General features: G+C 35.5%; 4 protein-coding genes and 1 long non-coding RNA gene across 6 annotated transcripts; all 5 read left to right on the top strand.

The window, feature by feature from the left end:
• The first annotated feature begins 18,213 nt into the window (after positions 1-18,213).
• On the top strand, positions 18,214-29,006 carry LOC123693090 (zinc finger protein 1). The gene is made up of 4 exons (XM_045638044.1): positions 18,214-18,505; positions 23,435-23,622; positions 23,924-25,949; positions 26,185-29,006. The coding sequence occupies exons 1-4, from the start codon at positions 18,376-18,378 to the stop codon at positions 26,376-26,378; spliced, it is 2,538 nt and encodes an 845-aa protein (XP_045494000.1). The 5' UTR covers positions 18,214-18,375; the 3' UTR covers positions 26,379-29,006.
• A 2,417-nt stretch (positions 29,007-31,423) lies between these two features.
• LOC123693183 (E3 ubiquitin-protein ligase listerin-like) lies at positions 31,424-42,444 on the top strand. Its single transcript, XM_045638171.1, has 14 exons — positions 31,424-31,548; positions 32,056-32,256; positions 32,701-32,832; positions 34,102-34,236; positions 34,845-34,957; positions 35,246-35,428; positions 36,281-36,446; positions 36,852-36,918; positions 37,221-37,338; positions 37,553-38,372; positions 38,732-38,915; positions 39,591-39,778; positions 41,241-41,431; positions 41,859-42,444. Exons 1-14 carry the CDS (start codon positions 31,501-31,503, stop codon positions 42,442-42,444), a joined length of 3,132 nt encoding a protein of 1,043 aa, XP_045494127.1. The 5' UTR covers positions 31,424-31,500.
• Positions 42,445-42,717: 273 nt separating this feature from the next.
• On the top strand, positions 42,718-59,049 carry LOC123693060 (E3 ubiquitin-protein ligase listerin-like). 2 transcript variants are annotated; one of them, XR_006751644.1, is made up of 13 exons: positions 42,718-43,030; positions 43,371-43,567; positions 44,025-44,205; positions 45,768-45,954; positions 46,339-46,578; positions 46,990-47,128; positions 47,569-47,676; positions 48,951-49,084; positions 50,559-50,776; positions 51,518-51,703; positions 52,549-52,626; positions 52,738-54,048; positions 58,511-59,049. XR_006751644.1 is itself a non-coding variant. In XM_045637996.1 (12 exons), exons 1-12 carry the CDS (start codon positions 42,833-42,835, stop codon positions 58,568-58,570), a joined length of 2,016 nt encoding a protein of 671 aa, XP_045493952.1. In that variant the 5' UTR covers positions 42,718-42,832; the 3' UTR covers positions 58,571-59,049. The 2 variants fall into 2 exon arrangements, 1 of the variants encoding a protein (XP_045493952.1); XM_045637996.1 differs by lacking the exon at positions 52,738-54,048 and having other exon boundaries at positions 52,549-52,716.
• Positions 59,050-62,809: 3,760 nt separating this feature from the next.
• Positions 62,810-66,412, top strand: LOC123693061. Its single transcript, XR_006751645.1, has 3 exons — positions 62,810-62,851; positions 65,614-65,808; positions 66,253-66,412. It is a non-coding gene; the product is annotated as an uncharacterized LOC123693061 (long non-coding RNA).
• Positions 66,413-67,657: 1,245 nt separating this feature from the next.
• Positions 67,658-70,215, top strand: LOC123693156 (NKAP family protein CG6066). Its single transcript, XM_045638127.1, has 5 exons — positions 67,658-68,012; positions 68,318-68,465; positions 68,703-68,914; positions 69,198-69,456; positions 69,882-70,215. Exons 1-5 carry the CDS (start codon positions 67,748-67,750, stop codon positions 70,042-70,044), a joined length of 1,047 nt encoding a protein of 348 aa, XP_045494083.1. The 5' UTR covers positions 67,658-67,747; the 3' UTR covers positions 70,045-70,215.
• Positions 70,216-72,089: the final 1,874 nt, after the last annotated feature.

The raw sequence follows: 72,089 nt of genomic DNA, 5'->3' as shown, positions 1-72,089 counted from the left end.
TGTACAGATAAGCTATCACACGAGGCTAAGGTACTCCTTGACCCTTGGCTCGCTCAGTGCGTTTGTACCTTATCTGTCTCTGCTATACGTCATTCTTTCAACTGCTTTGAGGACATTTGCCGCCAGGGCTGTTAATAAGAACTAGCAGCTTTTACAAAAACCGATGTAAAAAAAGCATTATTACGCCTAAGTATGTATGTTAAATAATATATCTTCATTATAAGAGAGAGAAACTATACCTATGTAAAATTACATATTTTTTTGGGATTCGTTACATTTTGTTTACTTTTTTTTTCTACGTCATCAATCAACATTTGAAAATTATGTTAAAAGAAATAGTTATTCTTCTACCTACATTTTACAATCAAAGCATGTCATACCTATCATACAATATTTTATTCCACATTCTGATAAATAAAAAATTTAATAACCCGATCTCCTGTAAAACAAAAACCAACAATAGGTCACAGCCCACAGGTAGTGATCGAGGTAAATAGAGTTTCTGTATAATGTGTGTAGAGTGTGTAGATAATATACTTTGTAATCGAGCTAATCAAATAATTTCATGATGCATTGACAACAATGCATGTATTTCACCATAAATAAGCAAAAATACATGTATAATTTACATTTACAATGTACAAAAATTTGAAAATTATCCTCACAAAAAGGTGACTGTTGGAAAGTCCATTACGTCTACGAAAGTTTGATACGTCCCATAATATGTTAAAATTAAAAAGTTGGTACAAAATATTGAATTACTTATAAAATGATAAAAAAGCCTGCAAAATAAGAAACCTTGAGTTAAAAAACATACATTTAAATATTTATTATCAACACTGGAATAATTTCCGTAGCGATGGATGTTATTACAAGGTAAGTGTTATCTCACGCACACACACGCACTCTATCGCCATTCACCGCCGTGGCCGCCATCTTTAAATGGAGTCAATGTAACTGTTTTTATTTCGTCACGCTGAGTTCAACAATTTAGTATTTTTATAGTAAGCACTATTTATTTATAAACTACGATTCATTGTGTATTTGTATACCTATGTTCCTTATAATTGAGATACCTACAGGAGATGGTGAAAAATATTTTTAAATAAAATCTGGGTAAGTCGAACATAAGCTAGGTACCTATATTATTTAGTCGAAAAGTGAGACATGTTGTAACAAACGAAATTGTATGATTTTATTTTGTTGTTTTAATATTATTTGCTGTTATTTATGTTGAACCTTAAATCATATTTTATCAACTCATCATTATTTAGCCTAAAAAAACTGATAAAAAATTACGCCAAATCATGCGTAGGTCAGTGTATTAGAATATTTAAACAACGAGCTTTTCATTCAAAGGAAAACAAACAAACATATTATGCTTGTTGGCTCTCCTTAACTATTGACTTCATACTTTTTTTGGTAATAATATATAAATGACGATTTATGTTTATGTATACTTTTAACACGAAATTATCTGTATTTACAGAGAAAATTTTTGTATTCTATATTATTCAAAATAATAGATAATCATTTTTCAAGTAGTTAGACCCTTTAGTTCAGTTTCAATTAATACAAAATAATATTATGTACTAGCGGTCCGCCCCGGCTTCGCCCGTGGTACATATTAACGTTTTCTCTACATAAGAACCATCCTCGTACTTCAAGGAATATAATAAAAAAAGAATTATCGAAATCGGTTCAGCCGTTCTCGAGTTATGGAATTACAACGAAAAGTGGCATTGATTTTTATATATTAGATTAGTAATTTACAAACGTAAAAATGAGTTCATTTTTGTCAGTAAAAACTTTTAAATTCACTCGATATCAACATCCGAGCGTAGGTGGACGTAGGTACAATGCTCTACATAATTAATGATTAGAATTATTCAGACAACCAGCAAACTAACAAAAAACTTTTAGTATTATAGGACTTTTATGAACGTTGAAATCTTTACTTAATATTATAAAGCTGAAGAGTCTGTTTGTTTGTTCGAACGCGCTAATCTAGAAATAGTAAGAACTAGTGCTCCGATTTGAAAATTTATTTCGGTGTAAGATAGCCCATTTATCGAGGAAGGCTATACAATATACATCTAAGACCAACAGGAGCGGAGCAATGCGGGTGAAACCGCGGTCACAACTAGTAAATAATATAATACATAGTTCTAAAACACGAGAGAATAAGTTCTCATGAAATTATTGTACCTATTGCCACCGATCGATAGTAAGTGTACAAAGTTTTAATTAAATCTGTCCGTTTAAATTGGGTCAAAATCCAGTCTACAGGAGTCGGTACAAACAGACAGGTAAATCTTATAAAAAAGTGTTAAAAAGATTAAACGGACCCCACCTAGATTCAGAAAAACCATTACCACTAGACTTAACAGACACATTTCATTGAGACACACATACAAATTTAAAACTTAGAAAAACGTCCAGATGTCGGCGAACTCAGGCTTATTACGCTAATTAATTATATTAATAGCAAAGGGCATTATAACATGCAACATACATACATAACATACTCAAGCTTTTTATATTTATTTACTGAATATTAATAATCTTTTGATCAATGTTTAAAAACTATAATGAGTTAAAGACCCATATATACACAACTACCTTCAGTTTCAGTAAAATAGGCTAAACTAAATAAAAACTCTATAATGAAAGCTTTAAATGTTATATTTGAACTTATACCATCAAAAATTTTCAAAAAATGGGAGATAACAATCATAGATATAACCAACAGATAAGCATACACCATTATTTTCCCCTCGCCTCACTTCACACAAATCGCATTATATCCAATAATTCATTGTGCCATTTAAAAAGCTATTATATAAAAGATAAAAATCTAAATGTCCTGTAGCTCGAACATTTAGTTACTAGCTGATACTGGGTTAGCAGAGCTGAGTATTTCATTTCAACGTATGGGAATAGGCAGAGAGGCGGATGTTACCTTTGCTACATTATCTAATACCTACACTGTTTTTCGTCATTTGTATTAATAAATAAAAATTATTGAAATTTATATTCTACTAGCTTCCGCCCACGACTTTTTACGTGCATCCCCGTTTTTCCCCGTTCCCGCAAGAATTTCGGGATATCCTTTCTTAGCGGATGCCTACGTCCTAACATCTACCTGCATGCCAAATTTCAGCCCGATACGCCCAGTGGTTTGGGCTGTGCGCTGATAGATCACTATATCAGTCACCTTTGAGTTTTATATATGTATAAAGATTTTACATAGTTAGTACTATAATTAAAATTTATATGAACTGAAAAGTTTTTAACGTAATTAATCATTATTACAATCAAACAGATATTTGGAATTTGTTTTATAATTTTTTGAATTGAATTTTATTGGAACAATTCCAATATACCTCAAACTGTTATTGATATTATCGGACAATTTTATACCAACTAAAATACTAACAAGACTCATTCCTTCGAAAAATATGCACAAAATCATTAGACATTATTTTCTAGGCATTTACATTGTACAAACAAGAATATGATACACCTACATACAAAAAAATAACGAAAAGTAGAGTTTAAATTTATTTCTATTAGAACGTTTCTTTATTTTTTAACCGACTTCAAAAAAAAGGAGGAGGTTATCAATTCGGCCGGTATATTTTTTTTTTTTTTTTTTTTTTTTTATGTATGTACACCGATTACTCCGAGGTTTCTGAACCGATTTACGTGATTCTTTTTTTGTTCGATGCGGGATGGTGTCGAATTGGTCCCATAAAAATTTTATTCGGCTAGGCCCAGTAGTTTTTATTTTATGAGCATTTTTGTCTGTACTCGATGACTTAATTGGAATGTAGCAAGTAACTTTGATTCACTTCCCGGTAACCGATTGAGCTGAAATTTTGTATACGTATGTAAATTGGATAGCGATGAAACATTATCATGACATAGAGCTGATTTGATGATGGAATCGGAAGGTGGCCATAGGAACTCAGTAATATATTGACTCAACTTTATCGAGTTTGAGCTCGTTTGATTCGTGTTGAAAATTACACTAAAAAGTATTAAATAAAATTAACTGCGTTAAAAACAACCGACTTCAAAAACGGAAAAGTAAAAAATAAAAAAGATTTGATATTATTAATTACTACATATTATTTAGATGTGCTATTTATTAAATAGGTTTGAAGTCGGTGCCAAACACTAAGCACTTAGTATTAAGCCCGTGCACCGACATCAAACCTATTTAATAAATAGCACATCTAAATAATATGTAGTAATTAATAATATCAAATCTTTTTTATTTTTTACTTTTCCGTTTTTGAAGTCGGTTGTTTTTAACGCAGTTAATTTTATACCTGTTCACATTACTTAAATACCTACATTTCTCGTCAGCTCCCTGCCTATGCCTATTAATAGAGCAGATCAATTTGGCAAGACGCAGGCGGCGCCGGCGCACATGCGCTAATTACTCGCGTCTTTACACTCAACACTATTCAACCATTATATTATGTATACGTTTATTTTCAGACGACTTATATCTACATTTAATTTACTAGTGATCCGTTTTAACTTCAAATTAGTAAGTAACTACAGAGATAATTTTTCAAACAAACATAAGTACGATTGTTTTTACTACACCAAGCATAAATATATTTATGGATCTCTAAACTAAAGATCATTTAAAAGATTGAATCTACCAAACCAAAACATCAGGGAAATCATTATCAAACAACATCAGTAATCACAAATAGGTAAGAGATAATATATATATATATATTATATATCCTACTACCGTGCTTATTTAGAAATGAATACTACAAAACAAAATATTTAATATACTGATAACATACTTGCCCTTTTCGTTAAAAAAAATGCGTATTGCTTCATGTATCAGTGATATACATGACAGCGAGAGGCCAATACTTGTGACGTCACCGTGACTTCACATTTACCTAGTTCATCATACTTCTGTTTTGGTCGCAAATGCTTACCACTTGGGGGTAAACTTGACAGCATTAACGAACACGTTGTCTTTACACATTGAATACCTACATAACAAGCATAATATCACGAAATCTATACTTAATATTATAAAGCTGAAGAGTTTGTTCGTTTGTTTGAACGCGCTAATCTCAGAAACTACTGGTCCAATTTGAAAAATTGTGTTAGATAGCCCATTCTTAGAGGAAGGCTATAGGCTATATAATATCATCATGCTAAGACCAACAAGAGCGCAGCTAGTCTTATAGATGAAGAAGCAATGGCTCTTAGCTATTGTTGTCCAAAACTCGTGTCCCTTCTTAGATAAGCCTGTCTAATAGTACCAAATAATCCTAATCTCGAAGAGATTCTACACCATAATATTATGAAGTTCCAATAAGAAGCCGATAATTAAGCCACGACCTTTGGACTCCCACTCGCTGATGCGTCAATGAATTTCGCGTAAACGACCTTTGATATTGATAAAAGCTATTGGGTTATTGTCTTCAGAACTGCGTCGGTCCGGAATGGGGCCGGGGCTGAGCGCACCTAGCCTTATCAGACAAGGGAATTGGAGTTTATAGGCGCGGAATACATGAGCGGTTGTCACGAGGCTTCCACTGTCATGGAATACCTGGTTAATGCGTAAGCAATTATATATTGTAAAATGTTCTATTAAAATCTTTGTAGGAAAGCAAAGTATATAGGGTAGAGTACATAAAAACAGGTGAATGTTTCGTCACTAGCTTGAATAGAATATACAATCCAAAATCCCAACTACATCAAGCATAGATCAATGAAGCATACATCGCGGCAAATTTAAAGATTTACTTGTTCTTTCACTGAAAGAAATGAGTTCTTTCTCATCATTATGGGTGATAAAACTTCCTCCTGTTCCATCTGTGTCTATCTTCAAAATAAAAACCTATGATAGTTAATTTGAAATTTGGAAGCTGTGACATTTATTTTAAGAAATTAATTAAGTGCCAAATAAGTTCACATACAAATCGATAGATTCTTAACTATAGCATAAATATTTTTTAAGAAATATTTTTAAACAGTAGTAGAAGCAATCTATACTAATATTATAAAGCTGAAGAGTTTGTTTGTTTGAACGCACTAATCTCGGGAACTACTGGTCCGATTTGAAAAATTCTTTCGGTGTTAGATAGCCCATTTATCTAGGAAGGTTATAGGCTATATTTCATCACGCTACGGGCAACAGGAGTGAAGCCACGGGGGTGAAACCGCGCGGAGCAGCTAGTGAGGAATAATTTTTCAAACAAATTATTTCATGCAGACCACAAAAGAAGAAGCTAGGAAAATAATTGATCTGACCCTTAACCTTTATTCCACAATCAACCTTTTGGCAAACATTCTCTGAACAAAGGCCTCTAATAATAGTGATTTCTTGCGTTCCTACAATAATAATCTATACTTAGACTAATATTATAAAGCTGAAGAGTTTGTTTGTTTGTTTGAACGCGCTAATCTCAGGAACTACTGGTCCGATTTGAAAAATTCTTTCGGTGTTAGATAGCCCATTTTTTGAGGAAGGCTATAGGCTATGTATCATCACGCTAAGACAAACAGGAGCAGAGCAATGCGGGTGAAACCGCGGGGAACAGCTAGTACCTTATAATATTACAAGGCTAGTCCGTAGGTTTCTCACAATTTCGCTTGGGTCCCAATTTTATGACGATGTTATCTATATTAAACTCTACAAAAGGAGGTGTTAGTTATTTTTCAATGTATTAGGAAGCAAAATATGACTACATAATATTACATCAAAATTTCTGCAAGAAATCCGACAATCAAGAAGCGTTGCCTGAATTCAATCCTATTTTTATCATCTATAATTACAATATAGTCATTGTCAATATTGGAAACTACAAAAAACACGTTTATATATATTTTCCGTGTATTTTCCTAATAAAACTGTCCCTTACACAGCAGCCTACACTTCTGACGTCAATGGCTATTTGCGCACTATCTCGGGCCATAGGTGAAGGATCGTCTCACGTGTCTTCTGGGAAGTCTGATTGATAGCTCTTTGTTGATTACTACCTGCGAATTATTAGTTAAAAATTTAAAAACTAATTGGAAAGAAAGTAATAGAATGTGAGTTAGGTTAGGCTAGAGAGATGGTCTGTTTTAGGGAATAGAATGCTTAATAGGTAGAAGCTGTCTTTGTAAGAACAGTTTATGAAAAAAATAGGTTTTGTTACGTCATGCTCCTTACATGACCGTAAGCATGTAGATATGCATAAGATGCACAAGCAATATTGTTAATAAGCTTATAGGTATACAAAAAATTATGATTCTTTTAAAAATGAGTGATACGCTACTTCGCAGATAAAACATAAATAATAATGAATGAAAAACGTATATCATAAACAATGACTTAGCACCAAGTAAACATTGGTTCTTAACCAAATTATTAAATAATTTTATCTTGTTTTTAGCCACAACCTACAAAGGACCTACGTCACTTTGGACACAAGTGTGGACAATCCTTAAAACAGTCACGTTTTGACGCATGTGGTCAGAACACGCTTAAACGTATACATATAATGATGATAAGGAAAACATCAATTGATTATAGAATAAACAACATTCAAAACAAGAACATGTCGGGGAAAAATCAAATAATATATTTCATGTATAAGTATTAATGGTTGACACTTTTCTGAATATATTTTCATAATTATTTTAAAATATGCTCACCTATACCTTAAAGTTTAAAATAACACGCTAACACCCAAAAATCATAAATTGGAAACCAAGAAAAAAATGGATTTAAATGTCAAAAGAGGCTATTTAGCGTCATAACTAAGTTGAAGGTTGTTGGCGCGACGCAACTTCCGGTTCGCATTAAAATTTTAAAAATGCGTCGCGAACCTCCACAGCCTGACTTCCGCTTGAAGATGTTAATGACGCCCGACACTTGCCAGCGATGTCAACTTTACATAACTGCAAAATAAGATTATTTTCCTTTTTATTTCCTGGGTAAATCTGTTGGGAAGCATGTATGCCGTGGTTGGTCAACTATAAAATAATTATTTAGTCGTATTATTATTTCCTTTACACCTTAAGGCCCGGCGCAGACGGCACACTTTTTGTGCGATCGAGTCTGCGGCGCACAAAAAGTCTGCATGACGCGCAAAAAGTCGGTCGCGGATTTTTCACAGACTCAACGCACACGACGCACATCTTCGATCATTTTGTCGGCAGAGCTGTAGGGACGTAGACGCTATGGAAATCGTGCAGAGATCGCGAAGTATTATTTTGTACATGAAGTACAGAAAAAGAAGAAGAAATAGAGAATTTTGGGTACATCCTATACTTTTGGAAAGATTACTGAAGGGACAGTTCCATACTTTAAATGTCTATCATGGTATTCCGCCTTAGAAGTGTCATAAATTGCTGGTCTGTTTTGAATTTCTTGAATTAACTTATTTACATCGACCTCTGGCATGATAATAGATCGCGTGCGAACGTCCCTAGCAATTGCAGATTGCCGACTAAAGTGTGCGCCGTCTGCGTTAGCGCTTGTTGAAGCAAACGTTCTATTTTTTTCACAGACTTTTTGTGCGGAGCGGCGCGATGCGGCGCGGTGCGATCTGCCCGAATTACACGGATTTTTTGTGCGCCGGACTTTTTGCGCGTCGTGTGCGTTACTGCATATAATTTCATAGGTTCTATTTTGACAGACTAAAAAGTGCGTCACGGATAGTCTGTCGTCTGCGCACGGCCTAAAATGAACAAAATTATGTATGTATGTATGGTTTTCACGCATAAAACTCTCAACCGATTTTGATGAAATTTGGCACAGACAATCTTTAGACCCTGAGAAAGAATATAGGCTACCTTTTATTGCGAAATATGTACCACAGGCGAAGCCGGGGCGGACCTTCTGTCCTTACATAAAGTTTTATACTATGTACTACTTTGATATGAAGATTTATTAGATGAAACACTGAAAAGGAATATAGGAAATACGTATAGTTATTTTATGACGCTTTAAAGAACGGGACTACAGGAAAATGCAATTTGTAATTTTATACGAACAGGTGATGTTCAAAAACATCAGCCACGCGAGCAAATCCGTGGGATAAAGTTCTTTTGACGCTTGTCAAATTCATCTTAAAATCAGGATTGTCAATGACCTCGTGAAGATTTAGATTATTAATTACTTCAAGGTCACTTCGCAGATAGCATGTCTGCTATCTAGGACAAGGCCTGTGTCCGAAATTTTAATTTGCTAATTTTCTTGTAGTTAATGTTATTTTCAAACAAACGGATTGATCCACACATATTATAACAACGACGTTTTACACATAGATTTCAAAAAAGTCATCCGATATTGTTATTAAAATTAAGTATTCTATTTGAAACTTTCAATTTTTAATAAATAGATTTTGAAAATAATTTCCTGCCTTGTTATAATGATAATAAGCGTAAGACTTTTACAGCTAATAAATTCCCGTCTGATGCCAACGTACAACTGAGAACTAACTATAAAATCGATGAAAACATCTAAAAAAAATCACACTACCATCGCCTAAAGCTACGCCTTAGTTCATAAAACAACTTATGAAATTGTTACAATCCCACATTACAAAAAGTTTTATTTTCCCATAAAAACAACAACATTATGTTCTTAACAGTAATGTCGCCATCTTAGCTGCAGTGGAACCTTGCATATTTCTTGAACTCTGCTTCTTCCGGTCCCTGACAATGAATGTTGGACAATTTGGCTCAAGTCCTCGAGATTAAGAGTATTCCCTCGTCGCTACATTAAAAATAAACAAATGGTTAACGCACTTATTCATTGTTTGCATCTTTTATTTCATAGTAGGTAATTATTGAGGAAAACTTCAAAGTTCAAACGCTTTTGATGAGATAAGAATATGGCGGTAGGTTTTACCTTAAGATAACATAACTGTCTATTAAATATTTAACTTTGATTTGACTAATGTTTTCATTAGAATATTCTCAACACGTAACCATTAAGATATTTGTTTTATTATTAAATTTTATATGAATTATACATATTCCGTGTATTTACTGGTAAATAGCAACTTTTTAACATCTAATAATAATATATTAGAACATCGTGTTAAGAATGGAAAACTAAAATTTAAAAGCATCTTAAATCACCTATATTGCCAAATGTTACAAGTTTCATAGTTGGTTTATTGGATAAAAAATGGCAACAAAAGAAGTATCGATATGGGTTAGAAGATCGGTTGGAACACAGCCAAGTGTGCAACCAGGTGAACGGTTATGTTAAGGAATCTTACTTCTCTTTTAAGTTTTATTCATATGTATCATCTTTTGAAATTTGTGTTAAAGTAACATAAAATAAAATATATTAATTTATAACTATTTGTAGTCGCATCATGACTAATGATACTAAATATACGAAAGTTTTACTAAAAGTATTTCTTCAATCAAGAACTTAATATTAAGGTAAATATACGTCATGTCTTTCCCCGAATCTTCATATTCATTAAAAATTATTATCCAAAATTTCAACAAAACAAGCCTCACACATTACCTATAAAAGGCAGTTAATTAACGAGTAAATGATACGAGTGTTAAAATAACTGCAACCGCAAACCGCGACTTCATCCTACCTGCCGTGCTCCGGGAAAATATTGTCAACAACATGTCGCAAGCTCTAATATACTATTTTTCACAATAAATATAACCGCTTAAAAAATAAGGATTTATATTTAACTTGTTACATGCTTCATAATTTATTTTTTTTTTTTCATTTTTCGTGTCAAGGTTTAGTGTATACCTAAGGCACCGTTTTTTCCATAAGCTTGATATAGCTGTTGTGTATACATATACCTACGCTATACTTTAGAAGAGCCTTTATAAATGAATTAGAATGTATTTTTGAATAAAAATAGAATATTAAATTTGTTCTAGAATTACAACACAATTACGAAATTCAGGATTAAAACACGATTTATTAGGACTGCTTATAATAATAACTCTACTATATTTCAACTCTCATCATGACTAATTTGCCTATCCTACTAAAATAACATGTAATGAAATTTAAATTTTTGCGTTAATTCATGCCATTTGAAACTTTGTATTGTTTCAGGCAATAAAAACACCCCACTATTGTTATTATTTGCTATTAATTATACTTGAGTGGCGTCCCTTGCATGACGTGACAAATTTCACTGTATTTGTGCATTATGCCAAGTTACGAACACCTTCATAACTAGAAGTTTGTTTATGAAAATCATCCTTATGTGAGAGGACGATGATGATTAAAGTACATAAACGGGTCTACGGGTTATATGGTATAGTTCAGGATACATCGCCCATTTTTGCAAGTGACTACTATCAAGCTGATTTTCCGTTTGTAGCTTTATTTTGATGAGACATCGAATAATTTCGTGTACAAAAGTCTCGATTGTGGTAGCTAACAGAGATAACAAGGATAAAAATTTTTGATTTGATGGTTCTCAAATATTTATTACTAACTGAATATTTTTTTTTGTTCAATCTCAAGATAATTACCTAAATTATTCGAAAAAATATTTGTCCTACAAAATCTATGGTTTGTTCAAAGAGTCCCCCTTTCCAAAGTGTATCGATAACGAGGTCATCATAAATGATTACTAACAAGCTGATTTTTTTGTTTTCACTTAGTTAATGTTTATATAATTCAACAGACATATTGTCCTACAAATTGCGTTTAATAAATATTTGAGAACCATCAAATCAAAAAATTTTATCCTTGTTATCTCTGTTAGCTACCACAATCGAGAGTTTCGTACACGAAATTATTCGGTGTCTCATCAAAATAAAGCTACAAACGGAAAATCAGCTTGATAGTAGTCACTTGCAAAAATGGGCGATGTATCCTGAACTAGTATCATTTATATGTGTAAACTTTTTGAAATGGTAATAATTATAGTAGGTAGGTATAGTTGTATAGTACACACGAGGAAACGCACGAAGTAGTAAGTTTTTGGTAAGAAATAAGAATGCAATAGACAATTAAATATAATGCTCTAAATTCTGCCATGTTACATTTTTGTTAACAGAATAAAATTTTATAAAAAGTTAAAAGAATGTTTTATTTTGAACACCTATTTTGAACCACATTAATAAAATAATACAAAAAATAACTCATTAGAGTTTGTTACAATACAATAATACAATACAAAAAGATGTGATTTATTTATTTATTTATTTATTTATTTATTTATATAAGGCACAGTTACAGGATATAATCCAAAACATTTACATCAACTTACCTACTAAATTAAACAATATTAAGATTACAACCCAATTACAACTGCACACAACATTTAAATCATTACAAGTGAATATAACATCCTCAATTATATAAGTCAAATGTTTTATCAATATATTATCACACAATAAGTACTCATAAAAATAACAAAAATAATTTAAATTAATTATAAGTAAACTTGAATTTTATTCATCATTTAAATTAATATCTATTTTATTTCTAAATTGATACAAATTATATAGGAAAATATCATTATTGTTACAAATCTTATAAAGCCTACACATTCGGATCAAAGGGCTGTTCTGAGAGACCATATTTTTTGTAGTTGGCAAGGCAAATAATTTATAGGACCTTTTGGACCGACTTGGAACATTAATATCTTTGATGTTAAGTTTTTTTTTTTACACACCACCTTTATTATTTGTGCATAATTACAAAACACAAATCACATTATCTATTGTAAACACCTTAATCTATTGACAAACCAACTAATTCCGACTACACTAACGAAGGTATATTGATTCGTACATTGACATCTAAACAAAATATCAAAATCTCATCGCCACAAGTGTCTTTGTTTCTGCCATGTGGCGGCCAGCCGTGGTACAAATGCTAATTATTGTCTTAAACATTATATCTACCTGCACCTTATTACTTGGTAATAGAGTTGGTTATCACCTGGCTGTTCTGGTGCCATCTGGTCTGCAGGGGATGTCAAAGCAATCCCTTGTTCGCTAACAATGGCTAGGTGTTACATGTGCAGGAAGTCACGGCTTTTAAATAATTAAGTTGTTTTTCACAAACACTATCGTGGCTATCTTTGAGCGTTACAGATGTAATTGCATTATCTCTTTTGTGCAGCGTTTTTTGGTGTGAATTTGCAAGGTTCATCTGTCGTATAAATTAAAATTAAAATAACTGTCGAAGCTAACATGCCATATAATAAAATTAAACAGTCCATAAAGATTTGTATTTAAATCTAAAAGTTTTGTCTTTTTCTACTGTTGTAGTACCTAAGTAGGTATGTATAGTTATAACTACATAATAATTATTAACATAATACGAGAAAAATCTTACTACTACGTACTAGTAGAAGATCCATATCTGACTAGGTAGAGTCATATGGAAATAATGAAAAAAATACTATGCCTATATATTGTAGGGATAATGAACATTATGACTGATTTGGCGATTACACAAATAAACAAACACATCATCAGTAATGCTAATTATTAGATATTATAATCCTTATTTATTTGCCACTGAAAAGTATGCTTCACATGTAAATCCATCTATTATTAACTACAATACAAAGTTCAACCACAACCATTAATATCCATTTTCGTGTGACTTTTTGACAGGCGATAGTTTTAACCGTGTTAAGAGATAGTCGTTATCAGCAGTGATGCTGAGTCCCACTGATAACCCGAAGGGCTGATTGCTGTGTTTTTACTCCGCTCTTATCAGCTTCCCTTTCTGATAACTTTTTATTTCGTCACTATCTGCGTTTTACGTTTCACGGTAGTTTGTTTATTACATAATCTTTGTATTTAAATATAAATTCGTAGTATTTAGGTGGTTATGTATTTTTAAATCTCGCGAGTTTAAAGTCACTATGTCAATATATTATGTAATTATATTTTCGCAATAAATACCCTATTCTTAGTAAATAATAAACGATGTAGAGTTGTTTAATACTAAATACATTGTTAAATAGTATTTTTGAAATGAACCTTGATTGAGGAATGTAGGTAAGTATTTAATAGGTATATATTATTGAAAAAAGGTATGCCATAAGCTATCAGCTAAAGGTAATCGCTTTTCAATTCATGTTAAACACTTTAACTACAGTAGGTAAATTATTTACATCAATTCCAGGTTTAAATGCAATTTCATTGTTTCCTTACCCTCCATACCTTTTTATCTTAAACCTAGGTTCCCCTCAGACTCAGAGCCCGGGCGGTCCGCGCGTCAATTACATCTATAGGTACCCGTATACCTTTGTATTGAAAGGATCAATCAATTTTTTCTCATTATTACCGGATTCCTAAAGAAGTGCATAATATGCGGGTAAGTATCGATTGATATCGATTTACAAGGGGACACAATTAGTATTGCTTTTAATTGTACAACATGCAGGTATAATCTTGAAAAGAGAGTAACAATATAATAACTTTTATGTGTGTATTTTGTATTAGGTTCAGGTAGGAATTTGAAATCAAATAAACATTTCTTTATTGTATAGAATATCTAGTAGCCAAAAGCTTTAATACATTAGGGGCTTAATAATGTACCAAAAACATACAATTTCGCTCTTTGAAATAAGGTTAAACATTGAAATGGCTCTAAGATTCGAACAAAATTTGACAATCATAAAGTTCCATTAAAACCTATAAAATATTGTTTTTAATTAGAAAAAAAGTCGCAATTAAATTTAAAATACTGTAATTTATAGCTATTGTGTACATATTTATTTGTTGATAATTCACTTTATCATTAAAAGTAGGTAGTAGGTAGATAATTCAAAAAATCCTTGAAATAATACATTTTAAAAATTGTCTCCATAATAACTTGTATAGGTACCTACTTACGTATTAATATTCATTTTGTTTATGTTTTGTTTCCAGCGAGTTTCTCACGAACACATCTGGTAGAGTCCACCATTAAAACAAAAAGCAGGTAACATTTACTGTTTAATAGATTTTTTTACTGTTCTATTCTTAGTACCTATTTTCTAGGGTTTGATTTTACGCGAGTATATATTATACATTTAGAAATTAAAGACTTTTTAACGGATTTTAAACGCGATTTATTCATTATATTATTTTCCCGACGTTTCGAACACTTTACAGCGACCGTTAAAAAGTCTTTAATTTCTAAATGTTTTATTCTTATTAAAAATATTAATAAATAACTTATAATGTGTAGAGATAAAAAATGTAGGTTTAAAATTAAAGATTGGGTTACTTACAAGATTTAATACCTATAGGGAGGTAGGTAAATCGCTTTTGACGTAGTTATGTAGGTACCTAATCATTTACGATTTAAGAACATTAATTGAACTTTATCTAAGTACCACTTTACACTAAACTATATCTAAATAACAGACATATCTATAAATCATTAACTTTGTAATGTTGAGATTTCTATATACCAATACAAAAGTTCAAATATTTTTTCCAAAACAGTTTACGAAATCAGCAAAAATAATTGCATAATTTTGTAATTCTTTCATTAGAATCGTTACTAAGGCTGACGTCATTACCTTAAAAGCTTTGGTAGAGCTTTTAAAGAGGTATTATTATTAAAACATACGAAATAACACATGCTCTGCGTGTGGCATCCCTTGTTTTTACAATCTACCCCCAAATGTTGTTTTAACCCGCCAATGATCATGCCAAGTTAAATTCTGATTTATTCCAGATCTGAATGAATGTTCAAATGTTACATTTAAATTGTGGAGCATGGAATAATTAGGTCAATGAATACTACTTTTCGAGATTATTTCATACAGTATGTATTTGAAAAAGTTTGAAATTCATTAAAGTCTGAAATTATTATCATTATTCATCATGTTACCTATAGAACTAAACGAAAGCGGCTTCACTCTATATTCACTACATTAATGATATATTTATTTATACTTATACAAAAATAAGACATATTCCCATAAGAATTATCTCAATCTTCCAATGAAATAGGTATCACTTTTTTTATTAAATATTTTGCCCTAAAAACACGTACCTACCTAAAAAGTTTTGAAATACATTACGTACTATGTACATACATAACATTACCACTCACAAGTATCTCAACCTTAACAGGCAATGTACCTACCTATGCAAGACTGCAAGACGCATAACTTCATAACACAATATTGTAATTATATCCGCTGCAAGCGCTTACACTTCAGCTTTAAAGCACTTGAAGCGCTGTAGTGTATAGCTGAAGGTAATTTATGATCTACATAATTGTTTAACTCGTCCCCGTGAAATCTATACAATTTAAATACTTTTGTTATAGGTAACATGTGTTACGTTTGTGAAAAATCTTCAGGACAAAAAAGAAGTGATTTAGTAGGTACCTCCCGTGATATAGCGGTCACTCGGTTGGAAATGACCTTTTTTTTCTTACTATGAAGAAGTAAGTACCAGAAACTTATTAAAACTGCATTCATTTTAAGTGAACAAGTAACTAAAGAAGCTCATTATAAATATGTAGGTATATCAATGCTCATTAATTACAAAAATAGGTACCCCTAATGTAAAATTTTAAAATAATTATACCAACTACAGTTTATGCTTCCTATTTGAATATGCATCGCTGATCGCTTCAAACAATATAATATCCACAAAAATAATTAAAAATACCTAACACTTTAAAACTAAAAAGTACAATATAATATGCAGTAAAACAATTTATAACACTATAATTGTCCTAAAACTTACCTTAACTGATTTCATCAAAAGCAATGTCCAAAAACAAATTGCAAGATTTACAATTATTTAAAACAATGTTTTTGATACAGGATCTCTTAAACGGCTAAACAATAACTTCACAACACGTGCCTTACACGTGCAACTAACCATCTTTACAATATTTGCAGTATTGTCTTTACTTCAACCGACGTCCCAAAAAGGTATGAATTTCAAGCCAGATGTTAGGTTACCGCTGTCTGCGTCTGTTATATTTATGGTGTTACAGGTGCTTTGCTGGCTTTTAAAGACATATTTTTATAAGCTTTTTAAAACTGATAATTGATGAAAGACAGATTTTTTTTTATCAGTTTACATCCATGAAAGAGTAGGTAGGTAATTCAGGTCATTGTACTCATAACTCATTCGATGTACAGTGACATACCTTATACGTAGATAATTAATATACCTACCTAATTAAAAATAAAGACTCTACATATTTTTTAAATAATGTACTACTATGCGTATGTTTTCATTGTAGTATTTCAATAAACAATGTAAATGATTAATAATTCTAAATGAGGAAGTCCGTTAATAAATAAATAGGTACGATATCAATTTAAAAATAAACCAATAAGTAACTACCACAGTAATTACTTACCTACCTATTACAATACTATCATTTTTATCTATCTCTCAATCTATATGTCAATACTCACACAAAGTAATAGTACTCATAGTACGTTTAAACATATAAACAAATAACAAACCATTTCGTCAAATAAACTGAATTATACGTAAAGCATTCCGATAAGAAAGCTCTCAGTACAGCTAGCGCCATCCAGTGGCAGAAAGCGGAACTAAACATCTACGCGCCACCTCCCTACTGCGACGCAATTGCAACACACGGCTATAAAAAGCTCTTATCGGAATACATGTAAATATTATTCAGAAATTTACATAGTTACGCAATACACATGTTTTTGTTAATCGTGGAAAATACAAACATTAAAAATTTTAAACTCTATGTAGAGTCTACTAATGTCATAAAACGCAATAACATTTTATTAGAAAATAAATAATGCATGTACCTATCAAGTTATAAAAACACGTGTAATCGCAGTCAACGCGTTAGAAAAAGACAGGTAGAATAAGGTGGAGCGTCGTAAAGTAACACCTTGATAAAACAGCTTTTGTCAATGTGTGGGAGATTCTTACGTTCGCGAATATTTGAACGGGAATTTAGTTCAACGCGATGAAAAATCGAAAATTAAGCATAATCCAAACTTATTTATAAATACATCGAACACTGCGAATCGATTTAAATTTCCTTTAAATAATAGGTGAGACAAACACAGCAAAACCTCATTAGGTATCATTGTATTTTCCTTAACCGTGGCTAAAAAGTGTAAAAACCGCGATAGTACGTGTCGAGAGGAGGTGACGGTGGAGCGGTCATCACGGGCACTAATTAAGTGGGGGTGGGGGTCGCGGGGCGGCGGGCAGGGCGGGCCGGAGGCGGGCCGGCTCATTCCGCCGCGCGCCGCGACGCCGGCCACACGTGTAGCGCGCGGGGCCATGGTCGCGAGAACCGATGAGATGTTCGGCTGCTATGGTGACAGCTACTCGTATCGCCTGTGGAGCCTGGCCAACGTTTGGGGCTGCCGCTGTGAGTAATTAGCCCGCGAGTGTGGTGAAACGTGCTAGATGAAAGTGCATAGCCCGTATATGGGAGTTGGCGGTTGGTACGAATGCTTTGCGGCCGGTTGGCTTGCGGACATGAGGAGTAAGCAGGTCCCGACTTCCACTACATCGGCCAGGCGGCTTGCTGCCTTAAGTAAGCTTCTTTTCCTTTTATTTTTGTTTGCAACTTTTTCATTATTATTTTTTGTTATCATTCAATTTTTGTTAATTTTTATCCCAAAATTATTATTTTTACTTTATACTATTTATTTTATCATGACCCCGGCAAATAGTAAATAATATCATTTTTTTTTAAATCTCTACATTTGTTCATAAAAATGTTCAGCTCTTTAATTTTTGCGAGAGCGCTAGAGTCCATTACAATTATTTAACTATGAAACTGACTGAACCATAAAATCCAAAAATACACGTAAAGTTTCGTCTACAACAATGAGAGCGAAACAGGTGAAAATGATATCACCTCAGTGGCATTAAAAATAAAACTTGAAACGTGTTCATTAGAAATAACCGTGTTCCCTCGCTCCCTTGGGATATAATTTATCCACTTGAGAATCGGGAACAGGTATACACAGACTTAAAAGAAAGTTTCGTTTGCCGAGGGGAACCCCGCTCTCTTTCAATGTCTTAAATCGTAAATGATTATGTTGTTTTAATTCATTTGCTTTTTTCTTTTACTTTCACTGTATTCTTCCGCCGCCTGTCTGAGTGGATGAAATAGGGACGTTTGATATGTTTTACCAAACTTCTCTGGGAATAAATAATTAGTGATCGTCGTCTGAACATAATTTAATGGTTGTGTTCCGAAAATATCTTCGCTATTGTTCTTTTTGTGAATAGTGTCGATATGATTACGATTGTTTGATCTAATGTTATAGGTATTATGAATTTATGAAAATTTCGTTAGTAGCTTCCTAAAAATTATGTTTGCCTGAAAAAATAAACTCTATTTTTTTATCTGATCGTATTAGTGAGAAACAGAGTGCACATTAATTAAGTTATATAGATACATATTTGTTATGTTTTCCTTTTATAGAATAAGGATATAAATATGACTGTAATAATTCAAAGACGAATCAAAACATTGCGAATAAAAATAAAATAGAAAAGTAACGTGAATAGTGAACATTTTTGTATTTTCATATTTTTCAATGTAAATGTAAATATTAAACTCTTGTGAGCTTTAAAAGCTCATAAGACTAACAAAGAGGCATCTCATTATTTATGTAGATTAGGTTTGAGACAAACATTATTTTATACGTGACAAACTTAGCACTAACGATGTTCAATTGGTGTTGATTTCGGCATACTTTGTTCAATTACATTGTGTATCGCAGATAGATAATTACATATATAGGTACTTAAATACCATTGACCCAAACACATAATATTATCAAAGTCGCATTACCAGACTCAAGTTTAAACACAGATAAACACGTCATTTACCTGAATATATTAGTATTATTGACATTCCTGTATCTAGTGCAAATAACAGATTCCTATGTCTAATCACTTATTTGAAGAGACACAAATGAACAGGCTCATTAACGAGTGATTATCGCGTGTAAACAATCTTTGGGATAACTGCCGATCTCAATCGTGTGACTCACTTTCATATTGCCTCCCTTCAGTTCGTGATTCATGAATTTCATATTTTAATTTGTTGTGTAACTTGTGCGTTATAGCGTGTATTTGTTTTGTCTGAATTTTAATATCAATTTCTATTGTGAAAATATTTATCTACGTTATACTTACGTGACTTATGTAGTCCTTGTTTTAATTATTGTTAACATTTAACTTTTATCATGAAATAGGAGGAAATTTAAAATATTATTTTAAACAATTGCAATATGTTTGTACTTATTATTATTAGGTACACCGAAAGTAGGTAAATATGTAACATGTACATAACTACATAGTTATCTATTCATTGTATGAGATGATTAGATTTTTTAATTTCGTATAAAATGTATGTTAATGAGTGCTTAAGTTATGCGACTGATACCTTTGCGTCTAAGGGTTGCTAACACTTAGTTTTTCTATGATTGAAAAACTTAATGAATTTTCTTTAAATTGAACATGCAATAAGTGATGTAGAGATGTGAATCCTTTATAAAGCTTTTTCTTCTTACATCCAAACATATTTTGTCATTATTAATTGATACTATGATACTTATTGATATTATTTTATTATACACGTACGATAATAATAAATAAAGTTCTTACTGATATTGATGCGAAATAAAATAAAGGAGTAAGTACGTAAGTAAGTAAGATCGTAGTTTCATGAAAACATGAAAATAAGTCTTAGCAATTAGTAATTACTAAAATGTAGCAAACTCCAAATTTGACAGAATTATAAGTGATTTTTTTATTATTTACCAACTAAAGACTTCAGGAACATTTAATAATAATAATTTTCGTTTGGATAAATTATATCCAAAGATAAATAGAATTCGAGATAATGACAGAACAACAAATTACAAGCCAGACCACCTTGACGATTTCCTTTAAATAATAACGAATATAACTTCGCCGCGCAATGCAATAATATACATTTAGTTTAATAGTTTTATTACCTACATAAACATGTGAATCACGTATAAAAATACACTTGACCGCACAAGGTATGCGAAACAAGGAAAATAAGTTAAACGAAAGTGGATAGACAACGACTCGACCGCATTTCAATTGAACGAATCAATTTAGGAATAATTCTTTCAACGCGTAGTTACAATTGAGACGGCGCAGGAGTTTCGTGTGCCCTCCCGTAGCGCACAGGTGCAACCAATCAGCGCGCGGAATTCTGACTTCGGTTACAACTCGTTATCTACACCGGTATTGTGTGGTGCATTGTTTTTGTAGTTCAATAGGAAGCGTGTGTCGCTTGTGTGTGTTATCAACGGTTATACAGCAGATTAGAGGCTCGTGCTCGTTTCCACCTACAGATAGGTAGCTGATAACAAGTATGTTGCTCTGACTGTGGAGGCGTTGTATGAATATTGCGTTTCGTTCAAGAACCATCTGCACAATCACTTTGTAGTTATTATTTAGCACTTTTTACGGTATACGTACTTAAAGAAACTTATCCCACATTATACGAATTAATATAGCACTTTATTACTCCTACAGTATAATATGAAGTTCAAAATTCATTTACTGAACAACCATAATCAATATTTTGTACAACACACGTAGGTACCAACAATGTATCGTGTAACGATTTAATTACACAAGAATGAATGACTCCAGTGTTCGTTTTAACAAACAGCGCAATATCTCCGCGTCTCGGTGTTTAACTCGCGCCGCATCGCTAGCGCCATCTGTTGGCGAGTAGTGGAACTAAATATAATGTACCTCGTTAACCGTACCTTTTAATATTGTTTGAAATATTTTTGGGTTAACTAATTAAGAATGTTTAGTAAAATAAAAATAATTTTGGTATAATATTTGTTATAATGTATAAAAAAATATATTTTGTTGATTATATTGCCGCATTGGTGTTATTAAATAAATTTTAACATTATTCAGTATTAGGTACTTTCTTCTACTTTGCTATGAAATCTAGATTTTCCGTAAAAAAATATCAGTTATTATTTATAAAAAATAAACAGTCCAAAAAACTCCAAAACAACATACTCACACTCAAAGCACCATACAACGCTTGAACCGAGCGTCGATAATACAATCGTTTTGAGGTAATAACGAGCAGACAAACACGCCGGGATAATTATTATAGCAGTAAATTGGACGGTATTGGATAACAAGGGCTTAGTTACCGGCGGAATGGCCGGTGCACGGTTTACGAGGCCGTAATTTCTAAAATTCAATACCGTTTGGTGTTACTACAAAACCTGCTATAAGGAACGCTGCACATTGCGTGTGTTACTATTTTAGTTTTTTAGTAAAAACTGCAAAATAGAAATTAATCATTCAATTTTAAAAGAGTTATGCATTTTAAAGTCTATATGGTTCTATACCTAATATTTAATATATTTTTAATATAAGATATTATAAAATTTAAAAGACAAGATAAATTAATTTACGTCTTACAATAATCTAGCTTGGTTACTTCTTTCCTCGTATTAGGTATTCGTTATACCTACTGGTTTGTTTAGTTTAGGTATGAGATACAAATGCCTAAAATATCTATCTATCTGATCTAAATCCTTTCCTAACTTCTAACCTCTATGCCAAATTTCAACCCAATCCGTTCTGTGGGTTTATATTTTGTGTTTATATTTTGTATATGGCTGTGAGTTTATAGACTATGTACTATGTCAGTAACAGTCAGTGAGTCAGTTACCTTCGAGTTATACAGGGTGTAATCGTTAAGTGTGCACAGGCGATTATTCCGTCCGTCCACCCTGTATACCTAATTGTATATATTTAGATTAGGAATTATTTCTATATTAGGTATATTATAAACAATTTACCTAGTGTGGTTAATTAACGCCATAAACACCTAGGTATACATTTGCTACGCTAATTAGCACATCGTTATTATAATAAATTATACTGTATGAGTAATAATGAATATAAAATATGTTTTATGCTCTCGATACCGAATAACCGCCAACGTACCTATGCAACTTTTGTGCCATTTATGTATAAGGAAAAATACTTTTGTATAAATAAACATGTGTTTTTAATGTGTAACCCGTTGTTTTTAAGTTCTAACCTTTTGGGATTAGAACTTGTGGTTCAATTTTACAACTCTATGGTAAACCTTGTTAAATTTTTTGAAGAATAGGTAACTAATTAAACCCGAGCTGACAGAAAAGTTGGGTTTAATTTCAAGCAGTTCTATAAAGCTTATAACTTATAAGTTATAAGCAAAGACAAGATATCATTTTCACCTCACTAAATAGTGAACTAATTGAAATATGTACATGCATGATAAGTTTCACAAAAAATAGACAAGTAGGTAATGGCTAGCACAAACGTCCATGAAGCAATTATATCACCGAAATGGGCAGTGCAAAAATATTTGACACTGATCTACCTCCCAATAGCTAGTTAGGTACACACAATTCAATTCTACAGCAGCTACTATTTATTCCAGTCCGTCCACTGGCGAGTGGGGGTTCGGACGGCAAGCCGGAGGAGGAAGACGACCGGGGCTCCTCTCCACTGGGCCCCGGCGGCCCGTTCAGCTGCAGCCAGTGCCGCGGCGCCTACCCCACGCGGGAGCAGCTCGAGAAGCATGAGACGCTGCACTCCCCGAGCACTCAGGTGGATACCGTCCAATATGTCAGTGTACATTGTTTCACTAAGAATGTAAAGCGATAGGTTGTTAGACAATTTTGCATTGAATTAAATAACTGTATTGTCTAGTTTTTTTAATATGAGCCTAAATTTAAATTGGAAACCCATAAGCCGTGGTTATTGTGTTGTGTTGGCTTAACTTATACTATACTGTACAAAGCTGTAATAATGAATTGTCAATAGTTGAACTATTTATATAAGAGTTAGTTATTGCATTTGAGAATTCTTTTTGAAAACCAATTTTAAATATAATCAGGTTATATAACAATTTTTTTCTTGTTTGCAGACTTGCAAGATATGCCACAAGAGCTTCGCGAATGTGTACCGACTGCAGAGGCATATGATAAGTCACGACGAGAGCGCCAGCCTGCGGAAATACAAATGCAACGACTGCGATAAAGCATTTAAATTTAAACATCACCTTAAAGAGCATTTAAGGATACACAGCGGAGAAAAACCCTTCGAATGTGCGAACTGCGGAAAGAAGTTCTCCCACTCAGGGTCTTATTCTTCGCATATGACCTCTAAGAAGTGTCTCGTAATGAATCTTAAGATGGGCAGAATTAAACCGACCAATCCTGCCCTCAACCCCGACCGAAGTCCTTCGAGAAAGCGAGCAAATGCGATGGTCGCTTCTCAACTCAATAATAACCTTACACCGAACGGTAATTCATTTTTACCCATATTACCGAAATACAATGAGGCCGCTGCATTCTTTGCATCGATGTCCTCACAAGAGGCGAACTATCACCGCCCACCTTTAGGACAACCGGGACTTAATCCTTTCTATATGCCTCCTGGAATGCCCATGAGCCCAGAGAGCGGAATAGCTCCATATAGTTTCCCCGCTTCCTTAAGTCAGTTATTCCAACAACTAGCTTCTCAGCAATATCAACAAAGGAAGATAGAGAGCCCTAATCTTAAACAAATGAATCAATCCCACGGCGATCCTGAGGATTTAATTGAAGAGGTAACCGAAGAAGATGATAAAAGATCAGAAGGTAGTGCAGAACTCGTAATGGATATAGAAGATGAAGAATCTGTATCTGTTAAAAAAGAAAAAACTTTAGATAATGATGTAAGACCACCTTCCCATGATTACGAATCCGTCCCATTAAATAACAACGGCCCAGATGTCGACAATAATCATGCAGGTTTTAATTCTATATTAGAATCAGTGAGTGCTTCTGTTAGCAAACATTTTTTCAGAACTAATATGGAAAAATTATCACCCGTTTCCGGGAATACCTGTCCAAGTATAGAATCCCCACCAACGCCTCATGTGATCATAAAGAATGAACCTGAAGATACTCACAGGTGTGTGAAGTGCAATTTGACATTTAATAGCAAAAATGACTTATTGGAACACGAAAAATTACTGTGTGGAAGTGTGTTCCGCAAACATGAGAGCTTAGCCGCACAAGTTGCAGAGACAGTAGCATTGAATAGGCTAGAAGCTGAAATGCGAGCGTCCATACAGAGCGGTGTTAGTGCTAGCGAAGATGAAGACTTTGGAAAAGAAGATCGTGACGATAAATCTCTACACGATAACGATAGAAAAATCAGAGTGCGAACTGCTTTAACTGAAGAACAACAGGCTGTGTTGAAGAAACATTATGCTTACAATCCCCGGCCAAACAGGGAAGAGTTTAAGAAAATCGCTCATCAAATTGGTCTCGATAACAGGGTTGTTCAAGTATGGTTTCAAAACAACCGTGCGCGAGTACGGCGTATGTCAAATGCGATAACCGTGTCGGACCAACCGCTCGACTTGTCTACAAAAAAGTCAAACGTCTCAGTGACATCTAGTCCGTCGCCTTCGCCTTGCAGCATTTCAGTGACACATTCCGATTCCGAAGAAGCGGTGAATTTAAGTCAAAAATCTTCGCGAAGTACGACACCGTATCGCAAGAATTACGTGAACACTTATCCACATTCCAATTGCTCTTCTTCTTCCGACTTTCGACTATCGCCATCTCCCGGTGAGACTCAGAAACGTTCTCTTGCTAAGATGGCAGTTAATCCGTTAATACCTATGGATAAACTACTGCAATACAATGACTTAGCCAATGGGTTACTGAATATGCACACGCCAGATAGCAGGCAAGCATCTAGCCCGCTATACGATCGCTCGGTTTGGAGCGATGAAGTTAAACACCAACCCGAATACGACGACGACGCAACTGTACTTAAGAAGAGCAAGTTGAAAGGAAACGATATTAAGGAAGGCGAGGGACAATTTGTATGCGATCAATGTGACAAGACTTTTGTGAAACAAAGCTCCCTAGCGAGGCATAAATATGAACATTCAGGTAAATATTATAACATAGTTATAATCTTATAATATAGTCTTGTGTTTAATATCAAGTTTCATTGATAAAAAAGTAAATAAATTTGAACAAAATTGTTGCCGTGATTATAATATCATTAGAATTACTTTCTTAAGTCGCAATAATTTCGTTTATTTTGTTGTAAATACAATGTTAATAATCACCACACACCTCTCTAAATGTAAACATTAAAAAAGGAAATTATTTTGTCCACCAGGTCAACGACCCTACAAATGCTTGGAGTGCCCCAAGGCGTTCAAGCACAAGCACCATCTGACGGAACACAAGCGACTCCACACCGGAGAGAAGCCCTTCCAATGCTGCAAGTGTCTCAAGAAGTTCTCGCACTCCGGATCCTACAGCCAACACATGAACCACAGATTTGCTATTTGCAAGCCTTACAGGGACTAAACACCCGACTTTCACTGCTAGGAATGTTATAAAACAATTGCTACGAAGAAAAATGTTAAATAGTCATTATCTTAGCTAGTTATTCACTCTTGACAATATAAATGTTTATTAATTAAATCCCATTTTAGTGACACATTCCGATGATTGTTAGCTAAAAGTTGACTACGTAGTCGCTACCAAAGACGTCGATCGCAAACCAAAGAGAAAAGAAGTGCCATAGACAATCGATGTAGTTTTTTTTAAGATTTAAGTTACTGGTGTAGATAATAAAAAGATAATAAAGTATTTGTCGCTCGGTATTTATATATTCGGATGTAATTTTACACATTGCTCAACGCCATAATATTTTTTTAATATGTATTTTATTTGTAATGTGCCAAATGTACCAAAGATGTGCCATGTTTACCAAAAATTATATTTTAAGTAGTTGTACTGATTCAAAAACAGTACCTGTAGCATAATACTCATTTTTTAAAACCAAGCCATAATACGTATTTAGTTAGCAATAGTCGTAGTTAGATATACTCATAAATCATTATCTTTTTTCCCATTATTTTTCAAAGATTTACAAACGCTAATATTATTTATCTTAAATTAATCAACACCTATTCTTTCAATAGCTATAAATAACCGAATTCATAATAACATGCACTTTTCAATAAATTCATGTAATAACGTATAACTCACGTTCATCAGTATTGTCATCATCAGCGTAGTAAAATCTCTAAATTTCTATATTCTGTTAACTTCTAATGATATAAAATATTTAGCTAGTTTCTATCTTAATTAAGTGAAAAGCATTCCAGAATACTCCTATGGGATCTCTACTGTGTTTAAAAAACTCCTTCTTAGTCCAAAATTTAGCGTATGTTTAATGTAAATAGATATAAAGTTATTGTAAATAATATAGGGTTATATGTACATAATGATGGTTTACATCGAGTAGGCTAAGCTACCGCGTGATGCGACTACCGCTATAATACAATGAATATGAGGACAATAATCAACATCTGTTTATTGAATGCAATAGGATATAAAATATATTTAAATTTAATATTAATATAGACCTTGTTAATATTTATTTAACGGAAGCTTAACATGAGCTGTTGTAGTGTGGAAGAAAATTGTATCGTTCAACGGGAAGCGATGAGAAATTTGGCGTAAAGCTTAAATTTTCAATTAAAATTTCAATTTCATAGCATGTTTTTACCTTCGCAATTATAATTTTTTACTCTTATTGTAAATTTCAAAATGAAAACGAACTTTATAACTAACTAACTTATATAAATTTTAAAACTCATCGTTTCTCGTGAACACAGATCCATTTCATAATAAAAATTGCTAAATCATCGTTCACGAACCGATGTACTTACATTGTACATACTTTACTTATTATATATTTTATAAAGCACTTACGTAGGTATGAAGCATTTCAAGGCTCAATCCGTTTATAATTTCAGCAGTATATTAGAACAGAAAGTTCCTAACGGTAGGTAAGTTGTTTTCTTGAAAGGTTTCTATGCAACGAATTATGTAAAAATTCCAGCAATATGGTAATATTGTGTACAATTATATTTTAGAAGTAATATAGACTGCTTTCGATAATCCACCATGAAGCCACCATTAATATGTCAAAATCCTTTTTTTTCTAATTAAAAAAATTTCATGCTTTTGATCATTTAGATAGGTACCAACATAAAAAATCGAAGCTCTATCATATTGTTAACCAGCTGTAGACGTTTGTAATAAATAATAATGTTTTTTTTTTTATGTCAGAACAAGCAAAGTTATGGTTCAATTTTGTAAATTTTGGATTATCTAAAGCAGTGACGGTAGTGTACATACAAAAATACAGTATTGAAAGCACATCCACAGCGGAATGTAAATACATCAAAACGTCGCGGTTACATTTTGTAAAAAATAAAGAAACAAAATACGTTTAAAAATGAGTTTTATTTTTTTAAAACACGGATTAATTATTGTTATTTAATATTTTGAGTTTTTAGCTTCGGAACTGTGATCTTTAGCACGTAATTGTGACGTTTTGATATAATCAGTATTTATTCGCTTCAGGTGAAATCAAAGCTGTATAATTTAATAATTAAGCGAACATGTTTTAAATATTTCATATTTTATTATTAATTAATGTAAGCGATTTCAAAATTGACCGGTGGGCTAGATAAACCAAAGAATAATTAAATAAACGATACGGAAACTTGTATATAATACCGTCATCGTTAGTTTTAGTTTAGTTTCTACGATGGAATAAATTTTATATATAATAAATATTTTATTTTTATGAGGCATTATGTACTATGGCAAAGATTAGTTATATTCTTGTGCAATATAATATTGCAGAGAAGTATTTCTTTTGTATAGTTTAAGGCGCTACAGTTAAAACGTGAATTCCTATTGCCATAATGTGTTTGTGTGCGTGCGGACGTGCGTGTGTGCGTGTGCCGGCGTTTGTTGTAAGCTAAGAACTAGATTGTTAAACTTACCCATAGATTAACATGTGTTAAAGTATTGCCTATATAAATTATAGTAATTCATTTTACTTGATATTATAATGTATATTGAATTTATGAATATTAAAAATATATATTATATTGACAATTCAATGCGAAACGTATTTTTATTATTTGCAACATCCTGAAAATTTCATCTTTTTCCCAAAATATTATCTTAACAAGAGCAAAACATAAAGATTGTAATTAAATATACAATTAAAGTAGGTACCAAGTCTTGTGTAACGAGAATGGATACTTTAATTAAGTGTTTTATATAATATTTAGTGTTTTATGGCATTAAATTGCTTGATTAATAGATGTACAATATATAAATCTAATATATAAAAATCAATGCCACTTTTCGTTGTAATTCCATAACTCGAGAACGGCTGAACCGATTTCGATAATTCTTTTTTTATTATATTCCTTGAAGTACGAGGATGGTTCTTATGTAGAGAAAACGTAAACATGTACCACGGGCGAAGCCGGGGCGGACCGCTAGTTATTTATATAAACAAAAAACTTAATCACGATTCGGGATTCGAACCCGCTTCTCCCGCCATTCCGGGGCAACCACAGGGGCAACGCCTGAGTCCTGACATCTCGGCCACCCATGAGCAATCGAATTTATTCATCTTTTCTAATTTTAAAGTTCAGTTTTTTTTTTCTACATATTTTTTTTGTTTACCCTACGACGTGGCCTACGTGGCCTACGTGGCTACAAAAAAGAACACTTTACCAAAGAGAATACAAATTGCACTTTACATAATGTAGTAACGGAAATTAATGGCCCAGCTTTTATAAATTATTAATAATAATAATTTTAAACAAGATGCGTGACAAGTTTAAGTTTATGGCAGTTCAGTTTCTATAAAAAATTATATAATATGTAAAAAATTATATAATATGTAATGATACGGAAATAGTAGGTACGTAGGTACAGTAATCCAAAATTAATAATGCGCATGCTAATTCTTCGCTAATTGTCGTATTTCCGAAGACACTCGAATCATTGAATGCAACGAACTTGCATTTTACACCTTGTTCAAAAGAAATAGAAGTCAATTCACGGTCATACACAATCAAAAACAAATCGGGCGGTAGGTGACGGTAGCCTGTCAGTCAAAAAACTCAAAAATCCGTCAGTTGTCTTTAAATATTGGTGGTGACTGCACGTACGTTCTCTCTGTGTGGAATTATATAGAGCTGCTATTACGTACCCTTCTTGGTTTTGTTTTTATTTTATGGCGGCATTATTACCAAAAATATAATAATGAAACACCTTAAGCTTATAAATCAAAAATAGTATTGTTTAGTTTAATATAATGAAAAATAAAATAAAATAACACAAAAATATAATACCTACGCAATTCGTGTACATGAAATGGATCGTTGAAAAATCATAGAGTTGGAAAATCAAATAATCGGCGCCCATCTTGTGATCGTTTGTCAATCGAGTCAATCGTCTGCACGAGTGCGTCAGCCTTGTATACAAAGTTGCATTTTTATATTGATACTTTACGTGGTATTCTGTGATACTAATTGTTATTTTTGACTTTTTGTTGCTGTTGTTTGCTAAGTTTCCTCAGTTAATTGTTGGCGAAATACCGAAAAAACTAATTTTGGTACTTTATTCAAATCGATTTCATTTCCCTAAAAAATATTATCGATTATCGGAAACAATTGATACGATTTCAGTAAAGGACATCTCTACGCGTGTCAAAAATCCATGTGTCACAGAAATCATCTTAGGTGGAAAGGACTATAGTAACTATATATTTACTAGTATGTCCTCTAATTAGGTACTCGAAACCTGTGTTCGAAACACTAATTAGGTATTGATAGAATTGTAACTGGTAGTTTTTACTTTAGGCGTAGGTATTCAGAAAGAAAGCTGGAAACTTATAAGCGCTTGTCAGCGCTGGTAAGCCGCGCCGGAAAATATATGAACACGCGCCGATAAGCGCTGAACGGTGCCGACAAGCTTCAACCCACGCTGGTCAGCGTTGGGCGCTGCTATATAAAATTTGTCTTGATCTGTTTTAACCTGCTTCCTTTCTGTAGAACGAACCAGCGCTGACAAGCGCCGGGAAGCGCTTATAAGTTTCCAGCTTTTTTTCTGAATACGGCCTAAGGTTTTTATTTACAATTACTTCTTACGTCATCTACTTTCTACAAATATCTACATTATGACAAACTAACTCTTTACAAAGCTTTGATAAACAAATGGACGCAAAAAAATATTCTTTAATTATTTATATATTATCTTATCTTATCTCTTTATTTACGAAAAACAATTAAAACATTACAGATACAAACTAGGCAAAACAAGGCAAAATTATATTGCCCAAATACCTTGTATTCTTAACGTCACTTACAAAGGTAACTTTTTATGTCATAACTCATATGACATAATTTTGACAGTTGACATTGACACGATTCATGGTGGTGCAATCTGCAATGTGTTGTTTTGCTTAATATTTTACTAATTATAATAATATTTACTACAAACTAATTACTTGCTCTGTGCTACAAACCATCATTAAAAGCAGAATACTTCCATGTTAAATTAAGAGTGTATACATTAATTGTCATAATCTCATTTTTATAAAATGGGAGGGAAAGCAAAACAAAGCCAAAGAACCAAAAATAATGTTAGAGTGAGTATTTTACTGCAATTATTACTATGTTTAAATGGTTTATCAAACTTGAATTTGTAGATAATTTACTTTACAACAACATTATTCTCTGTACATACTAATATGTAAATTCTTTAATCATTTTATTTTTCCATTTAACTATTACTTCCAAATCAAATTGCAACGTTAATTGCTTGCGAATTGCAAAAAATTGTTTAAAAAAACACAAATACATCTATACATATAATAAATCTGTAGAAGGGTTAATTCTGTACATTTAAAATATTGAAAAAATAAATAGCAGGGGGTGTTACTTGATCGATACCAAACCCAAATATGTGATTAAAAAAATTTTTGTCTGTCCAATAGATATTTATAAGATGTCATTGTCAGAGTTACTCAAAATAGAAAAATAAACCATCCACGCGAAGACCGACATCCGCGTGGACGGAGTCGCGGGCGGAAGCTAGTTGTAAATATAAATTATGAATAGTAAAACAACAAATTATTTTAAAATATTTCCTTCAGCCTTCCAGTAGTGGTCGCAGTGCAGAATTGCTCAACAATGTGATAAAAACTGACAATGTGTTTGGAAGCCTCAGCCCCGGGAAAGGCCTTACTGGCCTGTTCCCCACTATGGCTGCCGGACCTCTTGATCAGCTTGCGTCTAATGAATATACATTGGCTTTCAAGAAATTGAACAAAAAGGACCCTATAACACGGACCAAGGTATTTATGCAGGAGCAATAAAGATTCAATATATTGTAAAGTAAAATAGTATGAGTATAATTCATAAGTTTTTGTTTCTGAACATGGAAATTGTATTATGGTTCTTATCAATAACTAGCTGCTCCGCTGTTGGTCGTTTCATGATGATATATACCCTATAGCCTCCCTCGATAAATGAGCTATCTAACACCGAAAGAATTTTTCAAATCGGACCAGTAGTTCCCGAGATTAGCGCATTCAAACAAACAAACTCTTCAGCTTTATAATATTAGCATAGATTTATTAATGAAAGCAAATTATTTGTACACTCTTTCATATTCATTGTTCTTATTGACATCAATACAAACAGGAAAATATTGTATTTACGAGGCAATTTTTTTTTATGCCCATGATATGATATTATATAAATGTAAAAAAAAAATGTTTTCCTAATATAAATTGCAGGCATTACACGAACTACTAGAGTTGGTAAAAAACAGTGACATAGAGGATGTAGTGGCCGCGCTGCCGAACTGGGCGCACTTCTACCTAATGCTCACCATTGATAGTGAGAGGAAGGTTCGGGAGGCTACACAAGTAAGTGTGCAATTTTTCTAAAGTAATTTATTAATAAATATATATTTCAGGACATTTTTCACACACAACACAGTCGCTTGCTTTCACTTGTGTTATGGTGGCTGATATATGTACATATATAATTTTAAATAAATACTTATATAGATAATTAATACCCAGATATAGAGTAAATATTGATGTTCATCACACAAATATTTGCCCTGTGTGGGAATTGAACCCACGTCCACAAGTCAACTATGCCATACGGTCAGTAAAAAATAAATGTATACACTAAAAATAATTTAAAGATGTGTAAATTATAAATTAAAAAAAAAAACATCTTCCTAATTGGCTTAACAAAAAAAACATCTATACCATAAAGGAGTTCATGGAAAGTTCAAAGTTCAACCTGAACAGACCATCTTTATTGCAATTATTTTGCATTTATTGTATTGGCTGAACATGTTCGTACTTTATTAAGTCTCTCTCCATAATACACGGGTATCGCCGTAAGGATGATACCCGGTCCTTTGGAAGGCTTACGTGGGGACACAGGTCCAACACGCAGAGGCCCTTTAGAGAATTTAATGTGTTGTGGGACACCAGCCGCAGCCTGCCCATGGCTGCACTATAGAGATACAGCCCTGGGCAGTCCGCGGCCAATGTAGGACTATTGCAGAAAAATGGAAATGAATAAAACTGGGTTATGGATGGGGGTGTTAGATGGACTGGTATATTGGGTCTATGGGGACTATGGACGTCTGCCTTTTCAATATTAAAAATTGAAAATTATGGCAAACGGTGACTCGCCAGTTCGGTCGATGGGCTCCCAAAAAGGTTACCGATAATGGCAACAAGGGGGCAACATCAGCTGAACGGCTGGGGGTGTAGAGAGGTGCGGCTCCGGTTTCACCATCGCGAGCCAGCGGGCCTGGAGCGGGTTTCCCCGCTATTACGCCATTAGACACTTCCACCCCCGAGCATATAGCTCTAGCCGCTAGAGCGTGCGCGAGCGCGCTAGAGAGTGGAGCCGCTAGAGTCTAGCGGCTCCACTCTGGACGGCCAACAAAGGCAAGCCAGAGGTAGGGGATCCTGAACCTCGTCATTATTCACTCCGAACTGCCACCGGGATGCGGGGTGACTGAATGCACGGTTGGGATATCTATTGTAGATATGCCAACCGGGGGCGATGGGGTCGTCACATCCCTACGCCTTTATTGTATCACCATATTTTAATACCATGTTTAAAGCACAATAAATATTTTATTTTATTTAACGTATGGTGTATAGGCGTGTCACGGGCTAATCCTATCGCGGTGCGGTCGTCGCGCGGGCCCGCACGTGCGGCGCCTGCTGCCCGCGTGGTTGCTCGCTCAGCACGACGAGTACGCGCCCGCGCAGGCACTCGCCAACCAACACTTGCACGTGAGTATCGGTGTACTTGTTAATATGACGTTTATGAGTAATGGTTCATCTTGAATTACTCTATGCAATAAAAAAATAAAAAGAGCGTGTGTGCCAAGCACACGTGTCAGAAGTGAAACTTCTTCGGCAAGATTTAAATATACCTAAATCGTTTTGCCATGACGCGACCTTGAAAATTTACTCTCAACGCGCTTAAAGAAATTAAGAAATTTCACTTCAAAAATTAAGATATGTATCAAAATTGGCTGCATAGTTTTAAAGATCGCAGCACACATAGGGACAGACAGCGGAAAGTAACTTTGTTTTGTTTTACACGTAGCGGGTAGAAGCAGAGTGTTTTTGAAAGTAGACTGTAACAGTACTGCAATGAAATTGCGTGTTAATTTCAATAAATGTTCTATACGACGCCGCTCAAAGTGAATGTAGGAAGTAATTTTCGTTTTCTCATAGTCATCAAAAATTTCAACAAATAGTTTTTTTATAGTTCTTGTATGAAAGAGCATCATATATTTAAATGTGTATAATAATTCACTTCTATGTAATATAATGATTGTCATAATAATGAGGTAATTTCAGAAAATTTACAGTCCATCGGTTTTCTATTTTAGGCTACATTTCCCGACCACAAATTAGGCGATGCAATAACATTTTGTAAATCAGAAATAATGTCTCTTATAACTGACAACCTCACAGGGAATGCGGAAGCTATATTGAATAAAAAGTAAGTACAAGAATAATTATGTTCTTTTCTTTAACCTGATGTAATTTTTTTTTCTGGATAAAAACATTACAAAAATTTATATATCGCTATATTTTGACGTTATGAAACTTAACACTGAAGAATGAACTCATAATATAAAAAGACAGTAAATTCTGACAGAGAATATTCAGTAAGATACACTTTCACAGAACAATACAAGATAATATAAGTCTTAACATAAACTTGAAAATTTCAATTCACTTTATTAATTTTCACATTAAAATATAATTTATACGCAATAATTTTCAGAATAGACGACCCAGAAGAGAGAAAGCTGCAAGTATCACGTGTGATATCTAGTAGTCTTCGCGCTTTGGACATGTTCGTATCCCGTCTGGCTCCAGAACATGATGAGTGGCTGCTGGAACAACTGCAAGCGCTATTCAGTAATAGCTTCTGGAAGATCGCTAACCATGAGTCACATCATGTGAGGTAGGGTTTTAAAACTAGATATTTATTTGAATTTATTGATGTGAGTTTAATAAATAGTTACGTTTAGTACAACATTGTTTAAATTTTGGTAAAAAAAATATAAAAAGTATGTTCGGTGTATTAAAAGTGTGTATAAGATTTACTTTTATGATTCAATTTGTACAATGAAATGATTTCAGCAATGCGTTTGATTCATTGCACCATGTGATGTGGTTTACAATTGTCAAACTGAAATAGATATTCATGTTCCAATTTAAAGATAATGCGCGTCCTATCTCTAAATTATTATTCAAGTTGTTAAAAATTGTTAAATTATTATCATGTTGTTACAAAATCTAGTTAAATTCTAAGTGGTGTTCCCCAGGGACCTCATTTTGGGCCAGTGTTTTGTAAATGATATGACTATCTTGATATATAGTTTAAATATATTCAAAGTTATATATAAAATCTTATCTTTTTAAATAAGTACTTCAATTCTAGTCTAGTAATATGCGTGGGTGGTACCTGTGCCACAGCTTATTTAATTGTATAAAATAAGTGTTATAAAATAAGCACATATTAATGGCACCTAATAAAGCTTAAGCTTTGCTAGGTGCCATTATTGATAAACTTTTTGTACAACCTTATAACATACTATGTTATAAGGTAGTAAATAAATAGTAGTGTACTAAATAAATTTTGTTTTTTAAAGTGAAACTTCATTAGGCGCTTCGAGAGTAAAATTTAAGATGCGTCATGGTAATACCGTCACGTCACGGAGTAAGAGTTTTGTTAACCGACTTCAAATAAAAGGAGGAGGTTCTCAATTCGGCCGGTATTTTTTTTAATAATTGAATAAATACACGTGTGTAGAGCGGCATGGTTCACCGCGCTGGGTCGGCTCGTGGACCGCTTGGGCAGTGCGCTGGGCCCCGCGCTGGGCCCACTGGCCCGCGCGCTGCTCGCCGCACCGGACGCTAGGGCCAGAGCCGCGGCCCCGCGCTGGGCCGCGCTGCTGCTGCTGCTGTACAAAGTGCCCGTGAGTACACACATACATACAGAACGCAGACATACTGACGCACACAAACACACACATATATATACATCTATAGCACAAATACATACACACACTATACTTATCACTGAGTAAACGACCCGTTTTGACATTTGTCTTCGCGACGCTGATTTCTGATAGAAAATTACCATTCCACCCATCAATGAAAAACGTAATTTACTTCAGTAGATTTCGATGGAACAATATGAAAAAATAGAAGACATCATGGGCGTGAATAGTCAAAACAGACCTTTTATTTTGTGATAAGAATTAACTACTAAAATGCCCACCTCAATTTTTTATTAACTATGTGCATTAATACTAAAATATAAAATGTATTGCAAAACTGATCACGTCGAAGGATAACCAGATAACTGAATTATTCCACAGGATTGGCACGTCTGGCTCAAGAATAAGGATCTTCTTGTGAAGAGACTTATTGATACTTTAGAAAATGGTATGTACACGACACACGTATCTGCATAATACATTTCAGTTCATTCAAGATATATTTTTGAAAAAGTTGACACATAATATGACAAAATAAAACATCCAAATTTTTATACTGCACACTTATTATGTAATAATAGACTCTATTTTTTTTTTCTATTTGCTTTGTTAATAAAATAATTCTTTATGCCTAATAATCTAAACGTAATATGTATTATAAAAATGAGTAGCTTTTCTATGATTGAAAACTCGACTTAAGGCTTTACGTAAATTTGAATCATATGAATATAAAACAAATAACAAATACAGGTGGGTGTGGTGACGCGAGTCTGCTCAGCAATGTGCTGCTGCCGCTGCTGTCCAAGTTGCCCGATGAACTGCTCACCAAACAGTTCTATCTCACTTTCTTTAATGCCTTCTTTACTGGGTGAGAATAAGATGTTTTATAGCAGTTTAAATGGTATAATAGTGATACAATAATTTTGAGATCAAAATACGAAAGAGATAGATAAATTATAACTTATTTAATTAAAAAAATTGAAATAATATATCACACAATAATCTTGAATAGTCTTTGAGAAACTTTAATTCATATTCAAAGCATCTTTAGTAACTTTTCAATATTCATGTGATTTTTGCAGATTACAAATAAAAACAATACTGAACTCAAAAAGCGAACGTCAATCATGGATAACGAACTTAGCAGAATGCTTGCGTTACCTCTCGATACAAAAACACGACTTTGTCATAGAAATAGTATCACATGTACACAGGACGTGGCTTGAGAAGATATTCGCCATTCCAGACGATACAACCAGAGATCACTTGATCAAAATATCCGCGCAAAAAATGGCGGCCATGGTCAAATATTGGATCAAACAGACGGCAGAATCCACGGACGATGTGTACGACAAATTGGTCAGAAACTTCTGGCAAAACTTTGGTGTTATTGTTGTCACTCAAATAGAAAACGTCCCAGTAGAGGACGAAGACATTTCAAAACTTATACACACGCATACGTTATTATTCAAGGCGTTAAAAGCAAAGAGCGAAGCCAAAAAGTCCATACGCTTCGAAGGTGACGTCACAAATGAGACTGAACCAATTGAAGAAGCGGTAGAATATGAAAAGAACGTTCTAGAAGCATTCGAACACAGCTTGAATGAATGTGTTAGCAAGGCGTGTAGTGCATACTTCGAATACGCTGACAAAAAGCAAATGTCGAGATCTGTATTCCCGCCTTTATTGAGCATTATTATCAGCTTTGAAAGTGAAAGTTTATTCTTGGGAATAGCGAGAAGTTACAACACAAATACGTTGTATTTGTTCTATGATAAGGTGTTAAGGGGTTGGTTGGCGAGTGACACTATGAGGTGTAAAGCGCTTGCGGAGATCGTTTTCATGATATCGAAGTACTTAAATGACGAAGAATTAGAGGCCATGTACAATTCGTTTCAACACGTGAGTTATTATGTTCCTGAATTTCTATCCTTTTTTTTATTACAAGTTTTAAGTTCAATTATCACTGTTTCCGTTGGTATTTCTTGCCAGCAATCATTTTCCAATACAGAAATCGTGTTATCATTTTTTTTTTTATTGTATATAAATACTATAAATAATATTAATTGGTAATGTATAATGTAATTTATCTCAAAAATCTGTGGCATTATATAACAAAAAATAATTATACATATATAAACAGCCAATTAAATGAAATAATTTTCCTTTAAAATAATCATTTATCACACATGTTTTTTTTTTTCAAAGAAATTACGCTTTACTACACACATAAATTTCTCACAAACTCCATTGATCTCCAGCTGTCCCCGGTAGCGGTGGAGTGGTGTATATCGCTGTCCCTCTCGCTCGCACACCGCACACGTACTGCGGGAGCGAGATGGCTGCGCGGGGACGTGGTGCAGCAAGCGTTGGTCGCGCTGTGCAAGCGAGGCGATGATGAAGCTAATAGATTGTTGCTAACTTGTTTAGCGCAAGATACTGGAGGTACACCTTTTTCTTTTAACTGACTTAGATTAGATTTTGGTAGCCTTAATTAGCCTCAATTGTTACCTGACATCTATGTATACCATGTTCTTTGGCAAATAAATTAATTTGAATTTGAATTTGAATTAAAATTAAAAGATTTTACTCGAACAAAACAATAGTTTAACGGGTTTAATTTTATTACTAAAGCATGTTTTAAATTAATTTTAAACTTAAAATATCCTCTCGGTACCATTAAGTGTCAGTTTCGTATTTTTTGCTTATGATCGCACCCGTTCTAAGTCTACATTATTTTCTATATAATCATCTTTTGATTTTACTTCGCAAGTGTTTATATCTCATATATCTGGTTTATCCACTTTAATTTTTGATGTTCAACAAGTGATAACTGCGTTAAAAACAACCGACTTCAAACTTGCACTTGCACCATTTACAAATACAGACAAAAATGCTCATAAAATAATAATTTCTGGGCCTATCCGAATAAAATTTTTATGGGACCAATTCGACACCACCCCGCATCGAACAAAAAAAGAATCACGTAAATCGGTTCAGAAACCTCGGAGTAATCGGTGTACATACATAAAAAAAAACTTACCGGCCGAATTGATAACATCCTCCTTTTTTTGAAGTCGGTTAAAAATATCAATATTGTTTCCTTGTACAAAACCACAGGCTCCACGATCCCCCCCCACACGACACGAGCCATCGTATCGCACGTATCGCTCACACTATCTCACACAAGTGGCAGTGAGCTAGCGACTAGAGCACAGTTCGGAGCTGCGCTGTGCCGAGCGCTAGGGGCCAGTACACACGCACATGATCTCTTGGTTACGCTGTTCCTGCTCAACTTGACTCTGTTGGTGAGTATATGTGCTACAGTTATAAAAATTATAAGTTATAAAAATGCTTCAGTTGTCAATCGAAGTGTTTGTTATGTTATTATTGTTCTGAAAAATGAGTTTAGGTATCTAAAAAATTTTTCGGGAATTTGAAAATTGGTGATTTTATAGATTTTCACCTGGTCTTTTTGAATATTTACTTGATAAAAAAATTTCAATATTTTGCTTTGACTCCATAGATATTTTCGTCGTTAAATGACTCGGAAAAGAGGTATCGATAAAAACTGCTTTAGTTCGCTATTTCTTCTATATTGTTGTAGCAGACGAAAAAAAAGTCGAAAATTTTTTGAAATTTGTAAAAAACCTCACAAAAATCTATGAAATCACCTATTTTCATTGTCAATTGAATTATTAGATAAGCTACCACGAAAGAGGATAATGTAAATTTTATATTTATTTCATTGCGTAGACAAAGAAGGGAGTAATAACGGTAAGCTATAATTATTATTTTACGTGCAATATTATCAAAAACTTTTTCAATAGGCATGACGAAAGATTTTGAAATATTCTTCCATAATGTGTGTATACGTTTACTATACAAGAAAAACCCTATATTTCCGTAATATACTTAAATTTAACGAAGATAAAAGCCATTTTTCAAAAAATATTTATTAAATGTGCCAAAACAGCTCGCAGGTGTCATGGCGTAGGCGTGACGTCACTCTTTAGTAAATACGTAATTATTTGTACGCATTGCGAAAAAAATTAAAGAAATATTTATTTAATATGTTATAGAAACGAATTTCAAAGTTTATAAGTAGTGTGCAGTATTGCAGTGTGAATCCACATAAAAATAATGCTCAAAAATGTGTTAGTAATTATTTCAAGCGAGAAAATAATAAGAAATGATTGTATAAAGTTGGCGCGGAGAACCCCGAAACCACGTATTCGTGAATTCGCAATTATATTTCTGTTCTGAGTCGATATAGCATACGTGAAACAATAGAAAATAAATAAAAATGCGTATTCTCAACATATTCATAACAACAAAATACATCTGACGTGAGTTGTTTACTTAATCGTGACGTCACGCGTGTTTTAGTCAAAATGGCGAACTGCAGAATTTCAATGTTTTATTTTATTGATAATCTCATTAATCTGAATGTTTTTAAGATTTTTAAGTCACTATATTTAATTTATTTATTATACATTTTCCCGTAAAAACACTAATACGATCATTTATGGATACTGTCGTCATGCCTATTACATGAAGTGCGCAGTTGCGAATGTCTGTCATGTTCAACGTGTTAAAACAATAAAAATAACTAAAAAAATATACGTTTCAGTTTTTCATAAATTAATTTTTAATAACAGAATTTCTATTCCAGACCACTTAACTTCAAGTTGCTTTTAAATTAGTACTACATACTTACCTTCCTTACTTACGTTATTTTGTACTATACTTACCTTCCCCACAATCCAGCCAAAAGAGCCAGATACCGAAGAAGGCGAGGAAGAAACTGACGAGACTATTCCACTAGCTTCTATTAGCGCGAGTAGCTGGCGCGAGTTACTGCACGCCTGGCACCAAGCCGTGTGTGCACTAGCGCCAGTAGATAGACTGCCGCTGGTGGACCGAGCTGTGAAGGAGATACAGGGCAAGCTGAGGGATAAGTTAGTGTTCTGTTCATTTTGTGTACTTTGTAGTGTCTCTTTAGATATCTCATCATGTAGATGTGTGATGAAATTTTAAGCTGAATAATTTTTTTTGCCTCAATAGGGATAAATAGCTTTAGTTACTCGTGTTGAAAATAGTCACTCGATAGATGTGGACCCATTTCATTTTTCTATTTTTTTTTTGCGTGCATTTTTTTTTCTATGATGACGGGTCTGTCAAAATTTGTATTCAGTATATTTATTATATTTATATTTAGTAATTTGTATTCAGTAGTATTTTGTGTGAAAATAACAGTTGTACCTTATTTTTGATTGTATGGTAGCATATAAATTCATTTAAGTATACGCCCCTGTATCCGCGCGAATTATCTTAATCATGTACATATATCTTTAGGATAATCCAATAATAATTTGTTTATTTCAGCCACGACGCGCTTGACATACCAATTATAGAACACATAGTATCTATATGCCCTTACCTCGTAGACTTCGATAATGTGACCATAGACAATTCTGAACTCATACAGATAACAAAACAATTACTAAACATAGACATTACACACTCAGAGACTGCAGTATTAGTCTATGCTCTGAGGAAAGACATTGTCTATGGCAAATTGACCTGTCCAATAGACGATGGACACATTATGAAGAAAGTTCTAGAAATCGCTAACACTAATTCCACGAAGGATTTAGCGACAAGCGACGTTGTTGCTTATGTGAATAAGGTCGTTTTTCGCGCAGCGTTTTTGAAGGAAATTGTAACGAGGAGTAAGGAGCTTGATGGCAGTTTGTTTGACGATGAGTTCTTTAGGTTGTTGTTTGTTGATGTTCTGTACGATTTCACGGTTGTCAGCTCACTGTGTGAAGTGTACGCTTTTGTAAGTATATTCATTATAAATAAGTTGTTGGGTATTATTTTAACAATTAACTCGACAGTAGAACAACTTGAATATTATCATAAAGTGCGAAGTTCTAACAAATTTTATTTGGATACACTCCATTTGTAATCGCAAATACAAGGTCAGCAGAAATTCACAAAATTGTGTTTAATGACGTCATAAATACTGCATCGAATGACGTCAAATTTGTCGTGCTTCCGTGACATAATTACTGGCAGTAATGTTCTAAATTTCCCTTTACAAATTTCTTTGACGTGATTATTTGAATATTTTAATACATATAAAAATATTAATGTTTAGCTCATGCTGGCATGTTACTATTCACTTTATTTTTCAGATGCCTTTCTACACAGTTCTTAAGCAGGCCAACGACTATCTCGACTGCGTTACGCAAGAGATAATAACGACCATTTCAGAAGAAAATAATAATCACATCAAAAATGTTTTAACACAAAGATCTTTCAAAACTGGTTATTACTGGGCCTTCACGAATGCAATGTATGAAACTAAACTTGCTCAAATAACTGAATCAAGTGAAAAATCTGATGAAGTTATAAAAGAAAATGAGTCGAGCAGTTCTGGTAATGAGATGGACAAACAGAGAGAATCTAACGTAAGTGGACCAGTGTCCGAATTGGATACGTTAATGTTGGACAAAATTGTGGGTAGAAATGGATTCTTCCATAGCTTACAGGTCAGTTTCGCTACTTTGAATAACACAAAATTACGAGTTAATCATTACAATATGTCAATTAATGTCGAATTTCTTTGTATTGAATTATCTAAAATTACAAAAAGTAGAAAAATGCATGAATTTAAAGTATTTATATCAAATTTTGACCTAAAAGAGAATGAATTGTGAACTAAGCGGATTTATTTTCAACTTAATTTCGAAATTACTTGAACTCTAAGGGCATTCTATATTTTATACATAATTTTTCTGATACTTTTTTACAATACTCCTTTCTCTTATAATTTCCTTTCTAACTTTTATTTCATTTACTATAGTAGCTACGTTTAAATTTTATTTTTAGGCAAAAAACACCCCCCACGACATTCTACGCGCGCAATACCTCAGTACAGTCCGCTGCTGGTATCTATACCAGGGCACAAGTGACCCCACTCGCTCGCAGCACTTTGCCAGACAAGTGGCCAATTCACTCGCCCGACACTGTCTTGACCCTGTCATGGATGATTATTATAAATACGATGAGAAGATGTTTAATGAGAGGTAACGTATTTAATAAGATTTTTTCGATGGGTAAATTGGATATAACAGGAATGTCACTGTTTTCAATGCCTGTGAATGTGAATAGACATAATGAATGTTTTGTGTGAATAGACGTACCTAAATACAATTTGAATGTTTTAGACGCTATTTTAATTTTTTCGAATTTATTTGTGCAAGAGTAAATCACAATTCATTGCTTTTTTTTTAATTATCTATAACTATCATAGTTTCTTAGTAAAATTTACGTTAAAATCTGGGATAAAAAGACATTTCCCTGTTCATCAACCTAATAATAATATACATATATTATATAGTATAGTCTAAACTATTACACACAAAAAATAAATCCTTCATTACGCGCAATTTATGTCAACAATTCCGGAAAATTAGACTTGTATACAAATCAAATTTCAAAATATAAATTCGTACACATGTTTACTCAACACATGTGTTACAGGAACTACTCCAAAGAGCCCTGGAGTGTGATCTCCAGCCAGGCGTCCCTACTGCACCTGCTCAATACTTTGGTACAGAACTCCGCGTGGGATCTATCTGCGCACGAGTGGGATTTCATCAATATTGTCTTGTGTTCAATACTCAACTCGCTTGCGAAAACACCAAGATTCGATTCCACTAAGGTATTATAGTTCATTTATTTAGAAACACTTTTACTTATGTTTAAAATTAAGTTTTCATGGGCAAAATGACTACATTTGCGGAGCCGTATATGCTGGCTGTGCGAATCTAGGAATGAAAACATCGAATTTAAGGAAATTTTTAGTAAAAATATCTAATTAAAAAATTGACGTCGTTTTGATGTTTAAATATTTTTTACGTAATAAGTTACGTATTAAGTCTCTTCGAATTCCCTTTACAAACTGACACTGTCCTGATATGAATAACAACCATAAGAGTTATTCTTAAGAGGGCTTATTCAATTTAACGCAAGTCAAAATCTCCGCGATCTATTACGATAGATCGCGGCTTGCGCTATCCTTTTACTATGAACAGCATAAGTCCACAGGAGAGCGCCGAGCAACATGTCCTCTCTCTGGAAAGGCTCGCTGCCGACTGATTTTAATCGGGTCGCGCGCAGTGTTTTATAGTACTTTAAAAAAAATTGTAGAAAAATAATAGAGGTACCTTAGTTGATTTTTTAAATTTTATCTTATAAGTAATACGTTCTTTTATTGCAATATGTATAAATTATATTCAACTATAGTCGAGCCAATTTAATAGGCAACATTTGACGTCTATCAATTTTATCTTCGAAGAGAGGTAACCTGCTTAAAAACATCGATTAAAGTGAATTAATCGATAAGGATTTGAAACATTTGTCAATCGAATTTATTAATTAATGATGATTTTTATTCACAAGTAATCAATGCATTCGATTCTAGATGTCAGATTTCGATTTTTAGAGTAACGTCTCTGGTATTTAAAAAGAAAAAAGGTTTATTGACACAAAATTGTAGCGACGTCAGTTGTTCAATTCAGAAATTGTTTATTATGTTTAGAATGATTTATCAGTAAAATGAAATCTTAAAATTACTTGTATCGGTCATTATTATTATAAATATGTAGTCGTAATTGAAAAAAGTTAAGCAAATGTGCAGTTCTAACAAAACGAAATATCATGTTATTCTATGTCGTCGTTACTAGGTTACGTTGTTGAATTTTGTTGAACTGTCAAATGTTGCCTATTAAAATGGCTCTACTATAAGTCAAATATCTTGGTGAAAATAATCATTTTGTCGACTATAATTTCTAAAAAAATTCACATTGTTCGGATTTTAATTTCGTAAGTTAGGAGTCCAAAATAAAAAAATCTTTTAACTAACTATTTTCATAAGGATTTTTGCAGTTAGTTAAAAAAAATGTATGTTAGATCTGTCAGCAATTTCAGATATTTTTAGCTTCGAAATTGACACTAAAAGTGAAATCAAGTAATCATCGGCTCAGTTATCTTGATGGTATTCACAAATACTGTATTAATTGAAAAAAACTCTTAACTAACTATATAGACAATAAAATTTCCTAAAATTATTAGTAATTCATATGTTTGTAAGATAAGTGGTTGATGGACAATCTGGTTTGAAAAATCACATATTTGAGCCAAACAGCGCACGGACCGCGTACACGGCCTTAACCTAAAATTTACTACTTTCTCCTGACATTTTTTTTAATATTTTTCGTCCAGTTCGCGACCATATCCCGTCCAACCCTCTCGCTACTAACATCAGTAGCGCGCTTCGTGTCCAGCATCCGCCAGGAATGTGAGAAGCGCGAGCCGACCGCGCACGTGGCGGAGTTGCCGAACGAGTGGCGCGACATCTTCGCGCCCGATGCCTTCTCCAACGTCATCGCTTTGTTGCTCCATGTTCTGAGTGAGTTTGTGGGTACGATAAGGGAGAGGAACATGGAACTAGGAATGTGCGGTTGTGGCTTGTTGTTGTGGTGATAATTATTATTGGAATGTTATTAATTATAAATGATACTCTCTCGCTCGCTTTATGTATTATGCTGCAAAAAATAGATTTTATACTAACTTTTTGATTTGAATATGTTATACAACAGATCGTAAATAAATATTAAAAAAGTATTAGTTTAGTTAAATCTGGTAAAGAATTTTTTTTATTAATAAAATAATACACTTTTAATTTTCTAAATTAAATATCATTTTATTCCAAAAAGACTTGAGTTGGAATTTTTCGAAATGTTGATTATTCTTATCTCATTATCTTTTATTTTTTAATAACTATTTTTCACAGAATCATCTCCAAACTACCACCTAACCATAAACCACGTGGCAATACTAGAAGCACTGCTAGCTTCGACTCCAATACTGAACTGGGACCAGCTCCCCAACCCGCTGAAACTCAGCACATACTCGCTCCACAACCTGGCGTCGCTCGCGTTCCGTGTGCTAGCACAGGACACGCACTATGCGTACCAGTTTGTAGCGTATAGCGTGTTGAAAGTTATCGCTAAGCCTATGGTTTTGGATGATGGTGAGTTGAGTAAAAGATTGGTTAAGTAACACGTGATTATAAAAGAAAATGTAGATAAAGACAAGCATTTAGATTAGATAGTAAGTTACATAACAAGGATCGAAATAAGAGAATAATGAAAAAAAGAGAAAAAAATATAAACAACAATAAACCTGCTCTTATTGAAAATAGTCCAGGCTCAGCATTATGTCTACTCACAACTCAGTTTATTCAGTCGGATAGCATAATCACACCATGTAACACATTATAGTTTTTTTTTTCACGTCTAACACTATGAAATATCATAAATACATAAAGTAAATTACTATGCATACCTTTAGTTTGAGAACATGATTTTTTTTTAGTATAACATTCACAATTCCTCTTTATATACTCTGTCATTATAAATGATTACAACAACAATATATCTAGTGGAAAAGCTGAGCCAACTGTGCGAGCGGCGTGAGAGGGAGGGAGACGACGACGAGGAGACTATTTCCCTCTCGCTCGCACAGTACTACGACGCGCTGCGCGACACGAGCATGCTCGGCGAGCCGCTCGGGGACGATAGGTGACGTATTTGTTCCAAATTATTGTTTATAGCGACCCTAGGACACATTTAAAACTAGCTTCTCGCGCTTTGTCTAAAACTGAACAAATTGTTTACTAAAATCTTCCTCGAAAACCATTCGATCTATTTAAAAACCGCATCTTCTAATCTATTTCTAGAAACAAAGATGACAGACCACGGAATGACTCTTTATACTATGTTTGTTTTGGAAATTATAGAGTTTTCTCTAGAGAGAGTCTGCAATCCTTTATATATTTTTTTTTTTGCCGAGGCCTGAATTTTTCTAGTAAACAATAGGTCATGTGCACAACTAAAAGTCACAACTTGCTTACAGTAAATCTAGCATCCATTAAAATGTAATCCTATTCTTAAATACTAATCCTTTAATTCTCAAGTCTCAAAAATTGGAGACCATGGTTTTTTTTATATTTCCCTTACAGACTGCACATATCCCGCGCGTTCGGTTACCTGCTCCAAAGTCTAGCGGTGTTCAGTCAGAGCCTGCTGGCGAGAGGCGATCTTGTACATCATTATATCAACTCGCTCAGGTAATTGTTTCCATCATCATCATTAAATTTTATCAATATGTATTTTAAAAGATCCACCATAATGCTGTTTAATACTCGATAAATTTTAGCCTAAAATAAAACACTTCGAATCCATAATAATTGGATATATTTTAACCGACTAAAGCATTTGACCGTGTTTCACACGAATCTCTATTGAAAAAGTAAATTATAGCATGTAGAATTCTATTGTATTGCTTTCGCTCCTATTTCTAAAACAAGCAACAATGCATAACAGTCATATAAAATACTACTTCCACTGTGAACTTTATAAATATTAGATACTAATATTATAAAGCTGAAGAGTTTGTTTGTTTGTTTGAACGCGCTAATCTCGGGAACTACTGGTCCGATTTGAAAAATTCTTTCGGTGTTAGATAGCTCATTTATCGAGGAAGGCTATAGGCTATACATCATCACGCTACGACCAACAGGAGAGGAGCCACGGGGGTGAAGCCGCGGGGAGCGGCTAGTATTAGATAAAAACCACCTACAGTATTCAGACAGGGCCCAAGTGAGAACCCTGAGGAACTGCCGTAGTTATAACTTTATTTTGACACACGAAAACCTGATAGATCCGTAGCCATAACAAAAAATTCTACCCATGATATAATCCAACGTACATTGTCGTGATTTATTCTAAATTGACAAAGAAAAATAAATAACTTTTCATAATCAACTTTATCGAAAGCTTAAACAAAATCCAATTAAAAATATAATAATTTATAAAATTTTTGGATATACGAAAAAACTGATTATTACCGAAGCTGAGGAAAATAGTAGTTTAATTGATAAAATAAATAAATTGTTGAGTTCGACTGTTTTAAACCGATTGCAAAAAAGGAGTAGGTTTTCTTTCTCTATATCTTTTTGGGTTTGCTACTTCATAACTTTTGACTAGATGAAGCAATTTTGATGATTATTTTTTTATTTGAAAGCTAGCAAAGCAAGCTTTTAGTGCCTTACGGTTGGTCCTATTTAGAAGTTTTGACCTTTTGAATGTGTTTTTTATTAACTATGTACGGCATGTTTATACTTGTAGTACATATTATTATAATAAATTCTTTCACTTTTTAATTTATTATGCACCACTGTACACAATACTCAGCATTTGTCCTAGTCATTTGGGTTGCCTGGCAGAGATCGCTGTCAGCGATAAGGCCTCTGTACCTTGTTAAATAGGTTATTAAGTGTTTTAGATTGTCCTATATGGTGTACAATAAAGAATTTTTCATTAATTCATACGTGTTTATCAGTGAAAGTGGTATAGTATCTCCGGTGATAGACACTACACTGCGCTACGTGTCGAGCTCGCTGCTGGCGGAGGGCGGGGAGCCGCCCGCACACGAACTGGCGCTGTTCACTGCCGAGCCGGTGCTGGCGCTCACGGGTGAGTGTAGAGTGGTAGGATCAGCTCTATGTACTGTAGAGTTGTGTTTTGTTGTGCATAAAACTGCAATATGGAGCTGTAGAGTCATAATTATGTACAGGGTGTCCGCCGGCAGATTTTACACTTTGAATTGTGTTTACGGCGACTAATAATGCGGAAGGGTGGGGAGAGAAGTATCATTCGACGCGCCAGAGTTGCGGATTATTTAGTAGCTATGAGTCAGTGGACAGGAGCACACCGCGCTTTTGCGGTTGAGGCGTATTTCGCGAACAATAATTCGACCAATGTGGCGAGGCGTCGTTTTTGTTCACGCTATGAAATCCGACGACTAAACGATGGGCCATCAAACCAATTAATATGGTCATGGGTACAGAAGTTTCGAGGTTCTGGCTCACTTAAAAATGAGCCTCGGCCTGGACCTTCAACGTCTGTTACTACGCCTGAAAACGTAGAACACGTGAGAAGGGAAATTTTACGTAATCCGCGTAAGTCTATTCGGAAGATTGCCGAACGTTACTGCGCAATGCTAGACAACTTTTTTATACCGGAGCTGCATCGTCATGTTAGTTACAATAATAGGACCAATTTTCAGCAGGATGAGGCCACGGCACACACTGCTAGGGACTCAATAGCAAAAGTGAGAGAGCTTTTTCCCGGAAAATTAATAAGTCGCTTTGGCGACATAGCCTGGCCCCCTAGATCACCAGATCTGACACCTTGCGACTTTTTCCTATGGGGATATTTAAAGTCTCGCGTATACAGCAATTCACCATCAACAATACCGGCCCTCCAAGAAAATATACGACGCGAGGTTGCGGCGATCAATGCGGAACTTTGTAAGCGAGTTTTCGCCAACATGAAGGAAAGGTTACAAGAATGTTTGCAGCTAGAAGGACGCCATTTGAGTGGAGTGCTTTTAAAAAAATAAAATCCGCATTATTCTTCTGTAAGATAATTAATAAATGACTTTGATAGTATTCATGGTTCATTTTATTTTATTTTTTAAAGTGTAAAATCTGCCGGCGGACACCCTTTACTTGTTATATCGCAAATAGAGCGAATTTGCACGTTACTTATCGCTGTGTCGTTTGTATAGGATTTTATAGAATGAGCACATACTGTTATTGTATGATTCTATGATGACTACCAAGTTATTTTCTATATGACTAGTCCTATCCAGGTATAAATGCGAAAGTTTGTGAGGAAGGATGTGTTTGTTACCTTTTTACGCAAATACTACTGAAACGTTTACAATGAAATTTAGCACAAATATAGAGGGTAAGTTGGATTAATACATAGGATAGGTTTTATCCCGAAATCTCATGGGAACGGGAACTATGCGGGTTTTCCTTTGGAAACGCGGGCGAAGCCGAGGGCGGAAAGCTAGTAATGAATGAGTCGCGTTTTAAATTCGTTAAAAATTCTTAATTTCGAGAATTACATCACACTGACCACTATATCGCATCTTGTGTAGAGCCATCCATAGAGCGCACCCTGCGCTGTATCTCGTCCCGCACGCTGTACCAATGCACCCGCAGCTGCGCGGGCGCAGTTCGAGCGCACTGGAGCGCGGGCGGGGCAAGAGCTGCCAACGCGCTGCATCGGCTGGTGGAGCGGGCCGTAGCGCCCGCCATGGTGGACGAGCAGCTCGCGCATCTGAAGGAGCATATGGACGAGCTTGAGGACGCTGATGTGAGTTGAATTTGTAGGGTCTGGTGTGCAAAGGGTAAAATGAGAAAATACAGGGTGTCTCAAAAGAAAGTTTATATTTTGTGGATGAATAAAAAAAAAGTAAGCGGTGTATTGAAAAAATGTTTATTAATTATTAAAGTGCATAATATGGGAATTTATTTCTTAAAAATAATATCGTCCAAATGCAGTCCATTGCGTTCACGGCACTCATTTAATCGAACACTAAAATTATTTATGACAGCTCGGCAGGCAGACACAGTGATGGCTGCCATTTCGTGTCGGATATTTTCTTTTAAATGCGATAGAGAAGGTGGGTTTTTGTCATACACTTTAGATTTAAGATACCCCCACTTTAATAATAAATAAACATATTTTCAATACACCGCTTACTTTTTTTTTATTCATCCACAAAATATAAACTTTCTTTTGAGACACCCTGTATTAGAATTTTGCTGTGTTATTTTTCAGGGATGATATTGTAGTATCAGGTATCAGGAACAAAAATCAAGGTTAAGTAACGATTTATACGATTGGCACGACAATTTGGATGGATGACCAATTAAAAAAAAATATATGTGAAAAATTGTTTTTTCGCTAATAATTTTTACGTAGGGTCACGATACCGATTCACATTGTACCGATTTTTTGTTTTTGAAGTGTAGTCTTTTCGTCCTTGATAGAATTTTGTTATTTTCTCCTCAATTTTTTTCTCAATCTAATCCTTTTCGATCCGCTTTCCAGATATCAGTAATACGTCCGGTGGGCGGCGGCGCGAACATAATCTGCAACGCGCAAGTGGAGGAGCGCACCATAGAGCTGCGCATAGACCTAAGCAATAGCCACCCGCTGGCCCCGCCGCTGGCGCACCCGCCCGCGCTGCCGCTCGCGCACCACTCGCACTACCTGCGGCTCTACCTCGCCTATCAGGTACTGTATAACGCACACACACACACACACACACACACACACACACACACACACGCACACACACACACACACACACACACACGCACATACGCACACACACACACACACACACAACTTCACACGAATGTAGACGTAATCATGCGCATCATAGTATATGACTGACCGGTTGGCTCGGTTGGTAGTGGCCCTGCCTTCCAAGCCAGAGGTCGTGGGTTCGATCCCCACCCGAGGCAAATATTTGTGTGATGAACATAGATGTTTGCTCTGTGTCTGGGTGTTAATTATCTATTTAAGTATTTATTTAAAAATTATATAATATGTATGTTTATCAGCCTTCTGGTTTCCATAACACAAGCGAAAGCTTAGTATGAGATCAGATCGTGCCGTGTGTGAAAATTGTCCAGAAAATATTTATTTATATACAAAATTGTTCTTATTTATTTATTTATTTATCTTTTCGACCATTTACCACCGGTTTGGAGAACAGTAAAGCACTACCGACGACGACGACGCGGCACCAAAATACATCGCACATGACACATTACAACGATACTGTAAGCTCTCAATGAAAAATTTGAAAGATATAATGGACCCATAACTCAACCCTGGGAGACACTCGTCTCTATCGACGCGCACTATTGTCTCTACACAACATAAAACACACACTATAGACTTCTAATAAATTTACTTTGAACTATTGAATTTTAAAGACAATACACTCCTTCAATATCATTTTCTAAATATTTCCAACAACAAAAGAACTCAGTTTAACACGTAGTCGAAAGCTTTTCAGTAGAATTCACTTGAAACATTTCAATTTTTTTTTTATTGTTTTATAACACCAGAACGGCTGGGTGGTGACGGCGCTGAAGATGTGGATGGAGATGCTGCGCAGCCGCGTGCAGGCGTCGCCGCAGTGCTACATCTGCTACTGCCGCCTGCACCCCGCCAGCGGCAAGCTGCCCAACGTGCTGTGCTACACCTGCAACAACCGCTTCCACTCGCAGTGCCTCGTGAGTAGCCGATAGTGCTACATCTGCTACTGCCGCCTGCACCCCGCCAGCGGCAAGCTGCCCAACGTGCTGTGCTACACCTGCAACAACCGCTTCCACTCGCAGTGCCTCGTGAGTAGCCGATAGTGCTACATCTGCTACTGCCGCCTGCACCCCGCCAGCGGCAAGCTGCCCAACGTGCTGTGCTACACCTGCAACAACCGCTTCCACTCGCAGTGCCTCGTGAGTAGCCGATAGTGCTACATCTGCTACTGCCGCCTGCACCCCGCCAGCGGCAAGCTGCCCAACGTGCTGTGCTACACCTGCAACAACCGCTTCCACTCGCAGTGCCTCGTGAGTAGCCGATAGTGCTACATCTGCTACTGCCGCCTGCACCCCGCCAGCGGCAAGCTGCCCAACGTGCTGTGCTACACCTGCAACAACCGCTTCCACTCGCAGTGCCTCGTGAGTAGCCGATAGTGCTACATCTGCTACTGCCGCCTGCACCCCGCCAGCGGCAAGCTGCCCAACGTGCTGTGCTACACCTGCAACAACCGCTTCCACTCGCAGTGCCTCGTGAGTAGCCGATAGTGCTACATCTGCTACTGCCGCCTGCACCCCGCCAGCGGCAAGCTGCCCAACGTGCTGTGCTACACCTGCAACAACCGCTTCCACTCGCAGTGCCTCGTGAGTAGCCGATAGTGCTACATCTGCTACTGCCGCCTGCACCCCGCCAGCGGCAAGCTGCCCAACGTGCTGTGCTACACCTGCAACAACCGCTTCCACTCGCAGTGCCTCGTGAGTAGCCGATAGTGCTACATCTGCTACTGCCGCCTGCACCCCGCCAGCGGCAAGCTGCCCAACGTGCTGTGCTACACCTGCAACAACCGCTTCCACTCGCAGTGCCTCGTGAGTAGCCGATAGTGCTACATCTGCTACTGCCGCCTGCACCCCGCCAGCGGCAAGCTGCCCAACGTGCTGTGCTACACCTGCAACAACCGCTTCCACTCGCAGTGCCTCGTGAGTAGCCGATAGTGCTACATCTGCTACTGCCGCCTGCACCCCGCCAGCGGCAAGCTGCCCAACGTGCTGTGCTACACCTGCAACAACCGCTTCCACTCGCAGTGCCTCGTGAGTAGCCGATAGTGCTACATCTGCTACTGCCGCCTGCACCCCGCCAGCGGCAAGCTGCCCAACGTGCTGTGCTACACCTGCAACAACCGCTTCCACTCGCAGTGCCTCGTGAGTAGCCGGTAGTGCTACATCTGCTACTGCCGCCTGCACCCCGCCAGCGGCAAGCTGCCCAACGTGCTGTGCTACACCTGCAACAACCGCTTCCACTCGCAGTGCCTCGTGAGTAGCCGGTAGTGCTGCTGGCGGTACAACTGCAGCTGAACCCGTTACAACTGCATCTGCTGCTTTGTATAAGCGCCCTGACTTGTTAAAGCACCTGTTACAGCTTGCTAACCTGTAAAATCATCTGTTAAAGCTCCCTGACCTGTTAAAGCATCTGTTATAGCTCCCTGACCTATGAAAGCACGTGTTAAAGCTCTCTGACCTGTTTAAGCTCCTGTAAAAGCTCCCTGACCTGTTAAAGCTCCTGTAAAAGCTCCCTGACCTTTTAAATCATCTGTTACAGCTCCCTGACCTGTTAAAACACCTGTTACAGCTTCCTGACCTGTAAAAGCACCTATCACAGCTTCCTGACCTGATAAAGCACCTGTTAAAGCTCCCGGACCTGTGAAAGCACGTGTTAAAGCTCCCTGACCTGTTTAAGCTCCTGTAAAAGCTCCCTGACCTGTTAAAGCTCCTGTAAAAGCTCCCTGACCTGTTAAATCATCTGTTACAGCTTCCTGACCTGTCAAAGCACCTGTCACAGCTTCCTGACCTGTAAAAGCAGGTCTAAAAGCTTCCTGATCTGTTAAAGCACCTGTATGAGCTCATTGACCCGTTAAAACACCTGTAACAGCTTCCTGACCTGTGAAAGCACCTATATACGCTCCCTGACCTGTTAAAGCACCTGTATACGCTCCCTGACTTGTTAAAGCACCTGTAAAAGCTCCCTGACCTGTTAAAGCACATGTCACAGCTTCCTGATCTGTTAAAGCACCTATTTCAGCTCCCTGACCTGTAAAAGCACGTGTTAAAGCTCCCTGACCTGTTAAAGCATCTGTTACAGCTCTCTGACCTATGAAAGCACGTGTTAAAGCTCCCTGACCTGTTAAATCATCTGTTACAGCTCCCTGACCTGTTAAAGCACCTATTTCAGCTCCCTGACCTGTAAAAGCACATGTTAAAGCTCCCTGACCTGTTAAAGCATCTGTTATAGCTCCCTGACCTATGAAAGCACGTGTTAAAGCTCTCTGACCTGTTTAAGCTCCTGTAAAAGCTCCCTGACCTGTTAAAGCTCCTGTAAAAGCTTCCTGACCTGTTAAATCATCTGTTACAGCTCCCGACCTGTTAAAACACCTGTTACAGCTTCCTGACTTGTAAAAGCACTGTCACAGCTTCCTGGCCTGATAAAGCACCTGTTAAAGCTCCCGGACCTGTGAAAGCACGTGTTAAAGCTCCCTGACCTGTTAAAGCTCCTGTAAAAGCTCCCTGACCTGTTAAATCATCTGTCACAGCTTCCTGACCTGATAAAGCACCTGTTAAAGCTCCCGGACCTTTTAAAGCATCTGTTATAGCTCTCTGACCTATGAAAGCACGTGTTAAAGCTCCCTGACCTGTTAAATCATCTGTTACAGCTCCCTGACCTGTTAAAGCACCTATTTCAGCTCCCTGACCTGTAAAAGCACATGTTAAAGCTCCCTGACCTGTTAAAGCATCTGTTATAGCTCACTGACCTATGAAAGCACGTGTTAAAGCTCTCTGACCTGTTTAAGCTCCTGAAAAAGCTCCCTGACCTATTAAAGCTCCTGTAAAAGCTCCCTGACCTGTTAAATCATCTGTTACAGCTCCCTGACCTGTTAAAACACCTGTTACAGCTTCCTGACCTGTAAAAGCACCTATCACAGCTTCCTGACCTGATAAAGCACCTGTTAAAGCTCCCGGACCTGTGAAAGCACGTTTTAAAGCTCCCTGACCTGTTTAAGCTCCTGTAAAAGCTCCCTGACCTGTTAAAGCTCCTGTAAAAGCTCCCTGACCTGTTAAATCATCTGTTACAGCTTCCTGACCTGACAAAGCACCTGTCACAGCTTCCTGACCTGTAAAAGCAGGTCTAAAAGCTTCCTGATCTGTTAAAGCACCTGTATGAGCTCATTGACCCGTTAAAACACCTGTAACAGCTTCCTGACCTGTGAAAGCACCTATATACGCTCCCTGACCTGTTAAAGCACCTGTATACGCTCCCTGACTTGTTAAAGCACGTGTTAAAGCTCCCTGACCTGTTAAATCATCTGTTACAGCTCCCTGACCTGTTAAAGCACCTATTTCAGCTCCCTGACCTGTAAAAGCACATGTTAAAGCTCCCTGACCTGTTAAAGCATCTGTTATAGCTCCCTGACCTATGAAAGCACGTGTTAAAGCTCTCTGACCTGTTTAAGCTCCTGTAAAAGCTCCCTGACCTGTTAAAGCTCCTGTAAAAGCTTCCTGACCTGTTAAATCATCTGTTACAGCTCACGACCTGTGAAAGCACGTGTTAAAGCTCCCTGACCTGTTAAAGCTCCTGTAAAAGCTCCCTGACCTGTTAAATCATCTGTCACAGCTTCCTGACCTGATAAAGCACCTGTTAAAGCTCCCGGACCTTTTAAAGCATCTGTTATAGCTCTCTGACCTATGAAAGCACGTGTTAAAGCTCCCTGACCTGTTAAATCATCTGTTACAGCTCCCTGACCTGTTAAAGCACCTATTTCAGCTCCCTGACCTGTAAAAGCACATGTTAAAGCTCCCTGACATGTTAAAGCATCTGTTATAGCTCCCTGACCTATGAAAGCATGTGTTAAAGCTCTCTGACCTGTTTAAGCTCCTGTAAAAGCTCCCTGACCCGTTAAAGCTCCTGTAAAAGCTCCCTGACCTGTTAAATCATCTGTTACAGCTCCCTGACCTGTTAAAACACCTGTTACAGCTTCCTGACCTGTAAAAGCACCTGTCACAGCTTCCTGACCTGATAAAGCACCTGTTAAAGCTCCCGGACCTGTGAAAGCACGTGTTAAAGCTCCCTGACCTGTTTAAGCTCCTGTAAAAGCTCCCTGACCTGTTAAAGCTCCTGTAAAAGCTCCCTGACCTGTTAAATCATCTGTTACAGCTTCCTGACCTGTCAAAGCACCTGTCACAGCTTCCTGACCTGTAAAAGCAGGTCTAAAAGCTTCCTGATCTGTTAAAGCACCTGTATGAGCTCATTGACCCGTTAAAACACCTGTAACAGCTTCCTGACCTGTGAAAGCACCTATATACGCTCCCTGACCTGTTAAAGCACCTGTATACGCTCCCTAACCTGTTAAAGCACATGTCACAGCTTCCTGATCTGTTAAAGCACCTATTTCAGCTCCCTGACCTGTAAAAGCACGTGTTAAAGCTCCCTGACCTGTTAAATCATCTGTTACAGCTCCCTGACCTGTTAAAGCACCTATTTCAGCTCCCTGACCTGTAAAAGCACATGTTAAAGCTCCCTGACCTGTTAAAGCATCTGTTATAGCTCCCTGACCTATGAAAGCATGTGTTAAAGCTCTCTGACCTGTTTAAGCTCCTGTAAAAGCTCCCTGACCTGTTAAAGCTCCTGTAAAAGCTCCCTGACCTGTTAAATCATCTGTCACAGCTTCCTGACCTGATAAAGCACCTGTTAAAGCTCCCGGACCTTTTAAAGCATCTGTTATAGCTCTCTGACCTATGAAAGCACGTGTTAAAGCTCCCTGACCTGTTAAATCATCTGTTACAGCTCCCTGACCTGTTAAAGCACCTATTTCAGCTCCCTGACCTGTAAAAGCACATGTTAAAGCTCCCTGACCTGTTAAAGCATCTGTTATAGCTCCCTGACCTATGAAAGCATGTGTTAAAGCTCTCTGACCTGTTTAAGCTCCTGTAAAAGCTCCCTGACCCGTTAAAGCTCCTGTAAAAGCTCCCTGACCTGTTAAATCATCTGTTACAGCTCCCTGACCTGTTAAAACACCTGTTACAGCTTCCTGACCTGTAAAAGCACCTGTCACAGCTTCCTGACCTGATAAAGCACCTGTTAAAGCTCCCGGACCTGTGAAAGCACGTGTTAAAGCTCCCTGACCTGTTTAAGCTCCTGTAAAAGCTCCCTGACCTTTTAAAGCTCCTGTAAAAGCTCCCTGACCTTTTAAAGCTCCTGTAAAAGCTCCCTGACCTGTCAAAGCACCTGTAAAAGCTCCCTGACCTGTTAAGGCACCTGTTAAAACTCCCTGACCTGTTAAATCATCTGTTACAGCTCCCTGACATGTTAAAACACCTGTAACAGCCACCTGACCTGTAAAAGCACCTGTCACAGCTTCCTGATCTGCTAAAGCACCTGTATGAGCTCCCTGACCCGTTAAAACACCGCTTACAGCTCCCTGCCCTGTTAAAACACCTGTAACAGCCTCCTGACCTATAAAAGCACCTGTTACAGCTGCCTGACCTGTTAAAGCACCTGTTACAACTGCCTGACCTGTTAAAGCACCTGTTACAGCTGCCTGACCTGTAAAAGCACCATCGTAACGTTAAAACTACATCTGGTTGCGTTGCGGTAAATCGGCAGTGACGGCGACGAAGTGTATTAAGATTTAAGCTGAAAATCTACCTAGATGTTCTGTCAATTCGATGTATTATGAAATTCTAAGTGTTTAAAGATATTAACGTGTTATTTCTCTATTTGTAGCGCAAATGGTTCCAGACGAGCAAGAAGTCGAACTGTCCGCTGTGCCGCACCGTGTTCTAGTACTCGCTGCACGAGCTGCCCGGCTCCGACGAAGAGGGATGACGTCATCATATTCACAAAAATACTGTACAAAAAAGAGCGTGTGTGCCGAGCACACGTGTCAGAAGTGAAACTTGTTTGGCAATATTCAAAAATACTAAAATTATCGCCTTACTCCATGACGTGACGGTATTGCTATTACGCGACCTTGAAATTTTACCCTCGCGCCTAAAGAAGTTTCACTTCAAAAATAGTGTAATTATGTAGTAAATTAAATGCAATTTTTGTATTGTTTTCTAAGATTTTACATGTACATGTTATGAGTTTATTAGGTAATAATATACTCGCTAGTGTTGTCTAGAAATATAGTTTTAAATTCACATTGTTGACTACGTGTATTCTCGATTTATTTAGCAATAATTATTTATATACATTGTACAGATTGCAAATTTCTAACTGTTAAACTCTGATATTATTATAATAAATCATGTTTTTAAAAAGCTTCGTTTTATTTAACCTGTCACATCTATCTGATATTATAATGTTAACATCCGTAATTTTTAGCACTTCGGTTTATCATAAAAAAGGGTTTTACTTAATCTTATCATAAGAATCAATCAACAAGGCTTGATTGCACCATGTTACTTTAGCAATTATAACAAACATTTTAAAGTAGTGGTTAGGGAAAATAAAGAGGACGTCATAATTTTAACACTGATGTTAATGTTAAATCACTGTCAGAAGCACAAAACATCTGTGGTCAGAAGGCTACCTTTTCTCGAAGCGCTTCGATGTTTTTTTGAACCCTCATAACTTGGGATTGGATTATGCTAGATCAACAAAATTTTCGGGATATATTGTCAATAGCGGACTTATTGAACATATTAAGTTTTAATTACATTAGTTTTTATACTTCAGATTTTATTTATATCTAAAAAATGCTAATTTCGTCACTGACTCACTGATGATCATCAAAATTCTTAAGGTATTTCCCTAAGGTATTTCCTAATGTCCTAGAAAGCTGAAATGTTGTATGTAAGCTAGTATTAGCACACAAACAACAAAAAAATTATAAAACTTGTAACTTTCATCCCCCAACCCCTTAAACTAGGGGATGGGAGTTTGTATGAGACCTGTAATTTAAAATTAAATTTTGACGCCAGAGATCTAATAATCTAAAACTTGGTTCCCCTAAATATTATATATATATGTGTACTCCTTGTTAAAAAAAAATAAAAATTTAATCGACATATAAAATTTTGTACAACAAACAACTTACAAAAAGAAATGAAATCATTATTAAAAAAATGTCAAATGTTGCCAAGACGAGCCCATATGACTCGCACTGTCAAAAAGTTATCAGATCTCATGTAGAGCCAAGCTTCTAACCAGGGGCGTAGCTACCGCCGTATCTGCCGTATCAATTATACGGGGCCCCCGCGCGAAGGGGGCCCCCAACATGCGCTTTTGTGAGAAATCTTTACCCTTCCTAAGGGCCCCCAAACAAATTTTTATACGGGGCCCCGCCAAGGCACGCTATGCTTCTGCTTCTAACACTACACGCCCTAACTCTACAAGGCCTAACTTCACAAACTCTACACCTTAGTCAAAATATGTGGCTTGGCCGTTCGTTACTACAAGAACTATTGTATAACACAAAAGTAATGAACAGTGAATTAATTTTTCACCTTACGCCGATGTGAATGTAGCGAAATGGCCAAGCTACATATTTTGACTAAGGTTGAGTTTGTGAAGTTAGGCCTTGTAGAGTTAGGGCGTGTTGTGTTAGAAGCTTGGCTCTACATGAGATTTTTAGTTATAGTTAAGGTTGGTGTCAAATTTAACAGTAACGGTAACTTTTACAGTGAGAGCGAAATGGGTTGCACGAGCATAATATTTTTAGCATAGAATTTATCAATGAAAGTCTAATGTGTTTCTTCTTTTTGCTGTAATAACATGGTGCAACCCAGCCTTAAATTGTCAAATGGTGTAAATCATAATATTTTCCTTTAACTTAACCGTTTTTCTACATAACATGTTTATTTATTACTAGCGGTCCGCCCCGGCTTCGCCCGTGGTACATATTTCGCAATAAAAAGTAGCCTATGTTCTTTCTCAGGGTCTAAAGATTGTCTATGCCAAATTTCATCAAAATCGGTCCAGTAGTTTATGAGCCTATTCATTACAATCAAACAAACAAACAAACTTTTCCTCTTTATAATATTAGTGTAGATTATTGCTAAGTAACTTGGTGCACTCCAGCCTAAATCTCAAGCATATACCTATTCGAATCATTTTTTAATATGGGGTTTAAATATGTAATACTCGCAACTCACATGGAGTTTATTATTTAATAAATCAATCGACGATCTCTACAAGAAAATACCATTCCGCAACAAACAAAAAAAGAATCACGTAAATCGGTTCAGAAACCTCGGAGTAATCGCCAATCGGTGTACAATGTACATGTTTATAAAAAAAAATCTTCAAGCCACACCCCCCACACCCCCGTGCCCGTCGAAATGGGGAGCATGAGGTTTTTTTTCGTTACGGAATTTCTGGATTCGGTCCCCTCGCTCAAGGCCCACGATAGAAGCTATGCAATTGATTAAAAAAGTACCAGCCGAATTGATAACCTCCTCCTTTTTTTTGAAGTCGGTTGAAAATACTCTTTGAACTATATTAAAAATTAAAGATTTATTTTCTCTTTATCTGTGCATCTTCGAGTCAGAGGCTCTGTCTGTGGTCAGAAGTGTCAAAAGTTATATGCGTCATGCGCACGTTTTGTACCTATGAAAAGTGAAAAAAATGGTGATATCCTCAGAGCGTTTTCACATTGTCCGGTCCGATATCGGATATCGGGCGCCGATAGCCGATATCCGATATCGGAGGCTAAGTAAAATGTATGATTTAGGTACCTGTCTTTCACATTGTCCGGTCCGATATCGGATATCGGAGCCAACACCGATAATCCCGTGAACTATCGGACGATAATGTTCAGTGTTACCAACTCAATTTTCGAAAAGGTAGTATACCAACAGCAAAAAAAGCACTAGTTTGTGTATTTTCAGTCATTTCTAGGCGCTAAATGTAAAAAAAAAAATCCTTTCATTTACTTTAAACCTTTTTATTAAGAATGAATGTTTCATTTAAGTATTTAAAGGCATTAAAAATACTATTTTTACGGGAGCTATTTTAATACCGTCCTATAATATACGGCAATTGGCTGAACTGAAGTAAACAAAAATATATTGCGTTCTTAAATTCAACCGTATCTTCGAAATATTAGTGTCTTTTATCTTTATTTACTCATTCTGCCTCGCTCCTCCTCCTACTTGGACTACTGTTGTGCTGTAAGCTGTTTATTGTATTGTTGTCATTAAGTCACAGATTTAGTGCTTTGTTTTAGCGCCGATATCAAACCTGTATAATAAATAGCACATCTAAATAATATTAAGTAATTAATAATATCAAATCTTTTTTATATTTTACTTTTCCAGCTGTTTTTGAAGTCGGTTTCTTTTTTGTAGTTATTTTTACTGTATGTACAACTACGATCTATCAGTTGAATTTTTTTAAATCAAACTCTTTTTATTGAAAAGACTATTTTGTTTAGTTTTCTCTAAAATTTCAGAATTAGAATGTGGCAACCTTACATTTTGTCAAGAACGCGCGGCGACTTTTGAGCTTGTTTGGCTTGTTTACTATTTTGGTTGTCATGGCTCGTATGCTTAGGGTGTATTCAGAAAGAAAGCTTGAAACTTATAAGCGCTTATCGGTGCTTGTCAATGCTGGTTTTGACAAGCTTGTCAATGCTGGTTTTGACAAGCTGGTTTGAGCATTGACAAGCGCCGATAAGCGCTTATAAGCAATGACTAAGGAATCCTATGGACAGGGCATAATGTTCTATACAAACAACTGATTATACAAATATCATGCATTTCGATACCGAAATAATAAAACGAATACTGTCTCTTTCTAACTAATGAATATTCTGCTAAGTGAAAATATATGACTATACGTCAGTCAGTGCTAATTCTATACCGTTTGACATTTGAAGTTAGCTCAAATACCTACTGTGGCCGGGCGCCATTTTATGTTCTCGTTATTATGATGTACATGCTCTGTCATTGCTCCGTAGTAAACATTGAAAAATATTGAATATTTTTGTGATTGTGACAAACATTTGTGTCTAAAACATATAGAGTGGTCAAGGACAAATAGTGGCATAATACCAAAGCGCAGTATTGTGGGATGTGGCTCCGGAAAGAATGAAAACTAGAAAAGTTTGTCTTTGCACCGGTATGTATACGTTTTGACTGAAATATTAGTTATTACTTTGCTGATTTACTTATTTTCATGTATATTGAATTGAGGAGTATTCACAGACTATGTTCAGTGTAAAATTGTTACCAAATATAGCTTTATTTTGTATATTTTCGTTCTAGTAAAATAATGAATTTGGGTGCTAGTGATGACTTATAATATCGACATCAGCAAAATGTTCGATGAAGACGTGCGTCTCCCAAGGCTGTGTCATTAATCTTAAGAATAGTTGCTTTGGTGAATACACTTCCAAAATAACAAATTAATTTTGCCAAGAGCAGCAGAAGGAAAAATAAAACACTTAAATTTACCTAATATGAATTGTCCGTATTTAAGCAAAAAGGAACCAACCAGCAAATACGCACTTTTGAGATATCAAAGGATTTACAAAAACATTTGCAGCTCTGTTAGATGAAGTAAAATTAATATTTATTTTATTTAAATTCATTGATAAATTACTTATTTAAGTATGTGTATATAAATTTGTTCTGAATACTTTTAAACTCTCTAGATAATTAAGAAAATGTGCATGTGGTTCCTTTTAACATTTATCAATTGATAGGTTTTCTCTTATACAAAAAAGAACCACAACCCAGGGATTTAATGATATAAATGAAACTATGTATTTATAATATCGTAATAAAGCTTTTATTAAAAAGATATATAAAATAATACATATAGAGGACGTTTATTCGACGTTATCATCAAATTGGATTTCGAAATCCACCGTGTCTAGTCCATCTATGTGGTCTTCTATTGCAACATCACTAATAGATTGTTATAAAAACTCTGTGCATATTGTGGAATGAGATGTAATATGGCCTGAATATCGCTTGAAGGTGAAGAAAGCTTCTCCAGAGGCATCGACGTATAAGGTTCTTCGTTATCTTCTGTAATAAAAAGAAAAAAGCATTAAATAAAAGCTTTAAACAAAACAATAAAGCCGCGTGGCTTTTATACGTAGATATATGGCGACAGCAAAATATAATTAGTTCTTATAAAGCCGTGTCCCTACTAGACGACTAAGTATGTTGTAAGTACATGCGCCATGTACAAAAAACTGGCTAAGTGCGAGTCGGACTCGCGCAACGAAGAGTTCCGTACCATTATCTATAAAAACGGCAAAAAAATCACGGTTTATTGTATGGGAGCCTCTTAAATATTTATTTTATTCTGTTTTTTACTATTTGTTGTTACAGCGGCATCAGAAATACATCATCTATGAAAATTTCGACTGTCTAACTATCACAGTTCATGAGACAGAGGGACAGACAGACAGACGGACAGCGGAGTCTTAGTAATAGGGTCTCGTTTTACCTTTTGGGTACGGAACCCTAAAGATCACACGCAACAGTGACCAAACCTAAAAAAAAATTAAATAAACTTGTTAAAATTTTCAATTTCGCGGGCTAGGGCCTTGTTCCGGTCAAAACAGTGGCAGCGCGACTTTTAAAATCAAACAAATAATTATATGCGCTGAATGTACTCCTACTGAATCTGAATCTAAACGTATTTTACCAAAATAGTAGGTAGGTACCTAGATCATCGACAGTTGTTTTTAAAACAGGGTTTAGTAGTTTCATCTCACAATGACAGATGAATCGTAACAAAATGATTCTTAATTCGACTCGCCTTCGTGAACAACAACAGTGTCGTTAAAATACGTAAATCCACACAGGATTCCTCTTGTACTTACTAATTAGTGAACTATCTTTTTAAAATCACTCCACAATCGGGAATGAATCAAAAGTAGATAAAGCGTACATACCTAAGCATACATTCAATAAGTACTTAAATGCATTAAATAAAACTACTTACCCGTTGTATCTTCATTATTATCTTCGGTGGTCGTCTCCAATGCTTTTCTTTCCAATTGCTTCCTTATTTATTTATTACTAAACATTTTCACATTTAATTTTAAAGGTAATTAACAAAAACAATAGAACTGACTTCGCGGAGAAAAAAAACGGCCGTCACGTATTCGAAATACTTCGCTGAATGTCACCTATATTGACAGATGTTCGACGTTTTACTTAAAAAATTGGAGTTTTGCACTTTGAGCTATTTAAGACGTAATGAAATACGTTGTTTAAAGATGAGAAGCATTCTGCATTGTGCACAAGTCAAGGCATTTGGTACCGTATAGCGATGATGGGTTTCAGATGTTTTACAATATTTATTTATGCATGATAGAACCGCATGCTCGTGGTTTTATTTTGCAATAAAAAATTACAATTAAATTATGAATTTATTTTACGCATAACCATACCACAGCAACCTGGTTCCATTTTGTGTATTAAAAATAATTGTTATTAATAGAAATATATGTAATGTATAATGGTACCAAGTATCTGCGGATCTGTTTTGTATAAAATGACATGATAGTAATATCGTTTTATTTGTTTGAACAAAGCAGTCCCGTGGTGCTGTGGTTCGGTTTTGCTTCATATGTATTATTCGTTGTTGCTGGTGGTTCCTTTCTGCTTTTAGTATACCTTGTTTCCAAGGTAAAATTCATGTGGTTCTTGTTTGTATAAGAATTAAGACCACTTTTAAATGAGTATTCTTCAAGAAACGGAAAAAAGCAAATTTGTCGAGTGGTTCCATTTTGCATAAATACGGACAATTTTAACTTAAGTAAGATTAATCGCTTTTATAGTAGGTACTTTAAAAATGTATTTATAAATAAGTCAGGTCAGGACTAAAATTATAATAACCTAAAAATTCATTTTTTGAAGGTTACCAAGAAGTGAAAATAGAAAAGGAGAATGGTTAGAAGCAATTGAAAATGAAAATATCAAGCCAAATGTAAAGGATATAATATCATAGTATGTTCCCTACATTTCCCCGAAAGTGCTTTCAATAGAACAATGGATGCGATTAGTCTGCACGATGATGCTATACCAGTATGTCTGCCGCTGCATTCACACAGGGTGAGGTTTTTATCTGTAGACACGTGATGTCTTCCAATTTACTTTTGGTCTTTTTATTTAGATTTAGGGCTGTCATTTATAATCTAACGTTTCTCCTATTTTGAAGGAGGCCTGTGAACAAACTGAGATGGTTTTATATGATTTTTTGAGTACAAACTTGGGTGATATTTGGTTGTTGAAATGTTATTGACTGAGGGAAAGTGCAATTTACTTTAAATACATGGGGTGTTTTAAGTTATTTTTCTATTCTTTATTTTATATTTATAAAGCATTTCAATGCCATAAAACCAAAAATATAAATTCAAGTTCCGCTATTGTAAGCCCTAATGTTGATATTAATTTCAAACCATCAGCATTGCCCTTTTAATTAAAATGTATTGCATTTTAGTTTAAATGTAAAGTGAACAATGCTAGTTAATGTAAACTGTGACATTTCATTTCCAGGTACCAGTTGAGCCTCAAATCCCGAACTCAAAAATGAACAGAGTGTATCTGAGTGCATTCCAGGCTACACAAAATAGTTTAGCTCTATAATTTTCTCTATTATTATATATTATTGTTTTTTTTGTCTATTATTTATAAATAAATAAATACAATTACTGTATATTGTGTTGTTCGTCGTAATAAAATACTATTATATACCTATATTAGTATATATTATGTTGTTTCATTATATTACATTCCTCAAAACTGAAATTACCAAATTGTAAGTCTACCGTAATCCTTATATCGAAGTCAAAATTGAACTGGATTTATCAAATTATACAGGGTTAGCTATCTTGTCCGGCGAGGTTGCTGGTGTTTTACAAGTAACCCTGTATAGGTGTTACCGTCACGAGCAGCCATCGTCATACTTAATTTTATTAATTGGCATTGTCATTTTTTCCATTTGTAATTTTACTTCTATGTTTTGTACAATAAAGTTAAAATAAATAAAAAAGAGTGTGTGTTTATGTACACGCGTTACAAGTTACGCGCCAAAAGAAGTATAACTTCAAAAAAAATATATTAATATTATTTTTATATCGATAAACATAATAATGTTTATCGATATATTCTCGGCACTAAACACCGCCATGTTTTGTTACAAGCAATATGGCGCCGGCCACACTTTTTTTGTAGGTATGTCACTTCCATGTGATTCCTTATTCATTGCTTATAAGTTTCAAGCTTTCTTTCTGAATAGGCCCATAGATTATATCAAGATTATATATGGCTATATTATTATTAATCTGTGGTACTACGTAGATAATTTACTGTTCTGTGGTAGATAACAGCACCTACATTTGTAAATGTAATTTGAATTTATATTGGCCAGTTTCGTCGCTTTAATACTGAGTTGAATTTTATTTTATTTTATTTGAATATAACAGTCGTACATGATTTAATATAAAAAAGTTCTAAAATTCACTACGACCACACAACATGTTCTATTATTAAAAAAAGAAAAAAGCATATAAAAAAAACAAGCCTCACAATGAAATTGAATATTGAAACTAGATTCTGACTCTGCAGAGGGTACAAATCCAAACTCCGCAGTCAGCAGATTAAACCGGTTTGAAAAACATAGTTTATTTATTACTATTTATTTTATTAAAAATAAAGTTTATTTTTTGTAACATAAATGCATCCACTGTTTTTTTTAATTCTCCATATATCTACTTTTCCAGTTTCTGGCAACACTCATAATATCGGGACGATATTATCGGATAATGTGAAAGGGCAAATTGTGTCCGATATCGGATATCGGCTATCGGCTTCCGATATCCGATATCGGACCGGATAATGTGAAAACGCTCTCAGGTGTTATCTGTCAAGTTGACAACTGTGGCTGACAAATGTCAAAAATGTAATTTGTAATGTAAACACAAATTACATACAAATGAGCCAAAAAAGATAATTTTATAAATTATTTTCTATAACATTATTTATCTTCTAAATGGGTGGAGATCGTAATCGATATCGAAGTAAAGATAGAAGTCGTAGTCGTAGTCGGGATCGACATAGAAGTCGTGAAAGAGAGAAGAGAGATCGTAGCACAGAAAGGCATCGTGCCAGTAGCAGGGACAGATATACAGATAGGAGCCGCCACAAGGAAGAGAAAAGGAATCGCGACAGAAGCCGCAGCAGAGAGCGCTCAGAGAGAGGCGGGGACAGAGGGCGTAGTTCTTTTCGACAATTTAATGGCGGGGGACTTGGTGGTGGTAAGATATGTCATACGTTAAGAAATAAAACAACTATTTAACTTTATCAATCATTTATCAACACATTGTACAAATATTTACAACAGTTTTGGTGATTTAATATTACTGTGACATAGTATTATATACAGTAGTAGCAAAACAAATTTAAATTTTGAGGATATTTATTATCAGCAATATATAATACTCTTGAATTTTATCAAATACAGTATACTTCATACATAACATAATGTTTAAAACACAATAGTTTTCTGTATTTAATAGACTATAATAAAGCAAAAATAATCGCCTATTTGTAAATATTCAAGGCCTTGGCAGTGGCAGTACAAGTTCAGCCCCAAGAGGGCGCTATAAGCCACAAGAGGAAGAGTTTCTAGATGCTCGCCGAGAAGAACGGGAGAGAATTGGTGAAATTGGTGTTTCTTCAGTTTGGGGCAAGTCACCATTGAGACCAGAGTAAGGATATGAGCTGCTTATTTTATAAATTAAACTATACATCTAGTTACCTAAATATACATTTTTCACTATAGACTATTTTGGTTAAGGAAGTAAATAATAATTATGTTCTCTTTATCAGTAAATTAATACATATTTTAAAACTAATAATTAGCTTACATACATCATACATAATTAAATTGCTTATTGCTTAATTTAACATAATATTTTCAAAGCAAATTATTCACATTTATACAGTTCTGAAGAGGAGTTAGAATCAAATACTTCAGAAAAGGGCAAAGATAAGAAAAAGAGTAAGAAATCAAAAGCAGGCACAAAAGAGAAGTTGAAAAAATTAAAGAAAAAACTGAAAAAGATAAAGAAAGCTCGCAAGAAAGCCAAGAAAAAGTCTAAAAGCTCGAACGATGATTCCAGCAGCAGCGAGGAGGAGGTGTGGGTTGAGAAAGGAAGTGAGTGTACTTTCTTCAGTTTATTGATATCTGTAATCATAAAACAATATTGATCATCATTGAATTTCATTTAAACATATTACACATAACACTTACAATTTATATGTTACTTAATACATACAATTTATTTTACAACAATTAACTGCATAATATTAAGAAATTAAAGATTTAAACGCAATTTATCAAAATATAAAAGTTAGTCTTTTAATTTCTATATGTATAATACTCGTAAAATCGAACAAGAAAATAATAACAATTAACTAAAATAAAACCTTAATTGCAGAAGAACACGAGATAGAAGTGGCCAAGCCGTCCAAAAGCAAGACAGAGGAATTAGCAGATGAAGTTATAGGTCCAGCTCCTCGAGTGGGTCCCGCTCTTGGGCACAAGGACTTCGGTAGGGCTCTGCTGCCGGGTGAGGGGGCTGCGATGGCGGCGTACGTCGCGGAGGGCAAGAGGATCCCACGGAGAGGAGAGATTGGACTCACTTCGGACGAGATCGCGTCCTATGAGTCTGTTGGATATGTCATGAGTGGAAGCAGGTATGTTTCGTTTATGTATTATTTTTAGTGTGGGATGTTTTTACATTTTAGAATGTAGATAATAATGATTACTGTAAGCTTTAATTTATTAACTATTGAGCACAATTATACATTGATTATACTTGAATGAAATTTGTACAGACTCATCAGAGATAATTCTATAAAATAATAATAATATAAAATATTTATAATCATAATCTGCATGTTGCATGTCTTTATAATATTGTCACAATATCAATTATAACGCCAATAGTATTTTATTATCCTTGTAAACGTTTGCCCCACCTGGAAGATCACTAATATGCGACTAGGCTGCTCAACTTTTCTACTCACACTTGTTGTTCGCAAAATTTTTGCAGTTTCCTGTATAGCCAAACTTGAATAACTCAATTGATCTGTTAAATAAAAAAATAACTGTATTCTAGACACCGTCGCATGGAAGCGGTGCGCATACGCAAGGAGAACCAGATCTACTCGGCCGATGAGAAGCGAGCACTCGCAGCCTTCAGCAAGGAGGAGCGCTCCAAGCGGGAGAATGCCATCCTCGCGCAGTTCCGCGATGTGCTGCAGGCCAGGCAGCAGCACTAGAGTGGGACTGGGACTTGGGACTTGGCTGAAAGAGGGACTTAGTTGGCAGTGGGACTTAGCTGATTGTGGAGGTTTGATGCTAATAGGAGCAGCCAGCTAACAGGACTTACCAGTTAATGAGAGTAACCTGCCAATGGTAGATGGAACTTACCTGCTAAGGACCTACCAGCAAAACTACGTGGGCCACTCTGAAAGTTTTGCGTAACTCATAAATAAAACAATTTATGTGAGTAATATTATAGTTACTACTTTTTAAAGTATTCTCCGTTACATTTAAAACACTTTTTCATCCGTTCAAACAATTTCTGGGGACATGAGGACCATTGGTCCGAGGGTATGTTTTCTGCGTGCTGTTTGAAAGCAATCACGGCCTCTTCTGGCCACGTAAATGTCGAACCACTCATTGAATCTTAGATTTTTGGGAAACCGAAGAAATCGCATGGTGCTAGGTCAGGATTGCGTGCGGCATAGGTCACGTGCTCTATGTTTTCAGAAGCCAAAAATGACTTTGTTTTGTTCGCGGTGTGCGCCGGAGCACTGTCATGGTGCAACAAGATGCGACTTCTAGGTCGTTTTTCCCTCATTTTTTCTAAGACATTGGGCAAACAAATAGTGGTGTACGACTCGGCATTAACAGTATTTTGTTGCTCAAGTGGTATAGTGCAGAAAGAACCCGTCTTAGAGAAAAAAAAACGCAATCATTTGTTTGTCGACCCTTCTCGCCTGCCTTAATTTTGTTGGTTTGCTGTCACTTTCAAACACCCCCAAAGAATATTGGTGATTTATTTTTAGAATATAACAATATATTCATGTTTCATATCCTGTTACGATATTAAACACATCATTAGAATGTCCGTGATTGTACTTTAATAGCATTTCTTTACACCAATCTACTCGATGTCGTTTTTGTTCTGGAGTGAGTTTGTGAGCAATCCACTGACAACAAAGCTTCCTAACTTTGAAATGTTCATGTAAAATTTTCTGAGTTGGGCTCATACCAATCCCCAAATGTCCTCGAATCTCCTAATAAGTGATATGGCAATTTTCTTAAATTAGTCGTCTGACGGTAGCCATATTTTCCTCCGTGATCGCAGTTGAGGGTTGACCTTCACGAATGTCATCATGGAGAGAAACATGGCCGCGATGAAATTCAGCATATCAATGCCTTACAGTCCTCAACTAAGGTGCTTCCCTCCCAAAAGTATTTTGAAGGCGAGCAGTGCAAGCTTTCGGAGAAAGCGAACTTTTAAAATCATCAAAAATCATCGCCCTAAAATTGTTTCGCGTTAGTTCCGTTTTTGCTACGTACAACGAACTTCAACTTGAGATAAAAAAAAATTGACAAGCGCTTCCCGCCAAATTTTTTTTTCCTCAACTTATGAGACTTCATATGTTAAAAAAATATAACATTCGAAATTCAAACCTTTATGGGTGGCCAGAAACGCAAAACTTTTAGTGTGCGCTAGGTATTTCTCCAACAACATAAGACATACTCACTAATTGTGTATAAGCCTGCCAATACATAGTCTGGTGAAATATATGAGATAATACACTAACAGGACTAGACTGCAAGACTCACCAAGAAGTTGAATCAACCGGACAACAATTAAATAGTATGAATGAATTGTGACTTGTAAAGTGCAAATGACTTTAAATTAATAAACAGTGTTTTAAGTGTAGAGAAGGGGTAGTTTTATTACATATAATAAACAATAAGCAATACAAAATATCAATCTTTTTATAACACAATAATTTTTTAAAGTGAAGTACAATTACTTGAATATACAAGATTGGGTCAATTCTATCAAATGATATTTTGATATGTACGTGAATATTGTATGATATAAATTTAAATGATATGCATATGTTATGCCCCGGCCACACTGCTCATCGCGCTGCCGTTACTCGCCGCGACATTGGCCCTCTGGCCACACACTGCTCTACTCGCGCGATCGATCCGCACTCGTATTGCGGGTCCCGTGACTCGCGCGCAAATACCGACAGGCTAGGGACACTGACCTCTATAACTATACGCTGGACAGGCT

The sequence above is a fragment of the Colias croceus genome, chromosome 7, assembly GCF_905220415.1.
Source record: "Colias croceus chromosome 7, ilColCroc2.1".
NCBI lineage: Eukaryota > Metazoa > Arthropoda > Insecta > Lepidoptera > Pieridae > Colias > Colias croceus.
Note: the sequence above shows the minus strand (reverse complement) of the source record. Positions and strands in the feature narration are given on the sequence as shown.

What these genes read in the sequence shown, in the direction of transcription:
- LOC123693090 (XM_045638044.1), top strand. Translation starts at nt 18,376, where the DNA reads ATGAAAGTGCATAGCCCGTATATGGGAGTTGGCGGTTGGTACGAATGC. An exon ending in AGGTGGATACCGTCCAATAT is followed by an intron (nt 23,623 to 23,923) that starts GTCAGTGTACAT and finishes TCTTGTTTGCAG; the next exon opens with ACTTGCAAGATATGCCACAA. An exon ending in GCATAAATATGAACATTCAG is followed by an intron (nt 25,950 to 26,184) that starts GTAAATATTATA and finishes TTTGTCCACCAG; the next exon opens with GTCAACGACCCTACAAATGC.
- LOC123693183 (XM_045638171.1), top strand. Translation starts at nt 31,501, where the DNA reads ATGGGAGGGAAAGCAAAACAAAGCCAAAGAACCAAAAATAATGTTAGA. An exon ending in CATGAGTCACATCATGTGAG is followed by an intron (nt 35,429 to 36,280) that starts GTAGGGTTTTAA and finishes ACACGTGTGTAG; the next exon opens with AGCGGCATGGTTCACCGCGC. An exon ending in TGCTCAACTTGACTCTGTTG is followed by an intron (nt 39,779 to 41,240) that starts GTGAGTATATGT and finishes CCCACAATCCAG; the next exon opens with CCAAAAGAGCCAGATACCGA.
- LOC123693060 (XM_045637996.1), top strand. Translation starts at nt 42,833, where the DNA reads ATGTATGAAACTAAACTTGCTCAAATAACTGAATCAAGTGAAAAATCT. An exon ending in CAAGATTCGATTCCACTAAG is followed by an intron (nt 44,206 to 45,767) that starts GTATTATAGTTC and finishes TTTTTCGTCCAG; the next exon opens with TTCGCGACCATATCCCGTCC. An exon ending in CATTATATCAACTCGCTCAG is followed by an intron (nt 47,677 to 48,950) that starts GTAATTGTTTCC and finishes CGTGTTTATCAG; the next exon opens with TGAAAGTGGTATAGTATCTC.
- LOC123693156 (XM_045638127.1), top strand. Translation starts at nt 67,748, where the DNA reads ATGGGTGGAGATCGTAATCGATATCGAAGTAAAGATAGAAGTCGTAGT. An exon ending in TGGCGGGGGACTTGGTGGTG is followed by an intron (nt 68,013 to 68,317) that starts GTAAGATATGTC and finishes TAAATATTCAAG; the next exon opens with GCCTTGGCAGTGGCAGTACA. An exon ending in TATGTCATGAGTGGAAGCAG is followed by an intron (nt 69,457 to 69,881) that starts GTATGTTTCGTT and finishes ACTGTATTCTAG; the next exon opens with ACACCGTCGCATGGAAGCGG.